Source organism: Vulpes lagopus, chromosome 9, assembly GCF_018345385.1.
Source record: "Vulpes lagopus strain Blue_001 chromosome 9, ASM1834538v1, whole genome shotgun sequence".
Taxonomy (NCBI): Eukaryota; Metazoa; Chordata; class Mammalia; order Carnivora; family Canidae; genus Vulpes; species Vulpes lagopus.
In genome coordinates, this window is record NC_054832.1 from 71,057,288 (window position 1) to 71,129,376 (window position 72,089).

Consider the following 72,089-nt stretch of genomic DNA (forward strand, 5'->3'; position numbering starts at 1 on the left):
GCCAGAAGTGATGCTGTGGTATTAAATGCTAGGCTGGAAATAGCAGTGCCCTCACAGAAATCCTGCTTTCTGTGTACAACAGGTTACATCCATCTATGAGCTTAGAAATGCCCAAATAGTACTAAGATAACTCATCCAAAGAAAAATTCAAATAATACTTAAGGATACAAATGACTAATATGTTGTCTCTGTACTTGTTTTCTCTCTTGCCATTCTAATCACAATCCTCAAGAAATCATCAAAGCATCCCAAAGTTGGAAGAATCTTCAGGAGTACTGGTCTACATTGACTTTGTATTTGGGGAGAAATAAGTAGGCTTCTAAGTCAGCATGTTATTATCATGGTCAAATGTTGAGAGGAGATTTGGGAGATGACTCTATGATCATGACAGTTATCAACAGAGTAGCTTTATTTTTCATTGAATTCCAATTATTTAAGAAGTATTGGACCCCTTAAGATGTAAATACATTTTAGAAAAACTAAAAAGAATTTGCAGGGAGAGGTTAGCAAAGCAAGAAAGACCTCAAATCAATAGATGATACATAATCATTTCTCATTTGTTTAATACTTTAGAGGTGAAGTGATTTGCCTAACGTCCCACTGTTGGTAAGTGTTGGAATAAAGATGGGATTTCTCATTTCTTTCCCCTAAGCCATGCTGTGTCTATATATCATATTGCTTCTATAGAAGAAACCTATATAAGATGTGAACATTTGAGAAATAGACAACTTTAAACATGCAACCCAATGAGCTCATTGCCATGGTGTTAATTTACCAAAACTTAACTGAAAAACTGGTTCAAGCATCTGAAGCCATGGGACATGCTATTTTTGTTGGTTGCTTAACTGAAGTTCAAAGAAAGATAGCAAGAACTTTCTCCCTACTCCAGCCTCCAGTTCACCGTGGGTTCATCCAATACTGGCCACACCTATTAGGTGCTATAAGTGTTTAAAAAATATCTCTCAGGGATCCCTGGGTGGCGCAGCGGTTTGGCGCCTGCCTTTGGCCCGGGGCGCGATCCTGGAGACCCAGGATCGAATCCCACGTCGGGCTCCCGGTGCATGGAGCCTGCTTCTCCCTCTGCCTATGTCTCTGCTTCTCTCTCTCTCTCACTGTGTGCCTATCATAAATAAATAAAATTAAAAAAAAAATTTAAAAAATATCTCTCAAAGGAGGAGCCAAAGTTGGTTTTATTGAGATATGTTATTTGAATTGATGTTATTTTTCTTTCCTTGTTCTGTTCAGCTTGAAATGGCATACTTTTCAAAGCTTACAAATAAAAGGCTTATACAAAAAGGTAGTTAAACTCATAACCATATCTCTTGGGACAAAGAAATACCAGTAGAAGTGAAGTGTGCATTTGTATGTATTTTAGAAAGCTTGGAAATGGCAAATATTTTGTCACTAAAGAGCTATGAAGCTTCCAAAGTCAACATAAGCAAATAGGTTATATACATAGCCTGTTCAACTCTGGACCAAATAGCCAAGATCAAGGCCATTTGCTGATAAGAGTAGACCTTGAACAGTATTTATCAAGGTCTCTCTCTCTCCCTTTTTTTGGGAACAAAGCTACACTACAGCTATTTGGGAACATTGAAACCAAACTGCACTTGCAAGTAACCTTGAACCTGTGTGTGTTTTACTTCTTATGTTTATTTTGAAGTAGTTCTCTATTACTAGGTCTATAATCTCTAGGTAAATGGTATTTAAAAAAACTGATACTATAGTCACAACTTTCATTAAGAGCTCAAACCATGATGTAATGGATGGGGAAAATGCTATTTACAAGTTCTAAGGAAGATAATCCTATGGAATAGGAAAGGGTAAGTCCTTTTCTACCGAGGACATCGCTGGTTTGGTGAAGAGGCTAAGTCTGTGATTAGAGATAGAAAAGAGGGAACTGGCTCTATCTGGAAAGAAAATTTGGAATCCTAGGGAGCACTAACTTCCTAACAGGGAACATAAAGTTGGCACAATGGCATAAGCTTGAAGGTGCAGCACAGAACAAGATGGCCAAAGAATAATCCCTAGGAATGGAAGTAGTAGGACTTGCTGAGTGGTCTACTGAAGTTATTGTATTGCTGTAATATTTCTCGTCTTCCTCTGCAATCTCCTTTTATTCAAGTTGGCTGCCAAAAGAAAGGCCTTGTCTTCCAGGTTCTGTTTTTGCTGGGCTTAGGTTTTGGGTGAGAGTAGAGTGGGTGATGAAACAATGGGAAGCGTCCAAGTTTGACATCTGTGTCAATGTCATGTAGAATAGGAACCGCATATGAGGAGTGGTGGTATGGCTGTTCATAAATCAAATTAATTAGAAGAAGGAAGTTAGAGTTGGGGGAATGTTGGGAAGGGCTTTTGACTTCCATAGGACATAGAAGTCAGAGTCAATCTCATGTAGAAGTCAGAAGGATGGGAAATCACGGCTACTCCTGATAGAAGTACTTAGCATGTGTTTCTTGCTCTCTCTTTCTTTCTCTCTCTGGAAGGGGGTGTTTAACAAATGTGTCTTTGCTTCATTTTGATTTTACAGATGAAGATACTAGAGCTCTGAGTCTCTTTTCTAGGGCCACTTAGGAAAAGCAGGAGAGCAAGGGATTAAGCTGAAACCTGACACCACGGGTAATGGTTAGGGCACAGGGAAGTGACTATAACATGGGTGCCCCTGGAGTCACTGAACAGCTTACTACCTTACACTGGGGGTGGGGAGGATATCTGATGGCTTGTGATCTAAACAGCTCAGTTTGCCATGTATTAGTGACTCTAACTATATATTGATCTATATGTTCAGATCCCTAAAGAAAAAAGTAGAAGATTTTAAAGGAATGAATGACTTTTGGCATATCATCATTTTCATTTAATCTCTCAACATGGGTTCTTTATCAGAGTCAGTTTTCTTGGGTAAATTTGCTCCAGAGAATAGAATGTTTCTGTTCTTTCCACAGAAATTGCAGGAACTGAATAAGTATGATGAAATATGGAAAAGAATTCCTCATGTGTGAATGAGCAACAGGTAGGAGAGGATGATGAGCGGCTGCAATCAAATGAGAGAGTTTAATACATTACTGGAAAAGAAAAAAAAAAGCCAGTTATATGTAAATCAAGATTGATACATCACAATCATCAGCAACTGAAACATCTGAAAATTAGAGATCTCAAGGAGGATTTTGGATTTATTTGAGAAAGAAGAGGTTAAGGAAGACCTTATCCTGTTGCTTCTTGAGGGTAACAAAGGTTAGTACCCAACGTAGGGAGAGATTTGGAGAGTGGACACAGAGGCAGTTCAAGGGTTTACACAAAACCCACTTAATTCAGACTCCACTGAGGAGCAAAATAAAGGAATCATGAAGACAAGAGAAGCATAGGGATGCTGAAGGAGAAAAACTGTACTCCCTTACATATCTTTCATGAGACAGAAAGAGACAGAATAGTGGAAGGGTAAGAAGGGGAGAGAATGAATGAATGAATGAGAATAAACCAGGCAGGATTATTTTAGGAAATAAACAGCTGAAGGAGATTATGAAGAGTCAGTAAGAAAAAAGATATTGTCCTAAATGAACAGTCACCAAGTGACACAGTAGCAGGGATTGTTAAATTCTTTAGTGACAAACAGACCAAGAGAAGTGAGTAGTTATGTAATCAGAGTATTCAATGGCACAGAGATAACAAAGGATAATTTCACAGTCCTCATAGCACAGAGAGAACAAAAGAATCTTGAGTGGGAATCAGAATGAAATCAAGTGAAAGCTCAAAACAGGAACAAAGAAGAGATTTTTTAAAAAAATTTAGGACAGAAAAATAGATCAACCATCAGGAGGTTAATGGGAAAATTGCAGTTGATAGTTGTTACACTATGCATCATCTCATCTCATCTAATTCCCATTGCCTGTAAGGTAAGTATATTATAATGAGGTAATTAAGGCATAGAGTTTGCATGCCTTGACCAGCTGGTAAATGGTGAAATTAGGGATCAAACCAGGCCTGTCTCCAAAGCCAATATTCCACAACCATTAACATTTTTGTAATTAATGAGCATTAACATTTTTGAATACCTTAGTATGCATTAAATTTTTTTCTTCATAACTAAAAATATTAGTCACACTTCAGAAAACTAATCATAATTTTCAATATTCCTAGTCCACATTTCACAAGTTGCCTTCAAAATACCATTTAGAGCTAGATCAGGATCTAGCCCAGTGCACACTATAGCTGTATTCCTTACTCCTCCTTTAATCTAGAAAAGCCTCTTCTTTTCATGACATGGATCTGTCCTGTAAAACTTTTCATCTTCTGGCTTTGTCTGACTACTTTTTCAGACAACTATTAACTTATTCTTCTATATCTTTCCTATAAAGTAGAAGTTACATCTAAAAGCTTGATGGATTCAAGTCAAATATTTTAGTTGAGAGTACATCACGGGTTACATGTATATACCACAGGTAACCCACGAGGAGATACAGAGTTTCTGTTGTTCCGCCACTGGGGTTGCTAAGTTAGGTCAATGAATTAGGGTGATAATGGCCTTATTTTTCATTGTGCGGTCATGGTTTCCTCCTTCCCACAATATATTTTTTTAAGATTTTATTTATTTATTCGTGAGAGACAGACAGAGAGAGAGAGAGAGAGAGAGAGGCAGAGACACGGACAGAGGGAGAAGCAGGCTCCATGCAGGGAGCCCGATGTGGGACTCGATCCTAGGACTCGATCCCAGGGACTCCAGGATCGTGCCCTGGGCCGAAGGCAGGCGCTAAACTGCTGAGCCACCCAGGGATCCCCCTTCCCACAGTATTTTTTGATGTGCCTTGGGCAAACTACATAGAAAATTCATTTCCCCCAATCAATCATTTGATAATTTTAACACCAGCTGATAATCCTCGTCTGAGTTAGTAATTTCATTAGGGACTTCAAATGGTGATTTTATATTTCTATATCATCAACATTTATTAGCTGGTGTTCTTCTGTAAAGTACAGCTTTCACTTATTGCTAGGGCTACTGGTTACTAGAAATGAAGGTCTTGGGAAAGGCGGGGTAAATGCTTCCCTTTACTTACCAGTTTTCAAAGGTAATGGCTTCCTCACATGGTGACAAAGAAGTTTTAATAGCTCATTTGATTGTCATAAAGATTTAGGGGATTTTTGTAGACCCAATGTCTTTTGGTTAACCAAAATCTAGATGCTGATATGGTGTCAGTGGGAATCACATCAGCTGGCTCTTGACTCCATCGGTAATTGAAAGCACCTTTACTTTTAGTCACAAGATAACCTTTTAGTCACCTGTGTTTCCCTTTCCTAAATTTGGAATCAGACATTTTTTGAAGGGGCTCTGCTACCCTTAGTGAGGAATATATTAGAGACCAAAATTTGGGCTAGAAAAGCTTGTTTGCTCATTTTGCTTTTCCTAAGTAAACTGTCGTCCTATGGTAAATTTTTTCTAACTTGACTTTGTTCTTATCATGAATTTTTTCACATCATTAAATATTCTACATTAAAAAAATGACCGAATACTGTTATATGAAGACACCATCGTTTTTGTTGATTAAATCTGTAGTTAGACCCTAACATAATTTTTTAAAGAAGCTATTAAACAATTAGGAAAATTGTACTGACCTGTAAAATTATCTTTAACCTATTTGCTAATCTATACCTTACCAGTTATCCTACAGATATTACTAGAATAAAAATGCTTTTAATAAGAATTCTCAAATTCTTTTACCAGGAAGATAGTGCCAGAAAACCAACCAAAAGGAAGAGGATGAACGATGCAAGTTATATTTCCTATGGATTTATTTATTGATTGCCACTGAATTGTATCATTTGACCTCTTTACCTCCATCACACCATCTTTAGACATGTTATGTTGGTTGGCACTTAATTTTGGGGAAAGAATCAGAATTGAAAACTGAAGGACTGTGTTCTAATCTTGTTTTGGAGATAAGAAAATCGAGACTTGCCGAGTTGGTGGCGGAGGCATGATGAGCAGAGTAGGACCTCCAGCTCTTATGCCAATCCTCTCCATTTTAATTTTTACAATTCTATCACTTCTTTTTCCATTAGTGGGCTTGGTGATCATAAAGTTGCACACACAACTCTGGAAGAACTGGTGACTGTAAGAATTGAAATTTGAGTAATCAGAATTTAGCCAAGGAAAACAAGAGAGAATATGATATGGGTGAAAGAAAAAAAACAAAACAAAACAGACAAAGCATTTAGGGCAGTGCATCAAAATGAAAAATGCATTATTGAGGGAATTAAAACATTTGGGGCATTTTAAATACTTTCTAGGGAGAAAGTATTTTCTGTGGGCATATGACAAAATGATAAACATCTGGCCACTATCACACTAAAAAACCCCAAGGCCTAGTAGTTGATACTATTGATATTTTTCACTTAATACTATTACATTTCTGAAAATGCAAATTATATTTAGCTTATATTTCTTATATATACTACAGGTCAGAAAAAGCAGTGCTAAATGATATTGATGTCTGGGTAACCCCCAGTTCTTATTTTAACAACTAAATTTTAGACTCTCCTTCACTTTTTTTAAACAGCTTGGTGAGACAGAATGATGTAAATTCCTTCCCAGGGCCTATACACCCTCTGGTGGAGATAATAAGTAACCAAATTCCCACATACTGATGTAGTATTAACTTGTCAAAGGCACTATAACGTTTTGTTTTATTAACAGCAGCACTTTGATCATTGTGGAGATCAAAGGGGCCCATGGCCTTAGATATTTCTTGTCAGACGATGACATATGAAAAAAAATTCTTCACTCACTTTTCTACCTCACACGGCTCCTCCTCCAGACATATGTATCGGTGGGTAGGAATGCAGTTCTTCCATCTTCCATGCTGGGTTGTTTTGTAAAATTGGAAGCATTTTGTGAAAGTTAAAACTGTAATCAACAATAGCATTTTTGATATTGTTAATTGCTTCCAGGCAATGCTAGGTGCTATAGTAATCTCAATTATTTTCTTACATTGAAGATAATCACCTAACAGCACCCATTCTCCACTCTCCTGCCATGATATAAGATTTTTAAAAGCCTATATGAAGAACTTCTCAGATTTCTAAGATTACCAACTTTTTGGATTTCAAGATATTCTGGGTTAGAGTTTAGTAAGAACACCAGTATTCATCCGCTAGATCAATATAAAAAAGAATTTGATATTCGTATCTCCAGTTAATAAAAACCCCACATATTCCTATAGAAAGTCAGTTCCCTTCAAATACTTTGCTTTCTCTGCATTATTCTTGATGAACAAAATTGCTAGAGAGACAGCAAACACTGAGGAAAGATATAACAAAACTTTTAACTGTATTTGAATACTCCACACAGAAAGTTACATAAGCACCAAATTTACCAAATTATCATAGATTAACATTTTACCTGAGGATGGTTTTGGTGGTGAAGTTACTATATTTGCTGAATATCTTTTAGGATATTACTTAACATGCTGAAAATTACTTGAAGTGGGGAATATTTGCCACATTTGCTAAATATCCTTTAGAAAATAACTTAATCTTTTATCAATGATCTATAAAATAAGTGTCCTGGTATCTCTGTACCTACACTGTAGATAATCAGTAAGAAATAAAGACAATGTTTGTTGCCCGACACTGATGGACATTGGAAATGGAAGCACACCAAGAAGGAGACGCTGACTTCATCTCTGTTTAGTGTGATTTTCCCAATGAAGATGATGGTGAAAACATTGATTCTGCTTATCTCCCACAGTTCTCATGAAGGCTTGCCCACTTCATCTTCCCTACACTCGACTCTTCTCCTTAACATCTGAAGATAGAGAACTTATTCCTCCAAGGAAAGCTTCCAGTAAGTCAGAAAGTTTGGGAAGTAGTATTTACAAGTATGGAGAAAAAAAGAAAAAAGTTAACCTGACAAGAGAAAGGAGGAGAAATAAGAATGGAAGTGAAAGTTTGTGTGTTGACTGGAAAACACACATCAGCACTATTCCCAATCTCCACATGTTTAGTATGAAGATTTTTAGATATTTTGGTAGCTCCTCTGAGTCAAACTAAGCACTATTGTTTATAATAGGAAGAATGATAAGGAAATAATCAAATATGCTTTTGCATACACTTACATGCAACTGTTTGAGTGAAAATCCTAGCCTTGATTGGAGAACCATCCAAAAGTGGAATTAGGGGACTTACTGCACTTATTGCAGTTTTTCAGTGAAAAGCTGAAATCATAAAATTACAACTTCTAAAAATGCAAACATTTTTCATAATTTTTTCACTAATAGTTTAAGGTAGATCCTCTTATTTAAAATAATAATTTAGAGAAGGAAAAGACATACAGTTTGTGAATCATCCAGTGGTCTTTCACATCTGAGGAGATTAGATCAAATGAATATATGCCACACACTCACTGAGTCATGTGCATGTTTTGGAATCAAATCTAGCCTCTTTGCTATTTTTATTACATCTAAAACAAAATGATTAAGATGCCTAGGGATACAATTCTATGTTAAAAGTCACTTATTTCAGGGCACCAGGGTGGCTCAAGTCAGTTAAGCGTCTGCGTTTAGTTTGGGTCATGATCCCAGGGTTCTGGGATTGAGCCCCACATTGAGCTCTCTGCTCAACGGGCAGCCTGCTTCTCCCTCTCACCCCCTCTCACAAATAAATAAATAAAATCCTTAAAAAAAAAGTCATTTATTTCAAGGGCTGCACATAAAGAACCCTTGATCACTTACAACTATGAGCTCCAGTGCCATTTTAAATGTCAAACATACTTAAGATCTGTATTTACAATATGTCAAAAAATCTATGCAGGGGGCAGCCCGGGTGGCTCAGCAGTTTGGCACCGCCTTCAGCCCGGGGTGTGATCCTGGAGACTCGGGATCGAGTCCCACGTTGGGCTCCCTGCATGGAGCCTGCTTCTCCCTCTGCCTGTGTCTCCTCCTCTCTCTCTCTGTCATGAATAAATAAATATTTTTTACAAATCTATGCAAATTAAATAAGTACTAGCTATTTTATTATACATAAAAAAGCACTATTAAAGCATATCAACAATAAGAGAATTTTAAACATTTTCTCTCTGAAAAATAATTTCAGGAACATTGAAACTCCTACACGTTTGCTGGTATACTTGTCTGTTTAAAAGGTTATTTGGAAATCTGTAACTCCAGGTCATTTCTCCTTTCTTTGCTTGCGTGGAAGATTGGGTAATGGGAGTTAATTTAGAGAACAAGAACAATATAAAGTGACTAGTGAGAATTTTCTTTGCAAGTTCAGCCAAATTGAGAGTCAAGCCAAAGTCAACAGTTCCTCAAACTAGATTCATTTCAAAGGCACGAGGGACGTGTAAGTAAAATCTCTAGTATCATATGACTTTCTGTTGCTTTTCAGTTAACAAGAGTTTACATTTATTATAGCACACTCTCAATTAACTGATTAAATCAACTTCCACGTCTTTGAGATATCAGTATTAAAGTGCTAAATAAATTATGATGAAGTGTCACATTCCAAAATAAAACGTTAATAAAACACTCTAAAACAAAAACATTAAGGTGCCACATTCTGAAATAAAACATTAATAAAACTAAAATGTTTTTTTTAAAAGATTTTATTTATTCATGAGAGACAGAGAGAGAGAGAAAGAGAGAGAGAGAGAGAGAGAGGCAGAGACACAGGCAGAGGGAGAAGCAGGCTCCATGGGACTCCATCCTGGGTCTCCAGGATCAGGCCCTGGGCTGAAGGCAGCGCTAAACTGCTGAGCCATCTGGGCTGGCCTGAAACTAAAATGTTTAAATAAATTATGTGAAAGTGATATAATAAATGATAGCTACTATGAGGCTAGTAGTATTTTACCTCTGATATAAAGTTAAAATCCATAAGAGAAATCATATTAAACATCAGATCGCATGACAAGAAAGCAGCGTTCCTTTCTGAATAACCGAATAGAACATAACAGGTGGAAGGGTCTCTTCCACGTCTCTGGAGCAAAGTCCGTCCTTATCCTTAAACTTACAGAATTACAACACCTACTGCTGGGCTTCAAACAATCTTGGGTATCTCTCATATTGTCAGGAGGGCATTCTTTAGCTCTCTTTATCCAGTTCTACCATGGGAACCACCAGGACCATTCACTTATAGGTATAGGTGCTACCACTCCTGGAGATGAATCAAGTCTGCCACTTACTGAACACTTTGTCTTCTCCTTCCTTTAAAACCCAAACAAGTATACAAATGTTTTCTCTCACTAGTATTGACTCTGTTGGTATTTCTGAAGCTCTTGATTTTAAAACATTAATGCATGCATTCATTCTTCCAACATTCAGAGGGTCCCATTCTTAATCCACTGATTTATCATTTATTAATCATTTATGAGTGACTCTTACATTTAAGACACTGTTCTAATTTCCAAGGATACAGTATAAGAAAAATTTCTGCTCTCACAAATGCACATTCTGAGAATATGGGATATTAAATTTAACTCATATATTAGGATTCACAAAATATAGGATGTCCCAGTGCCTTGGTCTGTCACAATTTTAAACCTAAGCTTGCTTTTATGGGGAATGCCTGTCAAGGAAACACATACCAATCACAATCCTCCAGCTCAGCTTTAGCTAGTTTACCCTACCCTGGAAAATAGGCCATTAGCCTTGTAAGAAAATCCTCCACCTCCCAGCTGACCATGCATTTCCAAGTTGCCTCTTTTACCAGCTATAAAGCTTGCTCTTGCCTCAAACCCCTGAGATCAGTGCTCCAGCGCTTATGAGGCACTATACTCCCCCAATCCATGGACTGATTTCCTTGGATAAGGAACATCAAGCTGTTACTATATAGTTTTACTTTTATCATTTGATAGGGGGAACAGGAAAGACTGTCTCCATCTAAGATGTTGACGAAAGCCAAACAAATTAACAAGAAAGTATCAGGTATTGCTAATGCTAGTAAACAGGGTAATGTGACTAAGAGACAAGAGCATGATTTTTAGATAGAGGCCTCACAAAAGTCCTCTCTCAAGTCACACTTATACTGAGGTCAGGGTGACAAACTGTCAGAGTGGCACTGACCGTGAGTAACATGCTGCCTATCAAAATAGGATCCTGCCCTTGGTAAGCCCTCAATAAATGTTCAACCCGAGTAGTTACTATCTAAGACACAAAGTCCTTATTGCAAATGATTTACACATATGCTTAATTAAAGACTATAAAGTTAGATTCATTTGCTGTCATAGCATACCATGTACACAATGTTTCAGAACAGTACCATCTACTTACATTATGGACCTTTATAATGTTTTCAAGGGGATAAAAAGACCTAGACTTCATGTCATCATGTATTTTATAATATGCATATGTAAACTATCTATTTGCATAAAATTTTACTATATTAACAAAACACTTTATTAATATAGTAAAATTTATTTTACTATAATTTTATATTAAATAAGTTTATTTAATATAAATATTAAATTTATATTTATCAATATACATTTATAAAACACTTTATTAATATAGTAAAATATGAAATAAACTTCACCTCAGGGAATATTATATCTGATTATACTGAGGATGAACATTTTTTTTTTTAAAAAAAGATTTTACTTATTTGTTCATGAGAAACATACAGAGAGACAGGCAGAGACACAGGCAGAATAAGAAGCAGGCTCCCTCTGGGGAGCCTGATGTGGAACTCAATCCCAGAAGCCTGAGATCATGCCCTGAGCCAAAGGCAGACCCTCAACCACTGAGCCACCCAGGCACCCCTGAACATTTCGTTTTAAAAGGTGCTGCTCCATCCTCCTTCCTTCTACGCTCAGAAGCTCAGACTTAGATAACTCCAGGCTGGTGGGAACAGGACCTCTGCTTGTACTCAACTACATTCATGCTTTCACTCTCAAGCCTACTGATGCTCTCAATAGTTGTAGTACTTATAGTTGCTACTTTTTAAGAAACACAGATTCTGATAGAAAACTAAAAATTATACTTTTTGCAAATCCCAGTCCTAGGATAAAAATGATGAAAACTGTTTACATGAGAAGGAACAAGCTATTCCCAAAAAGACAAAAATGAAGACCGAAGTGGGAAAGATGTGAAATGTGGAAACTACAACCTGGGACACTTTATAATTAACAATGTTCTAAAAAGTACATGAATGGTACACTATGTAGATAAGGGAAATATGAACCAAAAAGCAAATATGAAGGCATAAAATCAAAGGACATACACTCATTTTATATACTCTTCTATTCCCCATGTTAAGGCAATAAAAGTCACTGTCTTAAATATGATTATATTGCTATCCGTCCCAACGTAATAACCGTGCTATGTGGACACACACATTCTCTCTCACACACATATGCACTGGGGCTACTTTTATAAATCATTTCCTTGGAGTTAAAAGATCCTTTCCCTTAAAACTGTATAGAGGATTACAGAAAGTATTTCTTAGCCATTATTACAACATTGGACACAAATAAGATGTATTAATTTGTATCATTGATCAGAGGGAAAAACTCTCTAAGGGGAAAACAATGACTTACTTTATCAACAACACATGTTGTGACACGGTTTTCAGAAATCCACTGCGACAAAAAGTTAAGAAAAATTCGCACCTTTATTTTGGTGGAATGAAAACAGAAACAGTAACGGGAAATTGAGAAAACATTGCTACAATTCAGTTCTTCTCTGTCAATCAAAAAGATGCACCACAAGAAATTAAACCACAGGGAATGTTATTCATGCTCTACAATAATCCATTAAGTCACTCAAATAAAACTAATTAAGGAAATTTTGAAAAGGATTTTCAATGACTTTCAGTGAAAACATTCTTTACTGGTAAACCAGACACTTGAAATTTTTTGATTACATATGTCATGCAAAACAACTGACCTCACACATGGCTCTCTACCTGCCCATTGTGACATAATTCCTTGGGGATGACTATAAACTTTATAAGTTACGGTGACTGCAATAGTAAAAAAGAATTCAGGAAAACAACTCTAATGAAGCAAAACACTGTGTAGTACATGTGAAAGTACTGTTCTGAATGTTTAATTATCCCTCCTAATCTGAATCTCTACCTTTTGGAAGACTATCATATACAAAAATGGCAGTTGCTTTTGTACGTGCATCTATGGGCACTCCATCTAAATGATAAAAAGAAACTACAGGCATTAACATTTCAAACACTTTGACAGGGTTTGGTTAATCCCCTCACCCCCGTTTTGTTAATCCAAAATAGGGCAGTGCCCTCTTATTTAAAATGTCCATTTGTTTCGATAGAGTATTTCCTAAGGAAGATGGTTTTACTCCTATGAAAATGTAGTTTATTCCTGGTAACATTCTGAACTGCTATTTATATATTCTCCAAGTTGTTGACTGGTGGAGAGGAGCATGGCTTCCTGTTCTAAGACTTAGGAATAATCTTCTCACTCTGCATTGTGACACTGAGAACCAGTTTCTCCATGGTGGTGAGATCCAACACTTCTATCCTGTGGTGGTTCTGATAGCACTTGACAGTAGGAAAACCTTGACCACAGGTCACCTCCTTGAAATAAATGGAGCTCCCAGAGAAAGCTGAATTCCAAATCTCCTATTGGCACATTCAAGTTAAGTGGCAGTGAATAGGCATAGTAGACTTTCCCAGATACCTGGATGTGGGGCGCTGCTGAACACCTGAAAAGGAGGGCTTAGCTTTGGAATGAGACAGTGGGTAGACGGCTGGAAGAATTTTTAGGAGCATGACAGAAAAAGGCAGGATTGCTTTGAACACTGTTAGCAGATCTATGGATGTTAATGCTGGTGAGGGCTGAGGGAAGGTAAAGAGCATGGTAGAGAGCACCTAAATTGCCATGGAGATGATGTAAATTGTCCTAAACAGACTGTTAGAAGAAAAAAGGACATTAAAGGTGCTGCCAAGAGGGCTTGGTAGGAAATGAGTAACATTCTTTGGAAAGTGAAGGAAAAGAGACTGTGGTTATATAGTGGTGTCTGCAGTTACATGGAAACAGAGTTGTAAGGGATAAATTTAAGACATTGGGTTGAAGCGACTTCTAAGCAAAGTGTGCAAGGTGTGCCCTGCTCTCTTCTTGCTGGTCAGAATACAATGTGAGTGGAGATACATAAATTGAGTGAAGAACTGTTAAATATAAAGAAAACAGGACCCGATGACTTGGAAATTCTTAGCCTACCCAGCTGACAGAGGATATTACAATTAAGGAATTCACTGTCAGGGAACCAGCTCAAGAGTAGGGTACAACCCTCTGCTAATACCTGGGGAAGGCCTGGGTTTCCCGTCACACCACAAGTTCTTTGAAGGCATTAAGGGTCCTCTCAGCCTTCTCAGAAAAAGCCAAAAAAAAATAGAGATGGGACTACCTAGGAATGCTTTGTGCAGGGGCCTCCAGTCTAAAGAACTGAATCCTCCCAACAGGCACACAAGATCCACAAAATTCTGGAGAATGTTATGCCACACACTGCTACCCTAAACTGAAAAAGATGGTGAGGGTATGAAACCAAAGATGGGCAGACTTCCCACAATTCCACAGGTAAGAAACAAGCTGAAAAAACTACTCAGCTGCAAACAGGTGCTACCTTTCATGAAAAAGGGAAGAGGACTCTGAGAGGACATCAAAAGCCTAGAATAGTGCTGCCAGACTGTTCCCAGGATTTGACATCTAATAGAGTGTGCGTGGCTCCTATACAGATCTTGGCACACGTGGCTCCTCTTCTCATTCCGCTTTGTTTGAAAAGGAATGTCCTATCTACATTTGGGAACAGGTAACTGGTTTTCTAGGTTCAGAGGTACACAGATGGAGAGAAACGGTGTCCCAGGAATCATACCAAGACCCTCACTTATACTTGATTTAGATGATTTAAATGAGGTTTAGGATTTTTGAGCTGGTGAATTTCAGGTAAGATGTTGCACTTTGATGTTATAATTGGTTGATACTTTTAGATGGGGTGGCTTTATGCAGAATCGATGTGAATCCTTGGGGCAGGTGTGGACTGTGGTAGTCAGAATGACCTCCAAAATATTCATGTTCTCAATACCATACCTAGGTAATGTAGGTATGGTAATGGCTTCCTATGTAAACAAGAAAAGGATTTGCCAGTGTGATTAAGTATTTAGAGATGAGATTTTTCTGGTAATTATTCTAGGTAAACCAAATATAATCACAAGGATCCTTGTAAGAAGAAGGCAGGAGAAATAAAGTTGGTAGTAAAAGATGTCAAGACAGAAGCAGAGATTGGAGAGATACAGCTAGAGTGAAGGGATGTTAACAGCCTTGGAAGAGGCAAAGAACAGACTCACCTCTGCAGCCTCCAGAGGGAATCTGTGATATGTCACTTTGCCTAGTAAAGGGGACTTTAAAGATGCAGCTAAGGTTGCTACAGACCTTGTGATGTGGAGATAATCCTGAATTACCAGTGGGTCCAATCACAGGAGTCCTTAAAAGCAGAGAACTTTTCCTGGCTGTTGTCAAAGAGATGTAATGGCAGAGAAGAGTACTGCCTTGGAGGATGGCAGAAGGGGGCCCCTAGGAGCTGGACACACAAGGAAATGATTCCCCTCTAGAGCCTCTCAAAAGGACCAGAGCCTTGTCAATATTTATCTTAGTCAGTGAGACCCATATTGGACCTCCAACCTATAGAATTACAAAAGAATAAATTTGTGCTATTTTAAGCCACTAAGTTTGTAGTAATTTGTTACAGCAGCCACAGAAAACTAACTAGGAGTGTTGACCAAAGATGAAATGGTATCTGGGAGGAAGAAAAAGTCTTTCTATCATTCCTGATATAGCCTACCTCATTTAGGAAATACCTGGCTTTGGCAGAAATGCAAATATTTTTGCTGGTAATCCTTTAGGCCCAGTCTGGTTGACAGAATTTACATTTCTGAAGTTGTACACTCATTTTGCCCTGGAGTAGAATACATTCTGCGTTGAACACTTAGAACAGTGTCCAGTATATACAGTGGGTCCCTTAGAAAAATGTGTTGAATAAATAAATGAATGTGATCAAGGCAGACTCTGGGAGAGACTGTAATTACTCTATTTTAAAGTGCTATTTAAGAGATCTTCTCAAGAACTGCTGACCTTTCTGTCTGTGTTTCTGGTTTATGATGGTCATAGTTCCATAAAATACAAGGCCAAACTGTATTTTTTGACACTAGTAATAGAGCTAAATCAGTAAGTATAAAGGACACGTATGGATGGACGCATACAATCTTAGTAGAAGGAAATTATCCGATCAACATATTTCAAAATCAGAATACAGATACTTTTCAATATAATCACAGCAAAAATTTCAATTTGATCAGAGGATTTCTTGATAGCTGTTGATCAACGCACCATCAAGAAACTTTAGTGCAAATTTTACCAAATGCATTTATCAAAATGGGGTTTTGTTCATTTTCTCTGCAAACAAATGTTGTTACATTAACCCAGAGCATGTAACAAATTGGTTTGCCTGAATATTTACAAGCTATCAACATAAACCAGCCCTGCAACTAAAAACTCAAACATTTATCTCAAAATCTATTCCTGGTCCAAATTCATCTATACTAAGGCTGGAAGACAGGATAAGAATAAAACCGAAATTTATCTGTATAAATAATAAAAAATAGTTTGTTTTCTTAATGCTATAAGTATTTTCCTTATTATTATGGCACATTATCTTTCCTACATGCTACTGCATGGATAGGAGCCGTATTATTTTAGTTGCTGAAGTATCACAGTGTTAAGAATATCTGCTTCTTGTAGTGTCAGGCTTTCATCTGTTAGCTCTTTATTTGGAAATGAAGTCACAAGAATAAAGTCAAGAGTCGCAAATTCAGGACGGGACTGTACAATAAAGTTCCGGACATCCAGGATCCTGAAAGAAACAAGATGAAAATAATTTGTGATACAAAAATTTTATTTTCATGTAAGCTTTTAGCTAAAATTAGACAGTGATATAAATCATACAATTCTAATCCTTATTTAAATGTACTGTAATTTTTAAAATTTACGTTATTTCAATGGATGGATTTATCTTGGATTATAGATACAATCGAGCATTACTCCTGGAGTGTAGCTAATACTTACCTTTTCTGTAAAGAGACAATCTTTAGGTGAGTTATGCATAAAATAGATGTCAACAATGTCATTATATTAAAAGTGCAGGTCCTATTCTTTTCAGAGTATAAAATATCTTAGCAGCAGATGACCTAGAAAAAATCCCCAGCAGCACATCACATAGTTTTATAAAGATAAGAAACCATGTGTGAAAAACCACAAATGAGCTTACCTGTGTGTACTATTGAATCTTTGTATCAAACGACTCCCATCTGCTAATCTGATTTGAATTTTTGTTGTTGGCACAGAATCATCAATAAGAACAACCGCATTAAATATTGACTTATCCTCCTCTTCTGGAGATGAAGGTGTACTGACTATTTCAGGGGTAAGGCTAAGAAAGAAGAACTGAAAAATTAGAACATGAATCTGAATACACAAGAATAACCATGACATCCATGGCTGAGTCTCAAGTGTTCCTGCCTGTGACTTCCTTACTTCTTTCAAAGGAAACATGGCTTCTTTTGAGTCTCCCATATTTCTCTCAACTTCTTTCAATATATTAAAATTATTTTGTATCCTATGATTCAAGTTTTGTTTATCCAATCTCTTTCAAAAGCCTAACTTTGTATTCTTTTCTCCCTTTTCCCTTTGAAATTCCATGAGGCTGTTAGCACAAGTCTTCACTCAAAAAACTGAGCAACTCTGAGTTAATGTCAAAGAATGACAATGAGTACAGACAGACTCGATTTCAAATCCCAGCTATGTCAACTGCATAAACTTGAGGAAGTAAATTAATCTCTCCGAATCCCAGTTTTATCATGTATAAAATGGGGGGTGGAGGGAGACAACTATACAATGTTATGTAGGTTTGTTATACCAGTAAGTCCCATAGTGCCTAGAACAGTGTTTCAACAGGTGCCAGCTAGTTTTGTACATATCATCAGCACTAAATTATTAGCTTAAACTTATCTAATATTACTTAGAAACATGTGATTTAAGTAGTTACTCCTTTATGAAAGAGAAGTAATTTCTAAGTGCTAGTGAGGAATGAAATTTTATATATGGTGATAGATTTACTTGTGTTACTTATTTTTTAAAAGGTTTTATTTATTTATTTTTTTAGAAAGAGAAAATGTTTATGTGCAAGTCGGAGTGGGAAGGGACAAGCCAGTTCTACACTGAGCACAGAGCCCGATGCAGGGCTTGACCCCAGGACCTTGAGATCATGACCTGAGCTGAAATCAAGAATCGGACACACACTCAACTGACTAAGACACCCAGGTGCCCTGCCCCCATGGTGACAGATTTATAATAAAACTTATTTGATGGGACATCTTACCATTGGAACTTGATTACTAAGGACCTTAGTACTGCTTTTTTAGTGCCTTCTAATGTTATCAGGATGACCCATCACTCTAAGTTGAAAGTCATTTATGTCAAAAATAAAGTGTTCTTTTGGTTAAGAAATTAAAACAAATTTAGCCAAATTCTTTATAGATATCAACTCTTAATCTTCTTTATCTAAAGAGATTATTTAATAGTCTTAATGTTTATCTTCTCAAGTACTAAGATTCAGATGGTATCTCATAAATTATTTTCTTTTGAAAAAAATAAGTATATATTTATTAGTATAAAAGTTCTAGGAGCATTTTGATTCTGCTTTAGCTCATCCTGATTCTTATTCCCATCCAAAGTTTCTCAAAATATACAGTGAAGTGGTAAAATTAAATGGTACTTATTCCTAACACTTCCCCTTTCTTTAGCTATTTCCTGACATAAATTTTGTATCATTATTTAAAAGATCTTATTTGAGAGAGAGAGAGAGAGAGAAAGAGCGTGCACACAAGCAAACATGAGCAGGGGAAGGAGCAGGAGGCAGAGGGAGAAGCAGGCTTACCACTGGGCAGGGAGCCTGATGCAGGGCTCCATCCAAGGAACCTTAAGATCATGACCTGAGCTGAAGGCAGATGCTTAACTGAGCCATCCAAGCGCCCCTCCTGACATATTTTAGAATTGATCTCAGAATATATACGATAAAGACATGAAAAAAAGAAAATGGTAATTTGTAATCACTGATTAGGTATTATTAAGGAATTTTCTTTCAAGTTTGGAACTGAGGACTTCACCACCAAGTTGGTTCACTGTGTCAAGAGTCCAGTGTCCCTTATATACTGAGAGGTACAAAACCCAAAGGGATGGTACACTGAATGCAAAGGGCTTCTCCTCTCTTCCTCTGCCTCACCAATAACTAGGTATACATTATTATTACTATTATTATTATTATCACTACCACCATCACAGCCATCACTGCATTTGTTCATTTAAGTCACGATGTGAAGGAGGGAGCAATTGCTGAATAGTTAACAACATGGATTCAGGAGCCTGACTCCAGGATTTTTCTGATTCTACAACGTATTAGATGTGTGACCCTGGGCAAGTCACTAAATAGTTTCCTCACATGCAAAACAGATAGCAGCAGCACAGCAGTAAAGATTAAGTTAATGAGGACATATAAGCATTTCTAACAGTGCTTTTACACAGTTGACACTTCTTAAAAGGCAGCTACTAGGATCATGATTCCTATCCTAACAACTAGGGAGGGAAGTTTTCTTTGTGGATAGATGAGAAAGGCCACGTTTATCTTTGGTTCTTTCCAGGATAAAAGTTGCCTCAGACCCCTATTTATGTGCTTTACTGCTTTCTGTTTAAAATAGATTCTGATCAGATAAGCTTCTCAAAATACAAAAAGAAAATACCAGGTAGGGAAACTAAGTAAGGAAAGTTCTTCATGCATTTCTTTATAAGATGTGTATATGTCAAAATGAAATTATATGCATCATAATATTTGAGAACAGGAATGGATTTTCAAGATAGTTTAGGCCAACCATATCATTTTATAGGAAAAAAAAAGAGTCTGAGAGATTGAAAGACATGCTCACAGCCACAGAAGTGGCTGCTGAGCAAGCTGGTCAGTGAGGTATAAAAACACATTTAAAAAAATTACAGTAACTTTACTAGTTAGCCTTCAGAGTTGTACCTGCTTATGACTTAACAGTTTTTCCTTATCATTCAACTGATAAAATATAATGACATTTTCAGTATATTGTTTGTATGATTCAAGTATTACATTAAAAAGAGGCAAGTTAACTAATAAACTTTCTAGGCAAACTGGAAGAAAGGATGTAGGTTGGTTGTAAGAGGAATGAGTCCCTTGGTCAGGAAAAGAAACATCTCTAACTTAAGAGAGGGCAATAAGGATGGATTTAATAAACTTGGAAGCTAAAAGGAATATATTAAGCTCATTCATTGTCAGGCTCCATTTTCTTGTGGAAGCAAAAAAAAAAAAAAAAAAAAGAGGAAAGAAAAAAAAGTCTACTGAGATGACTGAAATGAGAGCAGGGAACATCTGGGATCAGTGGACAGTGGGAGAGGTGCCCGCCCAGCATGGGGGTGTGAACATCCCCACCAGTACTGAACTGCAGAGGAGCAGACAAATCCAATGGTTGCACAGGAAGGCTGGGATAAGAAAATGAAAAGGCAGGAAGGAAAGGGTCTTTAGGCTTTAGAACGGAGAGCTCCTAAGAGTCCAGGGATCAAGATGAAGTCAAAACTCAGGTTGAGAGGCCAGAATCGGTGAGTGGCAAATGGAATCTTTCAGATTGCACAGTATGAAAAACAGACAGTAACTGCGTAGGCAGAGAGGTTTGCTTCCAATCACGATCTGTGTCACCATATGCACGAGCTCAAAAGCCTCCAGCAACTATCTACTTGTTAGCTCTGCTTATCAAAAATGATTCTGTGATATCCTAGGTCTGTTGGGCTCTGCTCCAGCTCACTAAACTGATTCTTAAGCAGTTGTACAGTTTATTCTGTCACGGTAAATTTGCAAGTGTTACAGCTATGATTTGCTTGCTCCTATGATACTACGTGAAGGAACTGGGTAATATTTTTATTGCATTTAGGTTTGCCCCACAATAATTTATAATATCATAGTAAAAAAATTAAGTTAGTTTTCATCTATGTAATGTTATGTTATGTTTGCAATAAGACTGCCAACTATGGAAGACAATGGAATTATTTCCATTTGTTTCGTTTGCTTCTTTTTAATTATTTCTCTGTTCGGTAGTTGCTTGGAACTCTTGGGAAATGAACCATCTCAGAAAGTGATTTTCCGAATACATGAAGGTTAACTGTTAGAACTTTTATATTTTAACAGATTTCTTAATGGAAAGCCTTCTAAAATGTTCTATACAATTCTTCACTTTCTTAGAACATATATTCAACTGTTCAACATTCCAATTCATGTGCACCACAGAGGCTCACACCACATTAATCTAGTGTAATTTCCTATACAGAAGCTGAAAATTCTAAAGACTACATTTCTCAGACTCCCTTGCAGCTAGGATTTTATATGATTCCACCTTCTACTGAGCAACAAATACACACTTGTGTGGTAAACGTAAGCACTGTGAAGTGAAAGTTATGCAGCTCTTCTGGATACCAAGGTGTTGGAGGTATTTGATTCTTCTACAGAGGTCATGATGGAATGTTCTAGTGTCTGGTCCCCAGCTTCATGGGCACTGAGCAGCTGATGGGGACACAGGAAATGTTCTTTCTAGATAGTTTTGTTGTTTGTTTCTTCTAGGAAAGTTTGATCTGCTAGCTCCAGAAATGCTATAAACTATCCAGGGCTCTGTTAGAAGCCCCTTATTAAATTACTGAGTAGATTTCGTTTTTCTATAATCAAAAACCCTGAACAATACAGCTAATGATTAACAACCCAGCATTCTCACCACTTAGTTTTGTCACTCTCCTCCATCATTGCCTCTTTCATGGGAGTAATTTTCTCTAGCTATTTGACTTATGAGAAAGGCCAGTCTTTGTAAGATATGAAAATGAGATAATATCCTTATTTTCAGGAGTTGAAATTGTCAACTGTAATCACTGGCTCTTTTCAGCTATTTTCCCTTTATGGTACTTTTTTCAATTTCAGTTCTAGATTCACTGTTCTGCTAATCAAGATGTACAGTCTAACGTTCATTCTTGGTCATGAATTTAAATAAGAAGGAATATATGTATAAAGCAGAGACATGGCTGTGTCTTTTACCTGTGTTCTAATTAAAAATCATCATCTCAATAAACATTAAGACATGAGAAGTGCTAGGGGTGTGTCTGAGTGGCTCAGCTGGTTAAGCGCCTGCCTTCAGCTCAGGTCATGATCTCAGGGTTCTGGAATTGAGCCTCGATGCCTCTTGTAGGGAATCTGCTCTTCCCTCTCCATCTATCCTTCCCCCCCTGCTTGTACATGTACTCTCTCTCTCTCTCTCTCAAATAAATAAAATCTTAAAAAAAAAAAAAAAAAAAGAAATGAGAAGTGCTAGAAAATATTTTTAAAAATATATCTGGAGGTCATAGTTATAAAAACAAAAGAGAGGAAGAAAGAACAATCAGGACAAATCTGACCTGTGTTGGTAGTAAGGAGAGATGAGGGAGAAAATTTCCAAGTAGACCTGTGAGTGGGCACTGAAGGATTTGGGTCCTAAGAAAAGCCAGGGTGACACGTATTCCTGTATTCTCTACATGCCTCAGAAATCAGTCTCTATCAGGAGAAAAGGATACAGAAAGGGACACTTGAGGTATAAAAGACAAGTGTAAAGAACTGACATGAATTCTTCCCTATTTTTAGAAATGCAAGGGGAATGGAGAACCACTGTACACAAGCCAAGTGAAGAGAAGTTGGAAGGCAAGGAATCACACAAAAAAGAACAAAGGATACACAGAAGGGTATACTAGAAACATGGCCAATACTCCAATTTCACGTCACTTATAGTAATATGCAGACATATAATACAGGGTAACTTTTCCCAACAAATTTCATGAGATTTATGAAAATTCTTTGAAGGTACAGCTTTTATACAGGAGTCCACTCACATTATACAATGTACATTGGTTTCTGAACTGTAATCAGCAAAGTCCTAGGGGATCTTTTAGAAACATCTCTGAGGCAATTCCTTCCTTCTACAATAGAAGCTCCAGTTTTGTTAAGTGTTTTATGTGCTGGTTTTCTCTAACTTGAAGGCAGACATGCTTACAGCTGTGATCTAATAAGATACCGACTGTTCAACCTAATCAAGAACCCTTTACAATTTCCTCTTTTGAGTTCATGTACTCAGAATGAGGTAGGATGGTACAATGGTAAAAAGCAGACTTGAGTCATAGTGTGGGTCTGAATCCCAGAAAGTAACCACTTCCTAGCTCAATCTCCTTGGGCATACTATTGCATAAGCAAATGAAGTCACCACAGGATCTGCATCCAAGAGTAGTAAAGATTAAGTGAGTTAATATGTATTAAAGTGCTTAAGGGCCAGGAATGTAGTAATTGCCATCTAAGTATTAGCTACTAATATTATCACTAGACTATCACTAATATAATCATTAGCTACTAATATCATCACTAGTACCTAATTCCATCAGTAAGGTCTTCACAGTTCATGCTTTAGTTTTTACTTTCTATATCATTTTGCTGTTTTGATTCTCAAAGGAAAGTCATACTGAACAAAAACAAGTATCTTTCTCATTTTTCAGCATTTTACCTTCCAAGTTTTTGTCCTTCTCCACTAAAAGCCTTGAACCTCAATCTAGGTTTTATGTATTCTTGATCCTGGTGGTCCTCCATATCCAAATTCACATGGCCACCATGAACCAGTCGCTGAAGTTCCAGGGGAATCTCTCTTTTAAAAAGGGAAAAAGGTTTTAGTTAACTCAAAAAAAATTAATCCACACTAACATTACTATAATCAAGTTGTGAGTTATCCTGGAAATATTTTCTTCTTCAAGTTGCATCATATTATAGAACCTTCAGCTTTGCTTTGCTTTTTCAAAATTGTTTTGTTTATTTAGGGTCTTTTGTGGTTCTATATAAATTTTAGGGTTGTTTGTTGTAGTTCTGTGAAAAATGCTGTTGGTACTTTGATAGGGATTGCATTAAATCTATAGACTGATTGTTCTGGGTAGTATAGACATTTTAACAATATTCGTTCTTCCAATTCATGAGCATGGAATGTCCTTCCATTTCTTTGTGTCATCTGAGTTATTACCTCACCCTTGTCAGAATGGCTAAAATAAAAAATACAACAGATACATGTTGGTGAGGATCCGGAGAAAACGGAACCTTCTTGCACTGTTGGTGGGAATGCAAAATAGTGCAGCCACTCAGGAAAACAGTAGGAAGGTTCCTCAAAAAGTTAAAAATAGAGCTACCGTATGATCCAGCAATTACACTACTGAGTATTTACACAAAGACTACAGGAACACTAAAGCAAAGGATATACACAGCATCATTTACAATAGCTGAAATATGGAAGCAGCCCAAGTGTCCACTGACTGATGAAGATGTGAGATACAACACACACACACACACACACATACACACAGGAATATTATTCAGCCATAAAAAAGAAATGAAGTCTTGCCATTTGCAATGACATGGATGGAGCCAGAGGGTATAATACTAAGCAAAATAAGTCAGTCAGAGAAAGACAAGTCCCATATGATTTTACTCATCTGCAGAATTTGAGAAACAAAATAAAAGCAAATGAACAAAAAAAAGGACAAACCAAGAAACAGACTCTTAACTATAGAAAACAAACTGAAGGTTATTTCAGGGATGGAGTGGGGGAATGGGTTAAAAAGGTGAGGGGATTAAGGAGTATAGTTGTCCTGATGAGCCCTGGGTGATATACAGAATTATTGAATCACTATATCGTATACCTGAAATGAATATAACACTGTATGTTAACTATACTGGAATTAAAATTTTAAAACAAGTTGCATCACCTCATTCTCAGTGATTCTCAATATAGGGACTTTTTGTTGTCACAGTGATCTTGGAGTGCTTCTAACATTTAGAAACCCAAATTGCGAGACAGTAATTTATACCTAAATAAGCACTAGAAAATTCCTATGAAGACATAATAGTTAATGAAGATATTTATTTCTAAAATCTTTGGAAGAAATTTTAAAAATTGATGTATTTGATTGTTATGTGGTTCGTGACTGCTGTTGTTGTTCAGGGTCAGGATCCAGATACGAGATGCACTCTTCTATAGGGATTCATCTTGCCGAATCAAGTCTTGTCTTGGGTCCCACAGAACCATTGAATGCCCTGCTAGAGATTTGCATGATGAGGACACTGTAGTGTCTGAGCCTAAAACTTAAAGCTTAAGGTCTGTCTTACAAAGAAGAAAAAAGGACTTTCTTTTGGTGGGGGGAGCATTGTATTAATACACTTTGAAATTTTCAGGAATACCTGTACCATATAAACCAAGAGAGGACTGTGTTTTGTTTGGAACTTTATCAAGTCCCTGACTACAACGCCACTGCTAGTAATTATGCTGCCAACCGCACATACTTCATTATTCTGTTTTTATGTTTGTCACATTTTCTTGAGAAGTGCTAGACTGCACATAGGTACAAACTATCTGACTACTTTTATTATGTCTTCTGATGTGGTCAAACAAAAGCATTTATAAACTGAAATATATACAGTTTTATGATATTTTATTTCAATATATTTAAGATAAATATTATATCTTTTGGGGGAAATAATATGTAGGGACAGATTATATTACCTGTGGAGTCATTCTTTGAGGACAATGAAGACTGTATTACAAAATAGTTCTTATAAAAAGAAGACAGCGATTTAACAGTTGACAACCACTATCTGACATCAGTCATGTCTTCAAGGACTCTTTTCTAAAACTGTTGTTGATCATAATTTGTACTTCAGGACATGATTAAAAAAAAAAACAAACCCTCTTTTAGGACATCATGACTGCTTGAACATTAGCCCACGAAGTTTTTGGCTTATTTTCAATTAAGAATAAATGAGTTTTGATCTACATTATAGTACATTCATCATCAGTATGTTATCTTCCAACATCTTTGAAATAAGCATCAATTTCAACAACAATGTTGATCTTCCCTTAGCAGATGAACATTCCCTTACTTACACGTTCCTACCTCTTTCCAGTGACTTCAGGTTTCCAAGTCCACAGCACTGACTCAAACTATTATTTCCTTGTATTTATCACCACTATATACTACCTCCTTGGACAGCTTCCCACCTTTCTCAACGACTTCGGCATACTGTTTACAGTATTTCTTGCCATTTTTTGGTGTCCTGACATTATTTTGTAGAATTCAATAATTTTTTTTTATTTTTTAATTTTTATTTATTTATGATAGTCACACACAGAGAGAGAGAGAGAGAGAGAGAGAGGCAGAGACACAGGCAGAGGGAGAAGCAGGCTCCATGCACCGGGAGCCCGACGTGGGATTCGATCCCGGGTCTCCAGGATCGCGCCCTGGGCCGAAGGCAGGCGCTAAACCGCTGCACCACCCAGGGATCCCTATTTTGTAGAATTCAAATTCAAATTTCATGCTAGTGTTCTAAAGATATCGTTCCTTTAGAGGTCCTTGACTCTTTATGCCAGTGAGTTTCACCTCCACTCCACTTCAGCCACTCTCCTTGGACATATTTGTATCACTTGGAAAAGCCCCACCTTTAATTCCTGAATGGAGTATAACCTCCTACTTAGTCTCTTCACTGTGACTTAAATCTCCTAGTTCATCACCAACCTTTTGTGCTTGGTTGTATTTCTACTTAGGAATGATCACATTGTCAGCCAGTGAAAGAATGATGCAGAAAAGCTTTTATAATCATAGCAAAATCACTTGATTCTTCATCCTTTAGCAAGAGCTTAGTGAGCTATAATATTCTTTAGATTGGTCAGAGCACTGTATATCTGGTTTCCTTTCACAAATTGTAACTTCAAACTAACTTTTTAAATCTTCTACCAGCAGAAATGCCACTTTAAAAGATTTCTAATATAAGTTGCTGAATTTCAGGCAAACATGCAATGAGAGCCATCCTGTTAAGAGTAAGCAGGACAGTGGCTTAGTAAGATGGGCAGCTACAGGCTAATCAATTGTACTGATTTATTATATTGAGATGTTTCTTCTTGGAACGGGGACCACAGCTTGACCAGATCTTGAAAGTGACCAATGTCTACTGCCCCTTCCCACCAAATTAAGAACCAGAGACTTATGGATAGCAATATATCCTTTTAGATACTTAAAAATACCCTTCCCCCAACTTACAGAATATATTCTAGTACCTTAAAAATAAAAAAGTTCCACCCTCAGTAACAAATAGAATACAGGTAAATATATCTTACCCTCTTTTAACAGACTCCAGAAATTGAGCATTTGGTGGGTCATTATAAGGTCTCAGTTCTCCGTCATCTAAACTGAAACCATTACTCCATAGTTTAAGCAAAATCTGAACCTTTTGAACATAGGAAAAAAGATAAAAGAAATACAAGAATCCATTGGCATCAAATAATTTTAACCTTCAAATGCGGTTTCACAACATATTAAACCACCTACTTTATTTCAAATATGGAGTTATTCATTCTATTCTTTAGTTACTGTTAAAGATGTAAATGAACGCATGAGTATTTGCTTGGCAGATTTGTATGTAACTTAACAAAGTGACAATGGCTGAAATGCCAAAGGTCCCACAGCTAGATCCTTGCCTTGATGTACAATTAGTCTGGGTCACTGAGAAAATGAAAGCGATTAGAGTGTCCAGCTGCCACTCCACATCCGCTTTTTTCCTTCATCTGTACCTATATTCTTGTCTGCTGCACAGGGCTTAGATATTTATGTCAAGGGGCAAGACAGAACTTTCAGTGACCCTATAGGGCTAAAGTTCACATGTTTAAATGAAATTATAACTCCAAATTTTAAAAGCCAAAACCAAAGAATGACTTTAGGGATTTCCCTGTTTATAACCTAGCCAATTCTCTATTAATGACATTATACTATTTACAATAATTACTGTATGTATATAAAGCTCATTTTGACAATGAATCCTATCTTTTTTCAACATATAGAAAATATTTACCATCTAAGTACAAGGCACAATTGAGACACAATATAAAATTTGAGACTAAAAGCTTACACATTAGTCTTAAAATCCAGGTTTCAAAAATAACAGAAATTATATTCATATTACCAATTTTTAACTTTAAAAACAGTAGTCACTAGAGGCAAATATCTGCAACTTTTCATTTTGGTTACTGTACCTACATCTTGCAGTTGATTTTCTCCATAGATGTATTCAGACCGCTTACAAAAGGAATTACCCAATCTGTATCCTCCACCTGTAAATGACTAAAATACATAGCAAATGAGCTAAAAATTCACTATGGTTTATCAGGAAAAATGTTATGGTAATGTGTGATATATATTTCAAAACTAGATCAGCTATAATTAGCCAAACCAGTTTATACTTTCCAGGAAAATTTTATATTAAAATGAAGGTTTTATGTTACTGAGAGGTATATACTTAAGTAAGAAATTATATTTCTTCCCATAAAACATTAGTGACTCAGAAGTTGAAATAACTTAGGCCAATCTTAACTTAAAAAATACATTTATGTACTGAAATATATATTTTCAAATATAAACAGATTTTAAAAAGCTACCACTAGTATTTTATGATGTCTTCTAATAAAAATTATGTTTAAATCTTATTTCACAAAGTAAATAAAAGTTTCACAATGTAAAAGGAAGAATTTTATAAATGGGTATAAACTACCCTGAGGAAAGGCTCCATAATTATTTTTTAAAGCTGCTTTTATTCAACTGTAATAATCAACTATGATTGTACTTTTTATTTTACCATATTGATCACAAGGTCTTCTATTTCTCAGGTGTAGGATAGCTTATGAGGTAAAAATGCCATTCTTTTTAATCACTGTGCATATCATAAATGAGCTTTTAATGATCATACTGCTTTCTTTTCTATAGACTAAATATATCAACTAACTATATAATTCCACATTTTTCTTACAGAATCAGAGAAGCTACAAGAACGCAAATCACCCCAGACTTAATTGAAAGAGTTGTAAGCGGTTAGTCAATAACAAAATGAAAACTAAGATTTATGTTTCATTTAAAACAGTGACTCTTAGCAATGGTTCTCAAGAGTGGATTATCAGACAGGCTTTTTCAGAAGATACATGCTTAGGTATATCAGAAACCTACTGAACCAGAGGCCATATGGTAGTTTAGAAATCCTCCCCAAGTGATTCTGACAAGGGAACTCAGGTTGAGAAATGCTAATTTTAAGAATATTATGACAATTATACACAAAAGACACTTGATGTCTTCATGTCTTCTTCAATATACCAGTACTATGTCAGCTGATATAATTACAAAAGCTGTGTAAAAGATGTATACAAATTTCTGAAGGCACAAAAGCAACTGGAGAAAGGTGAGCTTGTTCAACTAATGATGTAGCAACTGGACACCCATAAACAGAAAAACAAACCTTGATGTAAACCTTATGTAAAATTAACTCAAAATGGGTCACAAGTTTAAGTGTAAAATGTAAACTATAAAACTTTTCTAGATGACATTTAGAGGCCTACATTTAGAGGAAGAGTTCTCAGATAAGAGACCAAAAGAATAACCTAAAGAAAAAAAAGATAAATTGGACTTTATTAAAATAAAAAACTTTTGCTCTGTGACAAACCCTGGTAAGAGGATGAAGAGACAAGCTACAATCTAGAAGAAAATAACTGCAATCCATATATTTGATAAAAGCCTCAAAACTAATACAATATATAAAGAATTCTCAAAACTCAAACAGTAACAATGCTATTTGAAAATAGGCCAAAGTCATTTTACTGAAAGGGATAAAAAGATAATGGCAAGTAAATAAATGAAAAGATGTTCAATATCACCAGCCATTAGGAATATGTAAATTAACATCACTAGCCATGAGGAAAATGCAAATTAAAAACACAATGAGCTATAACTATACACTTACCACCATAACTAAATTTTAAAATAGTGACAATACCAAATGCTGGCAAGAATGGAGAAATGGGATCTGTCATTCACTATGGAAAAGAGTTTGGCAGTTTCTAAGAAATTAACATATACTTATCATACAACCCAGCAATTGTCCTCCTGGGCATTTATCCCACAGAAATTAAAACTATTATCTATATAAGACCCTGTACGTGATTGTTCACAACAACTTTATTTGTAATAGTTCCAAACTGGAAACACCTCAACTGTCCCTCAATGAGTGAACGCCTAAACGAACTCTGCACATCCATACCATGGGGTAGTATCAGGAATAAAAAGAATGAACTACCGAGATAGTTAATTACGATGACCTTCAGGGCATTAAGCTGAGTGAAAAAAGCTAATCCCAAAAGCTCACATCCTCTATGATTCTGTTTGTATAACATTCTCAATATTACAAAATCATAGAGATGGAGAACAGATTAGGGTGGCAAGAGGTCAGAGATGGTGGGGGAAAGGGCAGAGGGCGTGACTAAAATGGGGCCGAGGGAGATCTTCATGACAACCGAACAGTATCTTGATTGAGTTGACAATTACACAAATTTACTCATGTAGAGAAAATGACAGAACTATATACATACATGGTACCAATGTCAAATCTTGCCTTTGATACTACACTCTAATTATGTAAGATATAACCACAGGCTATAACCACATCATAACCATTATGTGGATATAACCACAGGACCTCTTGGTGTTCTTTCTGAAAATCATATGAATCTACAATTATGTTAAAAAAAAAAAAAAAAGGTAAGAAACTGAAGCAACTTTCAATCATTAATAGAAAGGTAGTAATCTTATGAAAACTGACTGAATACTAAAAATAGAAATATGTAGTTAGAAAAGCAAAATATGTAGTTAGAGGAGACCAAATATATATATATATATATTAAATTTAGTTTTTAAATTTATCACTTACCTTAGATTTGTTATCACCAGAAGCTCTTGTGGCTTCATTTAGAGGGACAGCCCCATGTTCTCTTGCCTCTTTAAAAAGTTCATTCACAATTTTTCCAGTTGAAGGTCGAACTATATGTAATCCACTGTATTCATGTTCACTTGAATAGAACCTTTAAACATTAAAGTTCATGAATAGAAACTTAGAACAAACATAAACTACATTAAAGTAAAAAAGCTACAGTCTTACACCGTAACTTATTTAAAAAAGAGCCATTTTTATGGCTTCTGTGGAAATATTTAATTTTAAAAATGGGATTAAGGAACGAAACAGTTCATACACTTCCTCATGGAGTTTGTGGAGATTACGGCAGTCAAGGTCAGCATTCCACATGAGAACTGGCTTGTCACTTCCTCCCTCCCCCTTCTGTAACTGCTTATTAAATGCATCTCTTGCACAATTTAGGCACTTTTGGTGTGGTGGGTAAAGCAGTGTTGACAGCAGAATTAAGTCTCTTCCCCTGAGGAATTCACACTCAGTAGGGACCTAGTTAGTGAAGAGCTACACACAGGGAGTTTATTCCTCAGAGATTATAATTTCCTGTGTTAAAGGGAAATAATTTAGACCATAAACAATGTTTCCAGCGTATTAACTACACAGTGACTGATTTCTAATTTGACTCCAACTTCATAATGGTCCCAGGAACATAAAAATTCACCTCATTTTTTATATGATTTTATCTATTTTATCTTTCAAGATGTTTTTCAGTGAGGAGTATTAGAAAATAAAGCCAATGAAATATCAACATGGAGACTGCTATATGTTTAACTACTCATACCCTGCAATCCAGTTCCAAATTTGCATTGAACTGTCTCATAAAACAAAGAAGGGAAAACTGTATCAGTGCTGGAGACTAGGAACAGAGGTCACCTTCAAGACTTTCTGCAAAATTAGTACATGCAAAACTGAACAGGAAAGAGGGAAGGGGAGGGTAGCTCTCAAATCATTGTAAGTAAAGGAAAAATCCACTTGGAAAACAAATCCAACAACAGAACCCTATGAACACAAGACTAACTCATAACTGCTGGGGGGGGGGGGGGGGGGCTCACCTCCATCCTGCTAGTGTACCCAGCAAGTACAGAGTGAGTTTGCCCAGAGCAGAGTCAGAGGTCCTTCACAGAGGACCTGGTGTAGCACGGCCAAACAATACCCTTGCTGGTAATATGAGGAGGAGCTTGAGGAGGATGACTTAAGGCAGTTACCAGAAAGGAGGGAAAGAGGGAGGGGGAAATGAAAACAAAAGAAAAAGCCTTCTGTTGTAGCTCCTTCCTTCTCTGTCCGGTGTCTTTTTCCTGGAAAGTACAGCTATATAGCTCCTTTCTACCTCAGCTGTGCTTAGAAAGACCTTACAGGAAAAGTCTGAAATGGGAAAAGATTTACTAGCTCCTTTAATGGTTCATGATTTTATTTCCTGTTTAAGAAATCTTTGCCTACTGAAGGTCATGGAGATACTCCATTTTCTTCCAGAAGTTTTATCATTTTCTTTGTATCTTTATATTTGCTTTCCTTATTATATATTATTTTTCTATTTACATTTCCTTTTGTATTTAAATACACAATCCATCCATTTCTCCTCCTTCCTAATTAAGTATGCTTATATCCTTGACTCTCATTCTCTACTTAAACTCCTTTGATCATCAAAATATTTGTGCACTTCTACAGATAACAGCCTCCTCTACAAATGACTTATGGTCAAGTGCTGAATTTATTTATTTATTCATTTTTACTCTTTTTAAAGATGTATTTATTTATTTTAGGGAGAGAGGGAGAGCATGCAAGAGTGAGCAGGGGAGGGGTAGGGGTAGATAGAATCTCAAGCAAGCTCCCTGCTGAGCACACATGCCCAAGGCTGGGCTCCATCTCAAGATTCTGAGATCATCATCTGAGCCAAACCAAGAGTTAGCAGCTTAAGTGACTGAGCCACCCAAGTGCCCCACTGATGGGCTGAATTCAAAAGCACCTACTGAATGTACATCATTTTTCCAAAACTAAACCTGTATTCCTCACATAAATCTCCACATTAACAATCACATTTTTTCCTGTACACCAGATTAAGAACCTTTAGGTCTCAATTTCTCATTCACTTGCTTCCTATATCCAATGTCATCAAGTGTCTACAATAAATTCTTTGAAAGTCTCCCACGCTGATTTCACTCTTTCTCCTCCATTCCACTGATGCCACTTTAATCCAAAATTTTATTACTACATTCTTTAGATTACCATAATTGTTCTCTTCTTAATTTTTCTTATCTTGTTCTCTTAGTTACTATTAATTTTGCACTGTATTTCTGTCCTATTTTTCTAAAAATATAATAACAGCTAGTTCACTTCATCCTCCTAACAATGGTATTATAACAATGGTATTATCCCTGATTTACAGATAAAACTAAAGCTTAGGGAATTTAAAAAACTTGGCAAAACCTTACTAGAACAGAGAAAAAAACCTTAAAACTGAGGTATATCCATCTCTAGAATCAAAGCTTTTATCACATATATTATAGTTTTTATCATAAAATTTACATTAAAAAACATATACTGGCTTTCCACTGCTTTCTACACAAATACAATTCCCCTTGGCTTTCAAAGCGGTCCATAATGTGGTTTTATTCAGGACTGGCTACACATTTGTGGGGCCCAATGCCAAGTGAAAATGAGTCTCCTTGTTCAAAATTCATTAGGAATTTCAATACAGGAACAACAAAACATCAACCCAAGCATGGAGCCTTTCTCAGCATGAAGCTCTATGTGAATGCACAGGTTACACATCCCTGCAGCACACTCTGCCAGCACTCCACTCTCTAACCTTATTTGCCACTAGACTATGAAAGTTCTGCTGGCTCCTTTTCTGATTCCTCTTGTCATATTTATTATTTTCTCTTCTGTCCCTATTTGTTTCTGGAATCGTTGCCCTTGTCTTTTGCCAAGTAGAATGCATGGCCCTTGGTTAAATCCTAAATCCAAAAAAGGCTTGAAGACATGTCTGACTATGGACTACATATTAAATGATTTTATGAAATTATGATTTATTTTCTAAGGTGTGATATGTTGTAAGAGTTATAAAGGAGTACATGCTTCCTAGGAGATACATGCTGAAGTATTTAGGGATAAAGTGTTAGGACGATTGCAATTGCTTTCAAATAGTTAAGAGTGCTTGTATGATGTTATGCTATAACATATTAACAACTGGTGAATATAGGTGAAGCATATATAGCATATATTCATTGTACTAATCTTTTGATTACTTATGGGTCTGAAAATTTTTAAAATAAAAAGTTTAGGGAAAAATTAATATTCTGTCTTCTTATTCAGGTCCAAAAACATGTCATTTTTCTCTCTCCTACAGAAAAAAAGATGTGGAAAATGACAGACAAAAAAGAAAAATTTCCAGTGAATTTTTAGTTATTTATTATTTTAAAAATTTATTTGAGAGACAGAGAGCACAATCAGGGGGAGAGAGAGAGAAGCAGACTCCTCGCTGAGCGGAAAGCCTGAAAACGGGGTTTGATCCCAGGACCGAGATATGACCTGAGCTGATGCAGATGCTTAGCTGACTGAGCCGCCCAGGTGCCCCTTTCCAGTGAATTTTTAAACTTCTGATAAAGTGATAGACTTTCTGTAAATGATATATAATGGAAAAATTCCAAGTATCTCCCCAGTAAGGAGATTCACAGTATTAAAAAGACCTTACTAGGGGATCCCTGGGTGGCTCAGCGGTTCAGTGCCTGCCTTTGGCCCAGGGCGTGATCCTGGAGTACTGGAATCGAGTCCTGCATTGGGCTCCCTGCGTGTAGCCTGCCTCTGCTTCTCTCTCTCTCTCTCTCTCTCTCTCTCTCTCTCTCTCTCCTCCTCTGTGTTTATCATGAATAAATAAATAAAATCTTAAAAAAAGAAAAAAAAAAGAAAAAGACCTTACTGAAAATATTCCTAAAAATAAGAAAATTCATGGTAATAAAGAATACCTGGCTCTCATCTTTTAATCTTCATGGCTGGCTCTCTTTCTAGTTCAGGAATTTTAACAACAGCAAATATTATCCAGGAGATCACATCATTCAGTGAAAGTATAGACAGGTTCTGGAAGTTCTAGATCCTCAAATTGGGGGCAAGAGGCACACAGGGGCTCCACAAGTGGGTTTTCAGGAACACAAATCCTTTTTTTTTTTTTAATTTTATTTATTTATTCATGAGGGACACAGACAGAGAGAGAGCAGAGACACAGGCAGAGGGAGAAGCAGGCTCCAAGCAGGTTGCCTCATGTGGGACTCGATCCCGGGCCTCCAGGATCACACCCTGGACCAAAGGCGGCGCTAAACCACTGAGCCACCCAGGCTGCCCCAGAAACACAAATCCTTAAAGACAACCGACAAAATTGTGCATAAATGCAGTTTTGCGGGGAGAGGGGCTACAGCTATTGTCAGATCCTCAATGCATCCTATAAACCAGTGTGTCTAAGAAAAATACTCCTCAGTGGATGTCTTATGACATCTGCCAAAGTATTAGGTATTTAAGATAATTTTTCTGTTCCTTTTAGCTTTCTATTACCATTTTAGGAACACTACCTAAATAATATATTTTTTAGAAATCATAGTTTTAAAGAAAATTCCCAAGACCATCTAAAATAATTTAGGATTAGTGAATTAAAAAGAAATACAACATTTAAAGCCAAAAGAAGACAAAACCTACCTTTGAGGTGGTGTTCGTGGGCTTTTAAAGACTGTAGCTTTAGGTCTATCAGATTTGGAAGACTTGCATTTCACTTCATCTTCATATAATTCTGCCAAAGCCAACTATAAAATAACAGATTTGTTACAAAGTATAACACTAGAAATGAATTCTTCTACACAAGTAGAAATTATGAGTAGAACATGTGATTGTGCAGTACAAATTTCTAATGAAAAATAAAGGCTGCTGTTTCAGATGACCCCCTTACACAGTAAAACCAATGTATCTCTCACTTGATTAAAACTAATCAAAATGCCACATATAAAAGTCACAACTACTTAAATAGTATAATTATTTTTTTAAAGATTCCACTGATTTATTTGACAGAGAGAGAAAGAGTGTGCGCGTGTAAGCATACGCACATAAGCAGGGGGAGTGGCAGGTAGAGGGAGAGGGAAGAGCAGGCTACACACAAAGCAGGGAGCCTGATGTGGTAACCCATCCCAGGACCCTGGGATCATGACCTGAGCTGAAGGCAGATGCTTAATGGACTGAGCCACCCAGGTACCCCTTAATTATTTTCAATTAACTATTCAACTGTTTCAAAAACTGGGAATAGATCATTTTCAAATCTGGACCTACAATTTTCCTATAATAATAAAAAAAAATGCTTGAAGATGTTTCACACCAGTATCAGCCTGCTGTCATCAAATCTCATAAAGTTATTTCATTTAGCTGTTTAAGTTTGCAAAATCCAAGCATATAAAATAATTTCAAAATTATTCTATTTAAAAGTCTGCCTGACATAAAGTTTATCAAGTTTAGGAAAATGAACTTTCAAAGATTTAAGACATTATATATATATAATTTATATATAAATTATATATATTTTAAAATATACATACACATTAAAAAATATATATTATATATACATATATATTATACATATATAATATATACATACACAAAAAACAAAAACAAAAGGATTTATTTTCCTTCCCAATTTTTCCTCCCTACCCCATCTACATACAGCTACAACAACTTTCATATTTCTGACATGGCAATTTTGTTAGAAATCCTTATCATGAAAGGGCTTTGTAATCTAAAATAACTGAATTAAAATCCTAACTTGGACTCATGATTTGACCTTGGGCATGTTATTCAACTTCTCTGAGCCATGGTTCCCTCACCTTTAAGTGTCTATTAAAAGAAAATTACCTTGGACAGTCATTTTAAGGATCACAGAATGCATGTGAAGCATAAGGCAAGTGCTTCATTACTACAAGACATTAAAAAACGTTTAACTGTGATTATATCAGTGTTTCATTTTCCCCAAGATTTATTTCTTCAGTGTTAGCTATATATTTCCTATGGTCTCTTCCCGCCCTAGTCCCTCTGAAACTAAACAAAACAAAACAAATGAGAGAGATGGAGACAGACACTCTGCCTGACTCCTTGGGTCCAATGTTTTCAGGAATTTTACTTCCCTAAAATCTGTTTGAAACAGTATTCCTTTATAGAATTCCTCTTGAGCCAATTATATTATTTCAGCTCTATGAATTACTTTTATGTGATTTTTAATCCCATCAGTGGAAATGTTACCTATATCTCAAAGGTCTACTTCAGCCATCCTTCACAAAGCCATTTCTACTTTTACCTTAATGATATTTCTTTCCTAACTCATAGCATATGCTATCCTACCATTAACATTTATATTAAACATCATATTGTCATCACTTGTGTACTTTTCTTACTATTTTATTTCTCCTGCTATAATTGAGGTTTCCTAGATTGTTTCTAATATAGTACTTCATGGTCATCCAACAAATTTATGTTTGAATTATGTAGATAATATATATAGATAAAGTCTAAAATTCAGATTACATTTTCTATGTAGTTTTGTACCTTATTTGCTTTTGTTTAAGATTTGAACAAACCCTGTCACTCAACTAATTTTCTTCTGTAAAATAAATAAAGCAAATGTGTTTTGACTCTGTGGAATATATAAACAAAATAGGAATATGGGGTAAATTGTATTACAGCAGGGAGTACACCTAGCTGAAAGGTCTTAGTTATTAATGGTACACTATTAACTTAGAGGAAAACGAATGATATTTAGAGGGAATTAATGCTGGGATTCATGATGTCCCTGTGGTATCATATGGTATAAATTCATTAGTAAATATTATAAAGAAATTTAATTTGTATTAGTTGACAAAGCAAATGACACCACACCAGAAAAGGAAGTGATTACTTAAACTGATCAAAATAAAGCACTAGTCAAAACAAATAAAACAACAATGACAACAAAGTATCAGTCAAATAAAGAGATAAGAATATGTGCACTCTGAAGTAATGAAGACTGAATAATCAGGACAGAGCGTTCCACAGGCTAAGCAATTAGATCACGAAGCCACCTCAACTACACAGAAGGAATAAAGTACAGCACATAAGTACTGATAATCTTTGCTCTGGAATTTGAAATGTGAAGCACATGAAAAGAAACCTGAAAGCAAAGTAATCAAGAACCAGAAAATCAAGTATAGAGCAAAAGATTAAATTCTCAGTCTTAGAATGACAACTGCCAGAAGGTATACGGATTTTTAAGAATATAGAATAGCAACATTAACATCACCCAGGAACCTTTGAAAATGCAGATGCTCTAGCCCCACCCTAGACTTAATGAATGAAAAACTCAGATGGGGCCCTGCAATCTGTGCTATATCAAGCCTTCCAGACGATTCTGATACTCGCTGAAATTGAGAACCAATAGTATGAAATAATGATATCCAACAGGATTAGGATACTTGCTGAAACTGTAACATAGACATTCTTACTCTTTTCTCACGGTTAGAACTCCACTGTCTATCCCACTCCATCTTGACCCTAATAAAGTACTGAAGTGATCTCTATCACCCTCCAACTCTAACATACGGAAATACAGAATTAAGAACAGAAATTTTTTTCTTTTGATATTATTCTGCAGGAAACCTGAGACAGAAGTATACAACTAAATATGTTAGCCAACAATTAAACCCATGTGTGTAGACAGACTGAGGGGAATCAGGAGAGATAAAGGCCTCTGAAAATGTTCAGAAATACTAATGAACACTGAGGTTTTTAAGGTGAGGACTCTCAGTAACAACCCCATCCTAAACCTTCCGACTGAATGTTTCCCGATTTGGGGTGATGAAGAGAGCTAAGATCCGCTCTTGGTTTGATATCCACAGATTTCTGCAGTTTTAAATCCAAGGCTCACAGTGTTGGCAGGCTTTCTGGGAGACAACCATCCATGTTTCCTCCTATGCTAAATGAGGAAACCTCTCCTGATTTAGATGCTGACAAACCCTACACTTCCTGGCAGTTAAGATATACATACTTAGGGCTATCTTTTGCTTGTTCCAATTAGTAATACATCATCCTTTTCCTCTATAATACTATGAATAATCTTAGAGCAAGCTGTCTAGAAAGTATGAAAAGTACAGTTAAGCACAGCTAGATTAAACAGCAAGATAATCAAACAATAATCACTATTCAAAAAACTAGTTGGGGAGAAGAACATTATTCATTTCTTTTAAACCTACTCTATTTCTTTGTACATCATCACTTTGGTTGTTTTCAGGTTTGTTGGCAAGTTCTTCAGATTCGTATTAAATTCTAAAAGAAACATTATCAATATTTAATGTATTTGATATCCAAATTGCATTTATAAAAAATTAGTTATCTACTTACCAACCTACCTACCAGAAAGTAGACAATTAAAAAAAAAAATCTCTATCCTCTAACTGATGAAGAGGAAGGCATTCTCTCAATTACTGACATTTACCAAAATATCTCCAACCATTATTCCTATTTTTTTCATTATTCATAAATTAATCTACTGGATTAAGTGTGTGAATTTGCCAAGTATTAAGCAGTCATTAACTAAGCTGTTCACACTTTTCACATGAAAAGAAGAAACAATGAGATTAGAGAAAGGATACTAAGTTACATAGTTTTAACTGTAATGGCATTAGAATGGACTAACCAGTTAAAGTTACAGTATTTTCCACCTTTAAAGAAAAAGAAACCAAACATTTACCAATCCAGGATAATATGGGAGTGCACAGGCACTTTACAAACATTTCCCCTTTGACACCACCACCATCACCCCTAGTTTACAAATAAAGACACTACGGATCAGAGAGATTAAGACATTTCTTTTACATTCACAAGCCTACTAAGTGACAGGATCAAGATGCAAACAGAAAAGCCTGCCTGTGTGTCTGCATCTCTCTCTCTCTCTCCATGTCTCTCATGAATAAATAAATAAAATCTTAAAAAAAAAAAAAAAAAAAGAAAGAAAGAAATTGGTCTAACCAGAGACTCCACTTTTCCCACCATCCCATGTTGCCTTAGTGATGGTACTCTACCATAGAAAAGATGAGGCAGAGGAGAGCTTCCTATCGCTGATTCTATTTACTACTACTGAATTGTACTGGAATTATTCTATATTCAGTTCATCTTCTAACCGGACACTGAGCTCTCCATTCTTCAAATCCTTCATTTTGTGTACTGCTTTTCTGGCATTCGATCACACTCCACCTTAAAATGTCATGTTCAATACTACTACTACTACCACTACAAAAAAAAAAAAAAATAGCCTTTACCACTTCTACCCCCTTCAACAGTGTCCAGCACCAGCCACGGATTTCACGTCCTAGTCATCCCTGCCCTCCGCGGGGTGTAGCAGTATGTGTGGCATGGCAGGTGGTCAACGCTTGTTGAAAGGTGTAACCGTAACACAACTTTTCTACCAAGGCATGTAGACTGGGTGTCACTTCTACTTTGAATTACGTGTTGATTTTATCAATGGTCTTACCAACCCCAAATGAGCAAAGCAGCGTGAAGCATCTGAGAAAGGGCAGTTTGCTGCATTCGTCTATAGCTACCTGACGTCATCATGAGGGTGCATCTCGCTGTTTATGTGCAAATGTTTCACAGATGGTGGCTTTTACGACTAGGACGTGCAGCTGTAGGATGAAATACTTGAGCTGACACTTTTAAAGGGGGAAAGCTATTTGATTTAAAAAAAAAAAAAAAGGAACCCTTTTTATGTAAAAAAATAATCCAGACAGAAACGGCATTCTAGACAAAAAAAAAAAAAAGACCAAACCGGCACACGTTATTACTTATCCAGAGTTCCCGGCTTCCCACCGCCGCAGTAAAGCTTCCACCGTTCAACGCGAGGGAAGCACCGACCAGGGAGCCCCGCGGCCGACTCCACGCAGCGCCAACGGAACAGCCAACGGAACAGCCAACGGAACAGCTGCCTTTTAAGCTGCAAGCCGGGTGCAGGGGAAGCGAGGCCCGGGCGCCCGCGCTGGGCTCCGGCTCTGGTTTCCACGAACACCGCCGTCCGCCGCGCCGCCGCGGGGAGAGCCGCGCCGCCGGGGTTCCACTTCACCCCCAGGGGGGCTCTGGCCGGGGCGCGGCGGAGGCCGGGGGCCCCCACACGCACCCCTCCGCGCCGTCGCCCGCCGCCGCGCCCCGCCCCCGGCCGCTCGCCGCACCTGCAGATCCCGCGCGCTCGGGGGCCGCGGCCCAGAAGACCTCTCCTGCTCGCCCGGGTCGGCGCCGCCGCCTTCCGCCATCTTTCACCGGCTCGCCGGCGCCTGCGCTGACGTGCTGACGCGCCGACGCGCCGACGCACCGACGCGCCGACGCGCCTTCCGGGGCCGGTTGCCTGGCAACCGCGGGAGGGGCGGTGCCTGGACGCCCTCGCTTCCCCGGCGCCGCGGCTCGGGGTCTGCACCCCGCTTTTTCTTAAAGGCAACGGGCTCGGAGACTTTCCCCGCAGGGACGCGGCTACGCAAGCCTCGGGTTGTCTGTGCAGCACGCCTGAGGATGCTGTAGGCCGCCCTAGAGGGCAGCATACGCTTGCGGGTTCTTCTAACTGCACAATGAAAACATCCTCTGGATGCTTTGTCTAGTAAAAATTGCAGCTTACTTTCTAGTCTTGATCAAACTCTCTCATCTCCCCTACCAAAGACCGGGTGGGACGTCGTCCCCGATGCGTGAATTGGTGTTGAGGACGAAAGCCCTTTGCACTCAGAGCTGGAGACGGCTCAACCCCCTTCATTCCTCTGAGATCTGTTTAAGCTCCTGTCTTAATTCCAGGTACTTTTATGTCCCTGGGATGCAAAGGTAGAAAGTAGTAGTAGTCCCGGTCATTATAAAATTCAAGATCTAGCGGGGGGAAAAGAGAGATAATAAATGCGATAGTATAAAATGCAATGCAGGTAATAAAATGCAATGTGCAATAGAGCTTTGCATTAAATGTGAGTGGGATATGGGGCGTGCAGGAGAGTATTCTGTTGGTGCCTGCTGTGTGCACCGTGCTAGCTGCGTTCCGTGTGTCATCTCGGCTACCTCTGTTAGTTAAACATTGTTATCGTGTTATAGCCAAGGAAACCAGATTATAAATAGCAGCTAGATCCACCTGTTGTCAATGGCAGTATCAGATACCAAACCTGGCATTTGTTGACCCAATATTCACTTTAATACAACATTTTGGCCTGGAAATCCTCAGCTCTTCTTTATGTCCCGTAAAGCCAATGGTATTTTGGCTGAAATCTTAAAAGATAAGTGTTTCCAATAGACTTTGGATCAAAAGGGATCACAAGGAATGGCATTGGTTTGAGATACCATGTTCACATTGATAAAGTCCTACATAGCTGAAGCATAGAGGAAATGACAAGATAGTAATGGGGTTAGGGGGTACAGATCTAGATTGGAGATACAGGCTTTGGACAGATTCTGAAAGATCCTGTCTTAGTGAAGAGATGGAACATTACCTCTGAGCCAGTGATTCTCAAATATTACTGCATATTAGGGCCCACATTAGAACCCTCTCTCCTCCCTACCTAATCCCAGAAATCCAAATTTAATTCATGTGAGGTAGGACTCAACTCATATTTTTTTTAAGATTTTTAAATTTATTTATTCATAGAGATGCAGAGAGAGAGAGAGAGAGAGAGAGAGAGAGAGAGGCAGAGACACAGGCAGAGGGATAAGCAGGCTCCATGCAGGGAGCCTGAGGTGGGACTTGATCCAGAGTCTCCAGGATCATGCCCTGGGCTGCAGGCGGCGCTGCGCCACCGGGGCTGCCCCCAAACTCATATTTTTTAAGATGCTCCCAAGTGGACTCTGCTTCTACTCATGACTGTGTACTAGACTTGCCCTCCCACTCCCAACAATTAAAAAGCTAGACAAAGTACATGAAACAGCTATTTTTGGATATTGAATAACAGGCAGTACAAGTCTGTGATAGCCCACAGAAGGGAAACAGGCAAGATTGTGTTTGCTCTGGTTTTCTGCCTTGACCATTCATTCACACACTGCTGGTAGGAATGGAGAATGACACACCACCTTTGGAAGATAGTTTCTTCTAAAGTTGAATATTCAGTTATTATAAGACTTAGCATTTCCATTCCTAAGATTTGTCCAAGAGGAATGAAAACATGTTTACAAAAGTATTTGCACCAAATGGTTATAGAAGCTTCATTCATAATAGCTCCAAATAGGAAACAATCCAAATGTTCATCAACAAATGAATGGATAACATTTTGATAAATGCACAAAACAGAAAAAAACGAGGATATTATGGATCCACACACCATGATTGATTGAATCTCAAAGACATCTTAAGTAAAAGAAATCAGATACAAAGAGTAAATATCGTTTGATTCACTGTAAGTGAAATTCTAGAATAGGCAAAACTAATCTTTACTGGCATAAAGCTGGTGATTGCTTAAGGTTGTCTCTCTGAGGAAGGATAAGCTTGGGGAGTTTGTCTGGAAAAGGACATATGGGATCTTTCTGAGATGATGGAAATGTTTTATATTTTATGGTGATTACATGAGTATATACATTTGTTTATTTATTTTTATTTTTATTTTTTTTATATATTTTTTTATACATTTGTTTAAAACACACTGAACTATATACTTATAATAGATATACTTTATTATATATAAATTATACATTTATAAAGTTGGTTGAAAAAGATCTACCCAGATAATTCTATTGTGCAGCCATGGTTGAGAACCACTGACCTAAGGCAACGGGGAGTTATTAAAGGATTTGTAATTTAGAAAGATCACAGAGGCATCAGGGTGTAGGATGAATCATTGTTAGGAGATTAAAAGGTTATAACAATGAGAGGTGATTGGGACTCAAGTTTTATCAGTGGCAGTGAGTACAGAGAGAAGCAACAGTTGGTAGAGATTTTAGGGTGAGACCCAATAGGTGCTGGAATCTACATGAAAGGAGGAATAAAGAATGCCATTCAGGGTTTTGGTTAGGTGGTTTGGTAAATGGCACTACTCACAAGTCACTGAGTTGACAGGGAGAAATAAACTTCCAAAGAAAGAAACAAATCTATTATGGACAGTCTGAATTTGAAATTTATGTGAAACACTAGTGCAAAAATACATCATAGACCAATTGCAAATGTGGGTGTGGACTTTAGGAGATCAGGAGAGAATTTTGGTGTGGAGATAGACAGATTCGGTGTTGAGTGCAAGTAGATCAGACTTCCAGCGGCGGTGTGAAATGTGAGAAGATACAAGGACTGACAATACACAGAAACACTAATGTTGAAGGGTTCAATGGAGAAAGGAGAGCATTCAAAGTAGACCTAAGAAATCACCAGACAGGTAGGATGAAGACAAAAGACTGAAAAAACTAGTGACAAGGCAGTTTCAAGCAAGAGACTGACAGAGTCATTTCCTACAGATAATCAAGTAAGATTAGGACCAGAACGTATCCACTGGATTAAAGGGAGAGGAGATCAGTGTACCAAAGGTCACTACTAATTTCACACAGAGAACAACCCATATTTTAGTAATTTGAGAGTGACAGCTAGGACAGTGAAGGCTACATTTTCAATGTACTTAAAGTCAGTGGTGTGCAAGAGGTGGCTTATAGTGGCTTGTGAGAGCCTATTGTTAAGTTTTGGGAATTTTATAAGCAGTTGTTAAACATAGCCATTATTAAAAGTAAATTACAGGGGTGCCTGGGCGGCTCAGTCAGTTAAATGGCTCAGGTCATGATCCTAGGGTCCTGGGATTGAGCCCCAAGTGAGGCTCTCTTCTCAGTGGGGAAGGAGCCTGCTTTCTCTCTCTGTCCCCTCCCCTGACTTGTGCTCTCTCTTAATGGCACTCTCTTTCTCTCTCAAATAAATAAATAAAAATCATTTTTTTTAAAATATAAATTACAGGGACGCCTGGGTGGCTCAGTGATTGAGCATCTGCCTTTGGCTCAGGGCGTGATCCCAGAGTTCTGGGATGGAGTCCCACATTGGGCTCCCTGGATGGAGCCTGCTTCTCCCTCTGCCTATGTCTCTGCCTCTCTCTCTCTGTTTCTCTCATGAATAAATAAATAAAATCTTTAAAAAAAAAAGTAAATTACATAAACCTACAATGAAATCATATCAAAAATCAATGTAATAAATACTCAAAAATCATCACTGCCTAATTTTTAAAATACATTTTATTATTACTTATGCTATTGAGGTTATTTACATCTCTTGTATCCATATGGTAGAGATACTATGTAACGACACACTACTGCACACCTCTTCCTAACTAACTCCTTAAGCATTCAGCAACTGTATGTGGTAGCTTGAAATTTGCCAGGATGGCAGTATTTACACTTCAGAAATTGGCAACCACAAATAAAAATTTGATTTATTTTGTTCAATGTCTACTCTAGAATTAAAAATGTGGTGGGGAAAGTATCCTAGTTTAGTTAAGACTTAAAAGTATGCTGTGTCTAAGCTGTTGTTATATTATGAAAAGAAAAAAGAAAAAAAGAAAGAAAAAGGAGAAAAGACATATTGCAGTATTTGAAAATTATTAGCTGATTCAGAAAAGAAGTTGCTCATGTCATGTCATTGAGTTACTTCATATGATTGTGTTGTTTTTGCTCATATCTTGTTAACATGAATTAAAATAACAACTGACATTCACATGGTCCCTTTGAAATCACCTCTCTTTTAGTTTGTAATAAAAACTATAATATCTCTTCCCATTCTTCTCCAAAGGTATGTGGTTATAAATACCTCACTGTCTCTCCATCCTCTATTTTATATTCTCAAAGTGGTTGAGGAGGTTCAAGAATCACAGCATTTATTCTATAGGGTATAAAGTCCAGGAGCTTCTGTCTCACACTTGCTTCTGCATAGAATATGTATTGTTTCTTGGGGTATTTAAACTGGAAATGTAATTTTATACCTTGTTATATTTAGTTTTTCTTTCCATTAGACTAGAAGATCATGGAGGCTACAGGCCTCTTTATCTCTAGTGCCTTAATATAGAACTCGTAACGTAGTATGTATCTTTATTTTTTTAAGATTTTATTTATTTATTTGAGGGAGAGAGAGAGAAGGAGAGAAAGAGAGAGAAAGAGAGAGAGAGAGAGAGAGAGAATGAGCAGGGGGAGGGGTGGAAGGAGAGGGAGAAGTAGGCTCCCCACTGAGCAGGGAGCCCAATGCAGGAGTTGATCCCAGATCCCCGAGATCATGACCTGAGTCAAAGGCAGATGCTTAACAGATTGAGCCACCGAGGCCCAATATGTATCTTTAAAGTGAGTGAAGGAAGGAAGGAGGAAGCAGGTAGGGATTCATAGCTAAGGTGTGACTATCTCCAAAGGCCATTTTCCATTCATGCAAAGTCAAGAAATAACAAGATATATCAACAGAAATTGTCATATATGGATAGGAGAGACAGAATAAAATGCAGGCCTATCTATCTTGGTCTAATATACTGTATTCAACTACAACTTCCCAACCTAAATGAAACGTGCAGCAGTATACTCGTATAATTTTCACTTATGCTGAAACATAACTGAGGCTGAGATCCGAGGTCACTGTAGTATATAACTCTTTAAAACATTTAATCTTGGCTTTTTAATGTTTATAGAATGTAGAATATTTCAATCTACCACGACCTTCTGTGTTACATCTTGTTTTCATTCTACAGAATGAATTAAGGACCAGAGAAATAAAATGAGTTTCTTTATATCACTTAGCTAGAAGGTAGCAGAACTAAGTTTTGAATTCAGGTCCATTAGACTTAAACATGTATGCTTCTCCTTATACCATCTGTGTGTCTCCTGGGAGTTATATGTTGTTTTTTTGTTTTGTTTTGTTTTGTCGTTTTGCAGCTCTTGATCCCCGAAATTATTCTCTTATTGAAATTTCTTCAGGGTTCTTCTTGGTGCTCTCTGCTTACCTATCTAATCATCCCTTTTGAGCTTCTTCTAACGTTTTATCTTCTGTTCACCATCTAAATACTGGTGTTCCCTAGAGTTCTGCCTTCAGTGCTTTTACTTTCTTGCTGTCTATGCATTTACTATTCAATGTCACAATCTTGTACCACCTAAGATTATACAGAGAAAATCCTCATTATTTGCAGTAGTTATGTTCTCTGGTGTTGCCAAGAACATGAAATTGGTGCATACTGAACCATTGCTTCTAGAGGAAATACGAGGTTAGGTAAGCTTCTGATTACATTTTCATCAACCAATTAATCTATAACCTATTAAAAGACCTCTTATTTAATACATATCATTGATTCTTTAACACTGAACTCATAGCCAATAGCACCATAACTCACGCTTGAATGAAGCTCATCTAATTCATGTATTTCCTCCATAAGCATAAGCTGTTGTTACTTATGAACTTGGACTTAGAAATTAGCAGTTATGCATTACATGTGGGGCCCTTTTCAACAGCAAAATCACCAACGAAATGCACAAAAATGCAAAAAATGTGGCACGAAATAGGCCACGCAAAAGATATTTGTTTACAATGTAAGAGCTCAAACGAGAAGGTAGAGTGCTGCCTTGTTTGTCCTCAGCTGGGAACATGCTCATTGGGTAATTCAAATATTTTGCTTCTGTGTGCACATCTGCCAATGACCACAAAAGCCCCATGTGTATTGATTTGAGGTTACAGATACATGTTATCAAGTAGGTGAATTTACAAATATGGAGATGTGCATAGAGGGTTGACTGCATTTAAAATTTCGAAATCTATTTTTCCAATACCTATTCTTTCCATTGCTCCAGACCTGCATTTCTAGCTGTCAACTGTAATTTTCATTTGGATGTCTTAGAAACATTACGTCTCAAACCAGTCCCTTTTTTCTCCTATAAACCTTCCTTACTATTTTAGCGTTTACTACATCACCATTTAGCAAAAGCTACAAATCAGAGTCGTTTTAATTCCTCTCTTTGCTTTACTCACACCATTTATTGTTTACCAGATTTTGTTTTAAAGATTTTATTTATTTATTCATGAGAGACAGAGAGAGAGGCAGAGACATAGGCAGAGGGAGAAGCAGGCTCCCTGCGGGAAGTCCGATGTGGGACTGGATCCTAGGATCCGGGATCATGACCTGAGCCAAAGGCAGATAGATGCTCGACCACTGAGCCACTCAGGTACCCATGTTTACCAGATCTTTTGATTTAATCTCCGGAGCATGTCTTCTCTTTTTTACTCTTACTTCTACTGACATGATTCCCATTTTTTCTTTTTATTGAGGTATAACTGACAAATAAACTTGTAAGATATTTAAAGTGTACAATGTAATGATTTGATGTATGTATACATTGTAAGCAGATTCTCCTTATTGAGTTAATTAACACACCCATTTCCTCACATATTTACATATATTTAAATATATATATGGCAAGAACATATAAGTTCTACTTTTTTAAAAAAGATTTTACTTATTTATTTAAGAGAGACAGATAGTGAGAGCATGAGCAGTGGGAAGAGGGAGAAGTAGGGTCTCTGCTGAACAGGGAGCCCAATGTGGGCCTCAATCCTGGGATCATGACTTGAGCTGAAGGCAGATGCTTAATCCACTAAGCCATCCCCAGGCACCTCTTAAATTCTACTCTCTTAGCAAATTTCAATAATACAATACATTGTTATCAACAATATTCACTAAGTTATGCATTAGATGCTCAGACCTTATTTATCTTATGCCTGGATGTTTGAACCTGGGGGCACCTGGGTGGCTCAGTCAGTGAAGCATCTGCCTTAGGCTCAGGTCATGATCTCTGGGTCCTGAGATTGAGCCCCAAGTGGAGCTCCCTGCTCAGCAGGGCATCTGCTTCTCCCTCTGCCTTCTCCCTCTCCCTCTGAGTAGTACATGAGTACTACTCATGTACTCTCTCTGGCTGTCTCTCTCTCAAATAGATAAATAAAATATATATAAAAAAAAAGAAAGTTTGTACTTTCTACCAATCTCTCTCCCTCTTCCGCATGCAACCACTTGTCTACTGTCTGTTTCTGTAAGTTTGACTTTTGTTTTTAGATTCCACATATAAGTGATAGCATGCAATATTGTCTTTTTCTGCCCAACTTTTTAAAAAATATTTTATTTATTTATTCGTGAGAGACACAGAGAGAGAGAGAGAGAGAGAAGCAGAGACACAGGTAGAAGGAGAAGCAGGCACCATGCAGGGAGCCCGATGCGGGACCTGATCCCAGGACTCCAGGATCACATCCTGGGCTAAAGGCTGGTGCTAAACCGCTAAGCCACCCAGGGATCCCTCTGCCCAACTTTTTTTACTTAGCATGATGCCCTCAAGGTACATCCATGTTGTTGCAAATGGCAGGATTTCCTTCCTTTTTAAGAGTGAAGAAAGGTCCATGAACTCCAAGACAGGGCAGTAGAATACATCCAATGAGGGGAACAAAAATAAAAAGAATGAAAATAACTTGAGGGAATTATGGGACATCATCCTGCTGACCAATATATGTACTATACAGGTCCCCATCAAGGAACCATTATTTCTTTGAGTAGGCATATTTCCTTAGTCAAAGCAAATCCTATGGTTGTGCCACACTCAGGGAATTGGGGAGCGCAATCCTATGGTGTACTCTGAGCAGAACTGGAAATCTCAGTGAGTAGACTGACTGTTTAAAATCAATTAGACAATATATAGTACGCTATTGGTTACAGATGTAAAGTTCGATCATTCATCAGCTATGTATAACACCCAGTGCTCACCCCATCACCTACCTTCCTAAATGCCCATCACCCCAGCCACTCCCCCTCCAGCAACCTTTAGTTTCCTGTAGTTAAGAGTCTCTCATGGTTTGTCTCCCTCTCTGATTACTTTCCATTCAGTTTTCCCTCTCTCCCCTGTGATCCTCTGTGCTGTTTTTTATATTCCATGTATGGATGAAACCATATGGTAATTACCTTTCTCTGACTTATTTCACTCAGCACAATACCCTCCAGTTCCATCCATGTCAATATAAATGGTAAGTATTCCTTCTTTTCTGATGGCTGAGTAATATTCCATTGGAGATACACACACACACACACACACACACACACACACACACACCCCACATCTTTATCCATTCATCTATCAGTGGACATCTTGGCTCCTCCCATAGTTTGACTGTTGTGGACATGGCCACTTATATTTAGGACATCTCTATTCATCTATTGATGGACACAGATTCCTTCCATAATTTGGCTATTGTAGAGATATTTATTTATTTATTTGAGAGAGAGAGAGCACAAGCGGGGGTGGAGGAGAAGAGGGAGAGGGAGAATCAGGCTCCCTGATGAGTAGGGAGCCCAGTGTGGTGCTCTATCCCAGGACCCTGGGATCATGACCTGAGCTGAAGGTAGACACTTAGTCAACAGAGCCACCCAGACACCCCACAATTTGGCTATTGTAAATAAGGCTGCAATAAATATAGGAGTACATGTTTCCCTTTAAATTAATGTTTCTGTGTTCTTTGGGTACATACCCAGTAGTGCAATCGCTGAATCCTAGGGTGGTTTATTTTTAATTTTTACTGTTTCCCAGAGTGGCTGCACCAGTTTGCATTCCCACCAACAGTGCAAGAGGGTTCTTTTTTCTCCACATCCTGTCCGACACTTATTGTTTCTTGTGTTTTTGGTTTTAGCCATTCTGACAGGTGTGAGATGATATCTCATTATGGTTTTGATTTGCGTTTCCCTGATGATGAGTGATGTTAAACACCTTTTCATGTGTCTGCTGGATATCTGGATGACTTCTTTGGAGAAATATCTGTTCATGTCTTCTGCCCATTTTTTAATTGGATTATTTTTGTGTTTGTGTGTGTTGAGTTGTATAAGTTCTTTATATATTTTGGATACTAATCCTTTATCAGATGGGTCATTTGCAAATATCTTCCAGTGGTCATGTCTTTTTGATGACCTTCCTCAGCAAGAGTTGATTAGGAAGTGTAACTAAGAAAAAGATACTTAGTAAATTGAGGAAATCATCACTCCAAGTTTCCCAGATAGCTGTTCACTTTTACCTCGAAAAGCCCTGAGGTTTTCCCTCATCACAGCATAAGAGATGTTAGAACTGTTCTCAGATAGTGGTTTCAGGATTATGCAAACATGACATCAGTCTTACACATAGGCTTTGCAATATCTATTTTGTCCATTCAGAGGTGTTTTCTCCCCTTTTTGCTTACTTCCTTGTTCTCAGTTGTGTAATGTGTTACTGTCTTTGTTAGTAAAGTGTTTACAGGGAAAAACGACCAGATAGAGCAAGCATAAAGAGAAAGGAAGAGGAGCAGCCACCAATATTGTAGCAGCATATTTCTATCCACTTGAGACTAAAAATAGAGCTATTGAGTAAATGCACAGAGAACTTAAATGCCTGATTAGGCAGGTAGCATTTAATAAAGGAATCCACTCTAATATGACAAGATGACCCAGAGAGATCAGTGTTAGAGTTGTGTAAGACAAGCGCAGGTCTCAGATCTTGGCCTTGTCTAGAGGTCTACTGTCAGTCCTATTGACCAAGCTCCTGACATTTCAGCACCTCGTGTGCAGTCTACCTGCTAAAGGAGTTGTCTTCAGTAGGCTACAATTGTGCTAAAGTGCTGGTGCCCCTGCATCTTGGAAAGCAACACAGGGTCTGAGGTCATCCCGAACAGGCCCTGGACAGTCACCTCTGTCAGCAAGCTACATATATGTTGACATTTCTTGTGCTGGGAAACACTGACTTACAGCATTGCTTTTGACTCCTTTAACCACTTCAATAGTATTGACTCAGAGACATTCGAGCATGATGAATTTATGCAGCTCTGCAACAAGGGACCATGGTGGTAATGCTGGGCTCCTCCATTCAGCTCTTCAGACTCTGGTCTGGGTTTCAGCCAGTCACCTTTGGAACCTCAAATCACCCAGCACATAGAATTCAGCTGCTTCACCATTTTCTGCAGTAGGATCTACAAATCAGCTCTCCAGGGAAGGGTTCAGCATCTCAGATTGCTCCAAATGAACACTTCACTTAGCATGTATTTTCTGTGGTCCCTACTTTACTGAGCTACACCATCCTCAGGGTGAGGATGAAATGTCTTTCTTTCCTATTCCCAAATGTAAACTCCCCATCCTTTATCAATCAGAACAAACATTTGAAAAATAATTATTAATGAGCATTCTCTTGGGGTTTTATCTGCCATTCCAAGGTTTTACAAAGCTATTACTTCTTAAAAAGTTCCCTGAAAATTCTGGCGAATACAATCAACTTAATCTTGTTAGATTCATGCATTTTTGATCAAGCAGGGATCTTTTGAGATTATCCTCTGATTATTCTTGGCTTTAGGAGATGTTTCTTGGCCTATGAAGAAGTGCTCCTGCTTTAAAAGGACAAAAAAAAAAAAAAAACAAAAAAACCAGAAAAAGCATGTGCAATGCAAAAAATGTCCACGAGAGGGAACGCCAGCCTGCAGGTTTGCCTGTAATTTGAGACTAACTTCAGTTTGGTTCCTCCTAATCTGGACTGAATGGAGAAGGTGAAATTCTCAGAGAGGCAGTGTTATATGAAATATACATTAAGAGAAGATTATATTACTGTGATTGTTATTCTGTAGAAATGTAAAGCTGAATTTGGAAGAGAGAGAGAGGTTGAACTGGTGATGTGAAATTTGTAGTGGTTGTTTCCATTCATTGCAAAATAGCTTGGGGAAGAAAGTTAGAAAGATTATTTAGAAGATTCCTCAAAAAATTAAATATAGAAATACCATATGATCCAGTAATTCTACTACTGGGTATTTACCCAAAGAAAATGAAAACACAAATTTTAAAAAGATATGTATTCCTATATTTATTACAGTGTTATTTACAGTAGCCAAGATATGGGGATAATATATATATAATATATATATATAATATATATAATATATATATAATATTATATTATTATATATAAGATAATATATATATATTACTCAGCCACAAGAAAGGATGAGGTCCCTTTTTTCTTTAGAAAGATGAGATTTTGACATTTGTGACAACATGGGTGGACCTAGATAGTATTATCCTAAGTGAATTAAATCAGAGAAAAACAAATACCATGTGACTCCACTGATATGTGGAATCTAAAAAACAAACCAAATGAATAAACAACAAATGAAAAGCAGAATAAGACCCATAAATACAAATAACAGACCAGTGGTTGTCAGAGGGGGTAGGAGTGGCAAAATGAGTGAAGGAGAGAGGGAGATACAGCCTTCCAGTTATGGAATGAAGAAGTCCTGGTAATAAAAGGCACAGCATAGGGAATGTAGTAAACGATACCGTAATAGTGTCATGTGGTGACAGATGGTAGCTACACTTGTGAGCATAGCATAACGTAGAGAAGTTGAATCACTATGTTGTACACTTAAAACTAGTGTGTCGATTATACTCAAACTAAAAAAATGAAAAAATTATTTAAAGGATCTAGGGTAACCAAATTTTCTTAATTGATTTTCTTGTAAACTTTGGCCAAGCTATTTCTTAAACCTTCATCTTTTTGTGGAAAGTACTCTAGAGATATAACACATATCTGACGGTTGTCTTCCCCATGGTCCCAAGCTCTTCCCAGCTCCTGCACTTCACCTCTCTTCCTTGGCCCCAAGACAAACATGCCAACTCACCACTATCAGCAATAAGAACCAGAGTTTGGGCAGTAAATGTGAAGGACAAGAATGCAATGAATAAAATTCCACCCTAAATTCCTATGACACCAGGGGTCCCTCCCTGGTTACAGAAGAGTGAGCCTGGTGGTTGACTATGCATTGCATAGAACCCCATAGGTCAGTCATTCCTTCTTCTTCATCACTAAGGAGCTCAGAGGTTTATAATTACATCAGGCCATTATGCTAAGTAAAATAATCCAGAGAAAGACACATACTGCATGGTATCATTTATATATGGAATCTTAAAAAAAAAAAAAAAAAGGCCAGACTCATAGGAACAGAGTAGATGCCAGGTGCTGGAGTAAAGGAAATAGGTAGAGGCTGTAAAAAGGTACAGACTTTGAGTTGCTAGGTGCACAAGGTCTGAGGCTCTAACACATTGCATGGTAACTCTGCCTGATAATACTCCATTGTATAACGGAAATTTGCTAAGAGAGTAGGTCTTAAGTGTCTTCCTGTCCCCCTAAAATGTAAATATGGGAAGTGATGGGTGTGTTACCTTGATTGTGGTATCCTTTCACTGTATACATCATGTATGCTTTAAATATCTCACAATTTTTTTTTTTGTCAAATACATCTCAATGAAGCTTTAGAAACAAAAATTCATGTCAGAAAACAAATTCTAAGAGCTCTTCACCTTAGGGATACCTGACTACCTTATAAACTAAAGAGAAGAATATGGAAACAACTACTCTTGTTTCAGGAGGTTCTTTCACTTTCCAAAAGGGTATTTTCTGTGGGTCTTACAAATAAAAACATTTTATAGAATCTTTATATATAATTATATTTCTAAAACTTTATGCACTTTTTAATGAATTTAGGTGCAGCTAAAGCAGTGATACTGTGTAAATATTTTATAGTATAAATATTATATTCCTTTTAAACCATATATCTAGCTCTGTTCTAAGCCTGCATGAATACATCATGGATATTAGGTTGATTGACACAGCCCCGGCCATCAAAACACTGCAGACTTGGGGGATACGTTATCTGCCCATATCCTATGCCCAAGAAAGTTGGGATCCTTAACCAAATGTACTTCAGTTTGTTTGTCTTCTAGAAGGAGACCAGAAGGAGACCAACTTTACTCACAGAATGGATTGAATGTTATTCAAGGAACGGTAGGTATTGACTTTGACCCCAGAACACTGGTCAGTGGATTGACAGTCGTCACCCAAGCATGGCCCATCTGGTTCTCTCTCCTGGAATATGGAGTTGGATTCTGGTTTATAGGTTAGACCACCCCATAGGCTGGAATCAAAATGCACAAAGCATGGGGCAGCGATTTTCTAACAGAGGAGAGGGATAAGGAGTCAGGAGGAATGGCTGGGCAGAGAGAAATCAAGGGAAAAAGCAAACTTCCCCAGAGAAGCAGAGGTGATGTGGGAGCCCCTTCTGGCTTTCTGTCACCTGTCACTGCCTGCTCCTCTGACTGGCTGGTCACTGCCCTGCTTCCCGTCAGGACTTCTGCATTTATCTCACTATCAGGTTCTCACAGCCTTACGAGGGGGACATTATCATCCTCGCCGCCCCTTGTGAGGTGGCACCCACTAGGGACGTGCTCAGAGTGGGTGGAATATGTGGCCACGTTTGCCCGGCCGGTTATGTGGAAGAGACAAGTCTGAGCAGGAGCCCACCGGCCCTGACACTAGGCCCACGTAGTGCTACCACGTCCACAGGGCACGGCCTGCCCTCGTCAGGACGAGCTGGCTTCCCTCCAGCGCAGCCAGGCTCTGAGTGGACGGGAGAGGGGACCAGGAGCAGGACAGGTGAGGGGCAGGACATGTGGCCAGGAAGGGCGGCCAGGGCCTGGGGGATGGGAGAACACAGAGGAAGGGTGGCGAAATGCTCTCCTATTTGAGCCATCTATTGTTTTCATTTCCATATAAGCTAGTTATTTTTTTAAAGATCTTATTTATTTATTCATGAGAGACACACAGAGGGAGGCAGAGACGTAGGCAGAGGCAGAGGCGGGCTCCCTGTGAGCAGCCCTATGTGGGGACTCGATCCCGGGACTTAGGGATCATGCCCTGAGCCGAAGGCAGATGCTCAACCACAGAGCCACCCAGGTGTCCCTACATATAAGCTAGTTTTAAAAACTGTAAAATGCATAGTGATGGTTCAAATGACTCAATGAGCATAGAAGTGTAAAATGCAAATGTGAGAACTCTCCGTCCCCATATGGGACATCCCAAGCACACATCCCCGAGGTAACTTCTGAGCTGCCCAGAAGAGTCACAGATGTGCCTGCGGGGACTACTCCCTCGGCCTGAGGGGCTCCCGGGGCTCTCCAAACTCACTTTTCCAAGGGGGCCTGATCAAGGTGGGGCCTCACGCAGGCCCAGCAAAGCGGTCCCGGGCCAGCTTGCTGAGGCCGCAGGAGGGGCAGCGTGGTGGAGGCTCTGCTGTCCGGCTGTCCCTGTAGGTTGGCCACGAAATCCCTGCTGGGCACAGAGGGGGAGCTCTGCTGGAGTTGCCATTCCAGATGCCCAAAGCACCTGATGCAGGACACAGAAAGGCTTCTAGCTTGTGCAGTGACCCCCAATTTTTGTCTCCATAATAATATTATAATTATTTTAAAATTTCGGACATAGGAGCTTCATTACCAGCTAGACCATCGAGGCAGAAATGTGTAGTAAATGGATAGAAATGAAGATCACAAACTTAGGAGAGAGGCAAGCATTTTTAGACCAGCTTAGGTTTAGACATTCACCAGATTGGACTTTTTTTTTTTTTTAAAGTCAACATAAAACTTTTTACAGTAAGCAAATTATATATTAAAACTGGCTTCAGGAATTGTCCAAATTATTTTTTAATTTTTTAATTTTTTAATTTTTTATTTATTTATGATAGAGAGAGAGAGAGAGAGAGAGAGGCAGAGACACAGGCAGAGAGAGAAGCAGGCTCCATGCACCGGGAGCCCGACGTGGGATTCGATCCTGGGTCTCCAGGATCGCGCCCTGGGTCAAAGGCAGGCGCCAAACCGCTGCACCACCCAGGGGTCCCTATTTTTTTAAACACAATCTAAGTTTTTTTTTCACATTACTTTAGCTGCCAAATTTTCCTTCTTCTTCTTTTTTTTTTTTTTAAAGATTTTATTTATTTATCTGGGAGATAGTGCACACACTTGAGTGAGGGGTGGGGGGCAGAAGGAGAGGGAGAAGCAGACTCACTGAGCAGGGAGCTTGATGTGGGGCTTGATCCCAGGATCCAGGATCATGACATGAGCCGAAGGTGGACACTTAAATGACTGAGCCATCCAGGCACCCAAGAGGTCCAATTTTCTTTGCAAGATTTACCCCACATACCAAATTTTCATTTTAGAGCTTGGTTTATATTTAATAAACTATGTTCACCAGGATACCTTTCTCTATGCCCTACTGGTTTGGTATCTTCCTTTCCAAATGTATAAGTATCTTTTAATTAAATTGTCATTCTTGAAGACATTCTGGAGAAAAAATTATGAATGAAACACCTATACCTTCTTCTTCATTTCTGTTATAGTGTGGCAACCTACCACCTAACCTACAGTGGCCTGTCAGCCGAGCAAGGCTGCCTTTCTTGTTCTCACACACAGCTGACTGCATGTCATAAAGCAACAGCAGGCTAAAGCTTCTCCATCCCTATTTACTTTTTATTTATTTTTTATTTCTATTTTTAAAGACTTTATTTATTTGAAAGAGAGAGAGAGAGAGCATGAGCAGAGGAAGAGGGAGAGGGAGATGCAGACTCCTCCCTGAGCAGGGAGCCCAGTGTGGGGCTCGATTCCAGGACCCCCGAGATCATGACTTCAGCTGAAGGCAGACGTTTAACCCACTGAGCCACCCAGGCACCCCTTCTCCACTTCTTTAACAGCTGTAACCCAGTCATGGCCTGAGTCCTACATTTTGACTAGTTTTAACCTCTGAAGAAGGTCCTCTTTTTCCTGAATGGGCTTCACTAATTTTCCTTTTTTCTTCATTGAATCCTTGTTTGAGAAGCTTCTCCTTTGTGATATCATTTGGGGGGCCACTGCGTCACCTAGTATCCAGTGACAGAGATTCACGTGCGTTGATATGCTTGAAGGTGTTTTTCAACTACATCCTGTCATCAGATTCACTGTTCATGTGTTTAAAATTTTCTTGATATTCCAACCATTTTCTTTGGTTGGAGATACTGCTTTCTCTGGAGAGGTCTGATCATTTCCTTCATCCTCTGCTTTATGACGTTCTACCACACTGTAACAGGAATTAGATGACCATCTGATTTTCCGGAGTCGTTCTCTAAGTGTCGCCCTCACGGGGTTTTCCTTGAACGGTTTGTACGTTGGGGAGGTGGATTGGTGCAGGCTGTGGAGTGCTGAGTCTGCTGGATTTTCTGTCTTGAAAGTGAAAGCTTGGTTGACCTCCTGGAGAGAGAGCTCTACTAGACTCCATGGCCACCCCGTAGGCCCCTGGCCCTATGCCAGGCACCCCAAGGGCGGGACCTCCAGAGGTCAGCCATGAATATTAGTTTCTGGGGACTGCCATGACAAAGTACCACAAACTTGGTGACTTTATAATAACATAAATACATTCTCTCATGGTTCTGGATTCCAGAAGTCTGAAGTCAGGGTGTCACCAGAGTTGGTTTCTTCCAGCAGCTCTGAGGGAGATCCCTTCCCTGACTCTCTCTTCCAGCTTCTGGTGATAGAATTCAGTCCTTGGCATTCCTTGGTTTGAGGATGCATCACTTCAACCCCCTCCCTCTATATTCATATCACATTCTTCTCTAGTCCTTGAGTCTTCCTTTTCTCTTTTAAAGATAATCCCACTGGATTTTGAGCCCACCATGATCCATGATCCTATCTTGAACCTTACCTTGATTACATGTGCAAAGACATTTATTTCAAATCAAGTCATATTCTGAGGTTCTGAATGGACATGAATTTTGGTGGTGGTGGGGGGCACTATTCAACCCAGTACACTATGTATATCATACAATTCTGTCTACTTGGGGCTGACACATCCTTTTAGGGCCATCTAAACCACTTTGAGGGTGACTGCTCTAACAAGGCTCATGCCTTTTTGAAAATGAGAGATTATTTAGATTGTGTAATGTTTGGTTAACTTGAAAACTCAGTCACATCCCCAAAGAAATTTTAACATTACATTTATCGATGAAGGAAAAGGAGATGACATTCCTCGTAACATATAGACTCTCAGCTATTTGAAAATTTTCACATGGTTGCAAAATAATTTTTTTCTATTTCTAGTGCAAATAATTATTTTTCATCCAAGGTGGCCAAGAGTTAGGCGACATTATATGTTAAAAGTCTTGATCAAAAATTGGGTGTAGCCATCTCAAACATAAAAATCATATATTAGAAGTTATATTCATGATAGCAAACTTAAAAGTACATGAAACATTTGAAAATAATATTTGAAGCTTAAATTTAGTATTTAATATTTTTCCCAATACTGGAAGTTTTGCTTTTTTAAAATATATTTTATTTATTTATTTGAGAGAGGGAGAGAAAAAGAAAGACAGTGCATGAGTGGGGAAAGGGGCAGAGGGAAAGGGACAAGCAGACTCCCTGCTGAGTGCAGAGCCCAATGTGGTGCTTTATCCCAGGACCCTGAGATCGTGACTTGAGCCAAAATCAAGATTCAGACCCTTAACTGACTGAGCCACCCAGGTGCCTCTACAATTCTACATTTTTACCCAGGTGGAATGATAATATACATATAATGCAAAAACTGTCTCTTTCTCTTTACATATAAAGTTTAGTCTTCTTTTCTTATAAGTATGCACAGAACTATGTCATTTTTTCCCCCAGGCTGAACACTACTCCATATAGTATGGCTGTAGCAATGTTCTATAATTTATCAGTATCCTTTTAGAACATTTAGGTTGTTTCCAGATTTGTTTTGTTCTTGCTATCAGCAATATTACTGTGATGTTTGGGCAAAAATATCTGTGGAATAAATTTCTAGAAGTGGAATTGTGGTGTCAAAGGAGACATGATTTTTAAACTTTTGATAGTGTGAATTTACTAACAAACTTGAACACCAATTTATTCTTTCTAAGTTTGAGAGGGAGCCTGTTTTCCCATAGTTTTCAACAGTCTTTTAATTTGTAGTCAGAGTTGGAAAGTGTCATCTTCCTTTTTTCTCTAATTATGGGTGAGAAAATAAAAGGAGGATAATGAGAAACTGGATGCTCCTCCTAAATAATTTGATCAGTAGTCATCTGTGGGAGAAAGCCTAAGAATTTAGTAAAAACTTAGCCCTTGATTATTCTGAGGCAGTAAAATAAAAATGGGAAATGATGATAAACAATTTTGGTAAGAAAACCAACTTTGCTTTCACTTCAAGAGTGGTTTTAGCCTTCATTATAATGGATACTGACAACAAACATGGCAACTGTTGCATTAGCAGGCAAGTTATAGAACACAGATAATGGGGCTGAGGACTGGTAGAAATGGAGTAGAGTCTTATATGTAATTCATCTTATATGATCAACTACACATAATTAGTAGTGATTTTAGGCAAATCATTGAATGTTTAGCCCTTCCATGTCTATTTTCACATGTGTGTAAAGTAAGGGAATAAGATCTCAGTATCTTAACAAATGTTATGAAAATCTATAAAGGTCGGGGCACCTGGGTGGCTCAATGGTTGAGCATCTGCCTTCAGCTCAGGGGTGATCTGGGGGGTCCTGGGATCAAGTCCTGCATCAGGCTCCCCGCAGGGACCCTGGTTCTCCCTCTGCCTGTGTCTCTGCCTCTCTCTCTCTTTCTCATAAATAAATAAAATCTATAAAAAATAAAAATAAAAAAGAAAATCTAGAAAGATCTAAATTCAATAAATATTGGCATTTGACGAGGATTTCCAAAATGAAAATGTTCCAATTCTAATTATCCAGTAGGTGGTGATATCACAACACTCAAAACAGTTACTGATCTAATAACTGACTACCATTGCCTCAGAATTCATTTCAGAAATATTCTTTGTCATTGTAGTAGAATTCTGATTTTACACAAAAAGTGCATTTTATAAAATGTATTATGTTACACAATGTTATACAAAAATTGCTTGTGTAAAATTTTTGTTATGCTTAATATATTCACTTTGGATATCAATGAATTGTTAATTTGTTCCTTTAATTTGTTCCTGTATAGAAATAGAATTCCAAATCCAATTACTTCAGATGATGTGATTTCCAATCTGTCACAATTTCTTTAATTCTGTTAATTTTGTAAATATTTTGGTTTCAATTAACAGATTTACTTAATTAGAAGACTAAGAGTGGATACAGATTGAGCTTTATATATCTTTTATTTTTTTAAGATTTTATTTATTTATTAGAGACAGAGAGAGAGAAAGAGAGAGAGAGAGAGGAGAGAGGCAGAGACACAGGCAGAGGGAGAAGCAGACTCCCTGTAGGGAGCCTGATGCAAGACTCAATCCCAGGACCCTGAGTACACAACCTGAGCCCAAGGCAGATGCTCAACCACTGAGCCACCCTGGTGCTCCAAGCTTTGTATATCTTAAAGAAACTTTGGGGGTGCCTGGGTGTCTCAGTTAAGCATCTGACTCTTTGGGTCGGGCCATGATCTCAGGGTCATGGAATTGAGCCCCCTGTTGGGCTCTGGGCTAAGCACAGAGCCTATTTGAGATTCTTTGTCTCTCCCTCTGCCCCTTCCTCCTAATAAATATATAGATAAATAAATAAATAAATAAAATCTTAAGAAAAAAAGGAACTTTAAAAATACTGCATAAAAAGGTAGAGGAAAGCCTCAAATAATGTCTCTGAATATCTAGTGAGAAAGTCAACTTCTGCTAATTGTATAATTAATTATATCAAAAATCAAGTATATCAACCAAAAGATTAGTTCACAAAATGGAAAGATTTTAGTGTAACTTCAAAAAATCAATTGCACACTTATATTAATTACATGTAATTAGAAAATAAAATAAAAAATAAATGTACTAACTTAGCAAAAGCCTTGCATAGGTGATAGTGATTTATCTTGGAACATAAAATATATTCACAGAATATAAGAAAACTTTGGTAGGAAAAATAAAGGAAGATATTCATAATTACAGAATTAAATACACTGCACGTGAAAATACTATTTAAAGTAAACATAGATAAAATGTAAATATGTGTTAAGAGCCTGTATGGAACATTTTACACAAGTTGGCAAGTTAATAGTAAAAATCTGCAAAACCAGGGCACATGGGTGGCTCAACAGTGGAAAGTTTGCCTTTGGCTCAGGTTGTGATCCCGGGGTTCTGGGATCCATTCCCGCATCTGGCTCCCTTCAGGGAGCCTGTTTCTCCCTCTGCCTGTGTCTCTGCCTCTCTCTCTGTATCTCTCATGAATAAATAAATAAATAAATCTTTTTAAAAAAATCTTCAAAAACCAGGAAGTAAGTACATATAATTTTTAAAGATACTAATAATATCAACTTACTCTATATAATTTTCAGACATTTTGAAAAACTTTTGTTAAAATTGAAAGATAATGGAGAACAATGTTGAAGGTGATCATGGAAATCGAAAATAATTTTAGAAACAGATTATTATACAAAGATTTTCTACTCCCCAAATACAGCATGTTTACAGGTCTTTTTATCATATAAAAAATCTACATTAACATGAAACATTTCAATAAGAATTGACTCTGATGAATGTTATCAAAGATGCATAACCAAACACTATTTCTTAATATGCAGAGAAGAAAATCAAAGCAATTTTGCTTTATCTTAAAAAACAAAAAAATATAGGTTAGGAATAAAGACTCACAGAAAAGATTTTTACATATTGCTCCCTTGGCAAGACATATAATCTGCTGTAAAATTTTTAAATAGGACAGACAATAATCTGAGTTGATTTAGTTGATTGTCTGAAATGATGGCTAGGAGATGAATTCAGAGAGACTGCAAACTTCAATTTTCTTTTTTTAAGGAAAGAATGAATACATCTTAACTATCAAAACTCTTCCTATTTGAACTTAGGAGCAGAGTAGACTTGGATAAGTGGCATAAGTGGTATCTCAACCCTCATTCTCTGGACTCGGGAACTAAATAAGATAATAAGAGATACTTATATATTACTATAGAGTTAAGCAAATTGAAAAAAGAAAGGAACCAAAGAAAATCAGCAGTCAATTTTGTCAAATGTAGTGTTATGTAGGCACAAAAGCATTCCTCTGTCTCTAGGGCACACAGCTAGACCAGCCTGTCTTCAAGGTAGGTTTTGCCACATTTGTTCAAGTGAGTTCACTCTTCTAAACCAAACCCATAAAAACCTCCTGTGTGGTTCCCTCAAACTCTTCTTCCATCTCCCAGCCACATGCAGGAGAAGGAATGGCCAAGGGCTCCATAGCCCAGGGGATGGCAGAGCCACGGATGGAAGGAGCCTGGGTCCCTTAGCTGATGCTTACCTGAAATGGTTGCTTAGCTTTGCGTGAATAAAACTTAAACTTTTAATATGAAACTTTGGAATTTGCTTTACAGCAACTAGTGCTACTCATTCTAACTAATACATGATCCTGGATTTTAATTTCTATTTGTCAAATTACATTTATTCTTAGTTGAAGTTATGTATAAGTAGTATTTTATGTGCTACCTTCTTCACTTAACATTTCCATGAACTTATGTATTTGTATGCAAAGAATGTTGACATGCTAACAATCTTTAACGGCATATTAGTATTTTACTTTTTACTTTTTATTTATTTATCTATTTATTTATTTTGAGAGAGTGAGCAAGCATGAGTAAGATAGTGTGTGGGGGGGCAGATGCAGAGGGAGAGGGAGAGAGAGAATCCTAAGCAGGCTTCATGCCAGCACAGAGCCCGATGCCCGGCTTGTGATTCCATGACCCTGAGATCACGATCTGAGCTGAAATTAGTAGTCAGCTGCTTAGCCAACTGAGCCACCCAGGCACCCCTAGTATTTTATTTTAATATTCTCTATTATTATGTGTCATTCTCATCTGTTTGACATTAAGTTTCCAATTTTTTGCCATAAGTTGTCCTACGCTGTACCTCTCCACCAATTGTTCTGGGGACTTCATTCAAAATGGAATTATTTGGTCAAAGAAATGAATGGTTGAAAAAGGATAAATGTGGTCAGTGGCTATTACATACTCTACAAATTCCTAAAAATCACTGAGTAGTGCAAAATTGTGCAATAAAAAAACTTGACCCACAAAAGAAAAAATGATAAAGCTAGACCTCACTGACATTAAAAACTTCTGCTCTGTTTAGAAAATGAAAGACAAGCCAGATTTTGAGAAAATCTTTGTGAAACACATATTTGATAAAGAATTGGTATCCAAAATATACAAGGAATTCTTAAAATTCAATAGTAAGGGAAGAAACAGCCCAATTAAACAAAAGGCAAAAAAAAAATGGGCAAAAATCTGAAGAGATACCTTTCCAAACAAAATATACAGATGGAAAATAAGCATGTGAAAAGATGCTCAACATCATATGTCATTAAGGAATTGCAAAAACAACAACAATAACCCCCCACCCCCACAACTACTACACACCTATTACCATGTCCCAAATCCAAAACACTTGCAACATCCAATGCAGGCAAGGATGTGGAGCAATTGGAGTTCTCATTTACTGCTGGAGGGAATGCAAACTGTTACAGCCACTTTGGAAGAGAGTAGTTTTTTTTTTCTTTTTACAAAATTAAACATATTCTTACCATAACAATCCAGCAACTGTGCTCCTAGAATTAAAAACTTAATTGCCCTTAAATGACTTGAAAACTTATCTCCACACAAGAAACTGCACACAGATATTTCTAGTAACTTTATTCATAATTGCCAAAAATTGGAAGCCACCACTGTGTCTTTCAGAAGATGAATGGATAAATAAACTATGGTACATCCATACAAGGATTATTATTCAGCAATAAAATGAAATGAGCTACCAAGCCACAAAGACACAAGCTAGAGTCTTAAATACCTATTACTAAATGACAGAAATGAATGTGAAAAAGCTAAATACTGTATGATTGCAATCATATGATATTCAGTAAAAGGCAACCCATGGAGAGTAAAAAGACTAGCAGTTACCAGGTGTTAGTGGGGTGGGAAGAATGAGTAGGTGAAACACAGGGATTTTTAGAACAGGGAAATTACGGGGATCCCTGGGTGGCTCAGCAGTTTGGTGCCTGCCTTTGGTCTAGGGCATGGTCCTGGAGTCCCAGGATCAAGTACCACATCGGGCTCCCTGCATGGAACCTGCTTCTCCCTCTGCCTGTGTCTCTGCCTCTCTCTCTCTGTGTATCTCTCATGAATAAATAAATAAGTAAATAAATAAATTTAAAAAAAGAACAGGGAAGTTATTGTATAGGAAGCTATCATGGTGGGTACATGTTATTTATTATACATTTGTCAGAACCCTTGGAATGTAGAACACAAAGACTGACCTATGGACTTTAGAAATGATAATGTCTCATCAATTGTAGCAAGTGTAGTGCACTAATATAAGATGTTAATGATATGTTTTGGGAACTTCTGTGCTTCCCATTCAATTTTTCTGTAAACCTAAAACTGCTCTAAAAAATAAAATCTATTAATTAAACAAAATAAACCAAACTACAAAAAAACAGAGACCACAGGGCAAAAACGGAGTTAGGGGCAAGGCACTCCAACATTTCATCAATGACATAAAATGACCTGACACATAAGTGATCAGAAAATAAATAATACTTAAAAAATTCTTTGGTTAACTGCAAAATTTAGCAAAAAAAAAAAAAATCATCAATGCTGGTGTGACTAAAAAGAAACAGTCATGTTTATTGCTGCTCATCTTTATGAGTAATACAGATGCATAATAGGAGCTGTGGATGGTTCATACACGTGGTGCATCGAGGCAGCTGGTACATATCTGGGGTGTGTGTGTGTGTGTGTGTGTGTGTTGTGTATTCCCAGGAGTTCCAGCTGGGTGCAATATTACTAGTGTTTTGTGCAGACACATTTGCACATAAAGAAATGGAAAATTTGCATTATTCTCAAATTGTTCTCAAAGTAATACATTAATTAATTATGCTGGAAAGAAATTCAAAGCAAACATTATCACAAAACTGACTAATATTCCAAGGCTTACTACAAACAGTAGTCTTCTGCTTCACTATTTCTATTTCACAAGTCTGGCCTCTAGAACCACGGCTTTCAACTTTTTTTGTGTTTCTATTAGCATAACCAAGTAATTAAGTCCATATTATTATTATTTTTAATATTTAAGTTGCTTTGTCTTTAGTTACAAACTTTAGAAGTGAAGTACTGCAACCGCTAAGATTTTTCTGACCCCCTCACACTGGCCCAGCACATTCTCCCATGACTATATCAGTAGATACTCCATGTTGTCACAGACTTTGTAAATATTGTTTGATGGTGTCAGTTCACTGGGGATACTTTTCCTTTCCTGCAGCTTTAAAAATAATTTTTTAAAGATTTATTTATTTGAGAGAGAGAGAGAATGTGAGCAGAATGGGAGGGCAGAGAGAGAGGGAGAGACATTCTCAAGCAGACTCCCCACTGAGCGTGGGGAGGTTCGATCTACCACCCTCAGATCACAACCTGAGCTGAAACTAAGAGTCACATGCTTAACTGACTGAGCCACCCAGGCACCCTTGTTTTCTTGCAGCTTTTGTCTTTCATGTTGACTCCTATCATTTGTGTTTATTATGGTTGGTTTCATAGATAGGTAGTGGCTACTGGAATTTATTTTATATTTCTTTCCTATCTCCATTGATGTTATTTGTATCAGTTCTTTATTAGTCAGAATATGAAACTTCTAAATTATGTTGTCAGTTTGGGAATTTAATTGCCTTCTTGTTAAAATATTTATTCGTGTCATTTTATAAATGTGTTTTTAAATTTTTTCCTGACTCATGAGTTGTTTTCAATGTGTGTTTTACACTTTAACTAATTTAGAATGTAATATGGTTTATGATGCCACATTTGCATCAAATATTCTAGACATTTCATTGCTAGTAATCTTGTTTTTTCCTCATTGGCCTTGCTTTATTTGTTTGTTTTTGGAATTATGTGCTGCTAATTGTTGATGTCATCTGTTTTCTCAAGGCCCGAACTATTGTAAAAATTGGTGGTTCTTCTATGGTTGCTACACTGGGATTCTCCTTCTACCCAGTTGCGCTTTATTTCTTTGAATATTATTTTAGTATTGCTAGTTTCATTTCTCTTGTATTTCTATTATTTGGTGGTTGATTGGCCCATTTTCCTCTCTCAATCTCTCTCTCATTGACACCCAGATGTGGTATCACTAGCTTATAATTTAGCTGAAAGTCAACTTGGTTATGCTAATAGATCTTAAGCACCACGCTACCAACAAGGGTATCTTTCTTTACTCACTTTCTGAGCTTTTGCTCTTTACCTCTGGGAGGCAAACATTTTAATGAGATCTTGTTTTGTTTTTTTGTTCAATTTGAATTTTTTACTTTTATTATATTTTTTGTTAGATGTAGCCTAGAATAGGCATGATGAGGATATTTCAACACTGTATTCTTTTGAATGAGGTTCTCACTTGGCCCTTGCAAAAGGTGGGCACTGAAGTCATCTGAGTACGTATTCATTGATTTTTAAAGAAATATATTCATGATCGAAGAATTCACCAAAGGGTAAATACTAGAATGTAAAGGATTAGCTTCTGACTGACAAGGCTTGGTTCACTTCTATCTCTCTTTTTGGGGGAAATATTTACTGATCCCCCTGGCCCAAAGGAATCCCTCAATGCATAGCATTTACTGTCTCTGTTACTTCTTGGCTATTAACCTTCTGCATCTTAGAGTTACCATCTTTCTGTTGGTCTTGGTCTTGTGGGCCCAACTAAGGGATAAGCATCTTGAAGGTAGGTCCCTTCTAAGCGTCTTCTCTTGCATGTCTTATGGTGCCTAGACCAATTCTTCACATGAAGAGGGTGCTCAAAAATATGGATTGTTTGAAATTTAGTCAATAGCTTTTTAAAAAGATTTTATTTATTTATTCATGAGAGATATGGAGAGAGAGGTAGAGACATAGGCAGAGGGTGAAGCAGACTCCCTGCCCAGAGCCTGATGCAGGACTTGATACCAGGACCTCAGGATCACTCCCTGAATCAAAGGCAGATACTCAATCACTGGTCACCCAGGTGCCCCTAGTCAATAGCTTTTGACAGTATAATTTCTTAATATAAAGTTTATTAATATCAATAAGCTGTACTTTCTTTTATTATGTTCGCACACACACACATACACACACATAATTGTTTTTGTTTTCTTGTCAGACATCCTTGCTGCTACATTAGATGTTGTGACTATTTTGCTAGATAACATGTGACACAATATTGCTAACTGCCACCTAAAAGGATGTCTCAGAGGGTCATGAATAGCATGTATCGGCTCTCAGTCCTCTTGCCTTTTCTTCTGTTTTGCAGGATTATACACTTAGGGATGTTTTTCTTCTCATAGCAAGACACGCAGGAAGTTCAAAAATACGTCTATACACATCCTTCTCAGAAAATGTCTTGGCGTCCAGGGTTACCGATTGGAAGCAGGCAGCTTTACTGACTTTGAGAATATCATGATGAGCTGTCGTTATTTCCTTTGCGGTTTAAACAGCCATATATTAATCTGAATTTGAAACCATTGGTTCCAACCTCTTTTTAAGTTGTTAGAAATTGCTAACCACTCGCTTACTCATAAGAGGAAAGCTAAATTCGTCATTTGTCTTTTGGGGTTGCAGAATAAATGAAACTTCAGGAACAAAAGATCAATTTGGCTGACGTTACGCTGACAGAAATTGTGCAACACCATGATAGCAGCAAAATACATAGGTAATAAAGATGGTTAATCAAGGCAATGACTGAATTCATGACTTCACAGCAGAGAAAAACTTTGCAGGTCAAACCAAGGCCATAAACATCCAGAGCAGGGTTATGTTTATAAGGAGTCTCTATCCATTGTTATTTAAAAAGTAAAGATCTGTTTGCTTAAAAAAAAAAATCTAATTATTTAGTAAGGTCTTTGACACTCTGAAAGGAAGATCTTATCACAACATCTCAAAAAAATAGAGTTTTCCAAGACCACTTTTGTCGGGCAATTTTATAACTTCATTGAAATTGACAGCCTGCACTTAGTGTGAAGTGTTATTTTAATGGATTAAATCATTCTAAATTGGATTAATAATTTTTAAGGTCTAATGTTATGGCTTTAAAACAGCTGTTTCATTTACCGCCCCCCCAACACCAAAAAAAAAAAAAAAAAAGAAAGAAAAAAAGAGATGGCAATACTACTGTGAAGTGCTTCATATGTTTTAAATGAAGCAGGATTGTCTATTGTTTAGTAATTTATTCTTTTGATGGTGATCAGAAAAGAGAAAGAGCTGCCTGCTTCACTGCTTAAGAAGCCTCAGGAAGCACGGAGGAGCTTATTGGTTCTTGGGTCTGGGCTATTGCCAATTTACAGGGTCGACTGTGTTAAGCTTGAAATGCGAGCACTAAAAATGTTTTAATGGGAAGCATTATAATGATCCTACTTTCATAAAACACTCCTTCCTCTCCCTTCTCCAATAACAGACCAATCCCTTCAGGCTTTCTCTAGCCAAGCTCTCACTGGCACCAGTGAAAAGCTTGCACAAAAGAAGCAGAAGGACTGGGATTCATTTAAATGGAGTCGTTTTGTACATATGTAAAAATTGCTTCCATTAATTTTGTCACTAGGATGGCTGGTGAGTGAAATAGTAGAGATATAAGAAGTAGGAATCCTGTGAAGCTGAATTTTGGCACTTACCTAGGAGTCAGCGTCTGTTTAGACTGTGAGCAGCGTAATCTTGGGGAGGATAAGTTATCCATGGAGCCGAGAGGGAAATGCTTTCTTGTGGGTAAACAGAAACAAAAGAAAAATCTAGGCACTAAGAAATATTTTAAATTTGTATATAATGAGGGGTGCCTGGGTGGCTCAGTTGGTTAGGCCTCTGCCTTTGGCTGGGGTCACAGGTCCCAGGGTCCTGGGATAGAGCCCTGTGTGGGGCTCCCTGCTCAGTGGGGAGCCTGCTTCTTCCTCCCCCTTGGCCCCTCCCCCCTATTTGTGCCCTCTCATTCTCTCTCTCAAATAAATAAATAAAATCTTAAAAAAAAAAAAAAGAAAATTTTTTTATTTCATGAGAGTGGTCCTGGATATCTGGGGTGAATAGAAAAAGAGGCTTGTATGCAATTAAACAAATTGAGCCAACACAGCTCTCTTAAGTGCCTATCAAGAGATAGTGCTGTGCTTGGTGCTGGGGTTGAAGACCAATTAAACCGACTTCTTCTCCTAAGGGGACAAATGTCGTCAGAACAACATCTCCCATTTGTATACACAATACTTTTTTCAAATCTATAATTCCAGATCATTCCTTAGACACCTCCCCTATGTGTATTTCTAGCATTTTCTACACATTCGTATTAGTCTTTCCATTCAGAACTGAATGTGTAAATGGCCTCTTAAAGACAAAGGAGCATCTGATTGAAGTCTTATACATTTTAATTTTAGCATGATGGCAATTTCACTCTTGTCACAGTGATCTTTGCCTTAGTATCAACACTCTCATTTTTTCCACTTTCACCTATTTTGGTAAACCTTAATGCGAGATTCTAGCAATTGCATCCCACACTGCTGATTGATAAAGGTGGCAATCATGCAAAAGTGCATATACTGCCTGAGACACTATGCACTGCACTGTGAATTACATATACATTTAGGAACTAATGTATGAAAAGTCCCATTGCTGCCAAAAAAGTGCCCTAGATGCAATAATGTTTGATCACAAAAATTCTTGTTGTAAGAAAGGCTGGTAATTTTAAGTCAAGGGCCACCTATAAACCACATCATTTTAGTTTGGTACAACATGGTAAGCTGGACATTAGAAATGTACCTAACTCACGGGAATGGGGAGAGTTATTTTAAAAATAATAAAATCCCCAATCCCAAAGATTTTGACATTTGAGTAACTTAATTGGTTGATAGGATAAAAGTAGGTGTGCATGCAGAAAGTGTCAATAAGCTAGAATCACCTGACAGTGAACTTTGTGAATTTCCCATTCGGCTTGAATTTAAAATTTTCCAATCTAGGCAAGCATTTGAAAATCCAGCTTTCCTGGTACTTATCATTTAGTTGGTGGTTCCCAAAGTGTTGAGTATGAGGACTTCCCAGCTGCTAATGATGATATCCTCAACTTTTCAGTCTACAAATACTAGTTGGTACAAGATATAGTAGAATTGAGGGTTTTGCGTACTAGTACTATGGCTCATCCACACGGATTGTCGCTCCTTGGGTCGGGCCTCAATGGGGGAAGAGAGGTCTGGCAGTTAGCATATTCTTCCATCCTACTTTTTGACTGTAAATTTTTTTTGACTGTAAATTTAAATTAGATTCCCCCCAAATCCCACAAATACATACAGAAAACTATGATTCAGGGAGAGATAGTTTAGGGTGCAAGAATTAGATATTATCTAGGGAGGGAATAAAGGAAGAACTTATTATTACCTACAGGATAAACATCTCAAGGCAAGAATGCCGAGTGTCTTTGGTTGTCTTAAAAGTTATCAATTTTTAAAGCTTCTAGAAGATTTGACATAAATATGATGAGGAATAAGGGATTTCCATGTAATAGGTTCTAAGTATGGTTAACAGTAACTCATGCTGCCAGCTCTTCCTTCGTCTCTTTCCCCCTTTGGGTTTCTAAGTAGGACCACTTATAAAAATTAATGCTAATTCTTCTTTCCCTCCCTTCATTGCTTCCTTCTGTAAACATTTATTGAGTGCCTACAGGCTCTAGGACTTCTGGCTAGGTAATCAGAATAAAGGGAAGAAAAAAGCAGAGTCAAAGGTATAAGCGGTCTAAATGTGAAAAATTCTAAAACTACAAAAAAAAAGTAGAGTTGTCTATTTCCCCACCTTTCGGATTTGGGAAATACTCCTTCAACAAACAACCATAAAAAAATAAACCCTACATCAAAATCAAGAACTTCCAAAGAGCAATATAATAACAGTAACAAGAATTACTAGGCAATGATATACCTAATACATGTATCCACACAACCAACAAGGTGGGTTCAATGATTGCTTCCTATGAAAATAGGTGAAAAATATGAGATATATAGATTTGTTTGTTTTACATATTTTTAAATATAAATTCAATTAATTAACATATATTGTATTAGTTTCAGAGGTAGAGGTCAGTGATTCATCAGTCTTATAAGTAACTTTCTAAAAGTCACATAGCTAGTACCCAATAAGCACATAAGCAAGGTTTAAAGACAAGCAACAAACATGGCAAAAGATATTTGTAAGTTGTGTAACAGAAAAAGATTAATTTTCCAGGGTATGTAAAGAATGATAATTCAGTAAGAAAAGGATTAGCCAATTTAAAGATGGGCAAAGCAATTTAAAGTCAAGGAAATGCAAATATCTACCATGCATGTGAAAATATGCTTGA

General features: G+C 37.6%; 1 protein-coding gene across 3 annotated transcripts; it reads right to left on the reverse strand.

Moving 5' to 3' along the window:
* Positions 1–12,572: 12,572 nt before the first annotated feature.
* Positions 12,573–41,249, reverse strand: UBXN2B (UBX domain protein 2B). Of its 3 annotated transcripts, XM_041769107.1 has the most exons (8): positions 41,153–41,249; positions 35,622–35,725; positions 30,903–31,053; positions 28,193–28,276; positions 27,277–27,386; positions 23,632–23,769; positions 17,268–17,429; positions 12,573–16,853 (listed from the first exon to the last, which is right to left on the reverse strand). In XM_041769107.1, the coding sequence occupies exons 1-8, from the start codon at positions 41,231–41,233 to the stop codon at positions 16,691–16,693; spliced, it is 993 nt and encodes a 330-aa protein (XP_041625041.1). In that variant the 5' UTR covers positions 41,234–41,249; the 3' UTR covers positions 12,573–16,690. The 3 variants fall into 3 exon arrangements, with proteins under 3 accessions (XP_041625041.1, XP_041625042.1, XP_041625043.1); XM_041769108.1 differs by lacking the exon at positions 23,632–23,769; XM_041769109.1 differs by lacking the exons at positions 12,573–16,853; positions 17,268–17,429; positions 23,632–23,769 and adding an exon at positions 26,482–26,970.
* Positions 41,250–72,089: the final 30,840 nt, after the last annotated feature.

Coding starts and splice junctions, on each gene's coding strand:
- UBXN2B (XM_041769107.1), bottom strand. CDS start 41,233: ATGGCGGAAGGCGGCGGCGCCGACCCGGGCGAGCAGGAGAGGTCTTCT. Junction 31,054..35,621: donor CCACGAACACCACCTCAAAG/GTAGGTTTTGTC, acceptor TAATGTTTAAAG/GTTCTATTCAAGTGAACATG. Junction 17,430..23,631: donor GAAGGACAAAAACTTGGAAG/GTAAAATGCTGA, acceptor CTTCTTTCTTAG/CCTTACCCCTGAAATAGTCA.